This window comes from Scyliorhinus canicula, chromosome 17 (genome assembly GCF_902713615.1).
Source record: "Scyliorhinus canicula chromosome 17, sScyCan1.1, whole genome shotgun sequence".
NCBI lineage: Eukaryota > Metazoa > Chordata > Chondrichthyes > Carcharhiniformes > Scyliorhinidae > Scyliorhinus > Scyliorhinus canicula.
In genome coordinates this window covers 96456927-96517874 of record NC_052162.1, presented here as the reverse complement: position 1 = coordinate 96517874, position 60948 = coordinate 96456927, and the positions used below count along the sequence as shown (strand labels likewise).

Here is a 60948-nt window from a genome sequence, read left to right as displayed (position 1 = left end):
CTCCCCCGACTTTGCCCCTGCCTCAGCCTGCTGCTGAAACCCTCATTCATGTCTTTGTTATCTCTAGATCTGACTATTCTAATGCAGCCCTGGTTGGTAAGCTTGAGGTCATCCAAACCTCTTCCCCATGTCTTAACTGGTACCATGTTCATCCATCACCCCTTTGCCCACAGACCTACATTGGCTCCCAATCAAGCAATACTTGATTTGAAAATTCTCGTGCTTGTTTTCAAGCTCATCCATGACCTCTCCCATCCCTATCTCTAACCTCCTCCAGCGAGGCACTGTGGGACCTTTAATTACATTACCTGCAGTATATAAATATGCAGTTGTTGTAAATTGTGGCTGAGAGTCTTGTAATGTAGATTAATTTTTCATTCTTATTGTCAATCATAGGCTTCAGTAACCTTAAATCAATATGCAGCACTGTTCAATTGTAGTTTTAACTGATTTATGGACGTAATGTGTATACCTATTTGTTAATGCATGTAGCACAGTGGTTAGCACCATTGCTTCACAGCATCAGAGTCCCAGGTTCGATTCCCGGCTTGGGTCACTGTCTGTGTGGAGTCTGCACGTTCTCCCGGTGTCTGCATGGCTTTCCTCCGGGTGCTCCGGTTTCTTCCCGCAAGTTCTGAAAGACGTGCTTGTTAGGTGAATTGGACATTTTGAATTTTCCCTTAGTGTACCCGAACAGGCGCCGGAGTGTGGCAACTAGGGGATTTTCACAGTGACTTCATTGTAAGCCTACTTGTGACACTAATAAAGAGTATTATTCTGTTGATCACTCTTTTCTGTAAACCATATTTCTCAGAAACTATTGGGGACATTTCAATGAAACTTGGTAAATAGGAGGATGTGGCTCAAGGAATAACTGATTCATTTTTGAAAAAGATGCAGGTCCAGATCCTGGAATTTTTTAAGGATCCATCAACATAGGGAGATAGGGAACGTTTTTTTTGTAAAAGATTTTTTGGGTTGTTTTATTTAGAAGGTTGTTGTTTTAGTTTGATATTATCTCATCTGCTGAGATGGAATTTGTCACAATTGTCAAAATATGGGCAGTTTTCAGAGCAGGTTGGTGGAAGTGGATTGGCTTGAAGATATAAATATTTATTCTATCTATTTGTAGCTACAGAGCATCAACCAGACAGGGATAAGCATCAAGGAAGAGATGCATAATTGTTATTGCATTGAGTTAGTACAGCTTGATGGAGATATACGCTTTAATGTGTGCCCTGTTCGGTTAATTTATGATTATTTCCATTTAAAAGCCTGAACGTGTGCTAAAAATGATCATCACTCCAGGGAGTGTTTGTGTCTGAAGGAACTTTAGATGATGTCTCATTTTGTCTAAACAATGTCTAAAGTTGACAAAAAAAAGTTCAGCAGCTGTGAAATTATTACAGCTCAGCACCACTGGTTGGACAACTATTGACCCTCAGAGATATCAATGTTGTGCAGGACACCACTTGACTCAGTAAATTTTATTTGAAAAATCGCAACAAACCACACATTGACAATTTCATAACCGTTGCTGGAACAAGTCTGCAGCCTGCATGGCAAGTCCCATTCCCGTCTAACCCTTGTGCTGGGTGACCTAACAACACCTTGAAATTCTCAACCTTGTGTCCACATAGATCCCTGAAAGTTGCCACCCAGGTTGATAGGGTTGTGAAGAAGGCCTATGGTGTGTTGGCCTTTATTGGTAGAGGGATTGAGTTCCGGAGCCATGAGGTCATGTTGCAGTTGTACAAAACTCTAGTACGGCCGCATTTGGAGTATTGCGTACAGTTCTGGTCGCCTCATTATAGGAAGGACGTGGAAGCTTTGGAACGGGTGCAGAGGAGATTTACCAGGATGTTGCCTGATATGGAGGGAAAATCTTATGAGGAAAGGCTGATGGACTTGAGTTTGTTTTCGTTAGAGAGAAGAAGGTTAAGAGGTGACTTAATAGAGGCATACAAAATGATCAGAGGGTTAGATAGGGTGGACAGCGAGAGCCTTCTCCCACGGATGGAGGTGGCTAGCACGAGGGGACATAGCCTTAAATTGAGGGGTAATAGATATAGGACAGAGGTCAGAGGTGGGTTTTTTACGCAAAGAGTGGTGAGGCCGTGGAATGCCCTACCTGCAACAGTAGTGAACTCGCCAACATTGAGGGCATTTAAAAGTTTATTGGATAAGCATATGGATGATAAGGGCATAGTGTAGGTTAGATGGCCTTTAGTTTTTTTTCCATGTTGGTGCAACATCGAGGGCCGAAGGGCCTGTACTGCGCTGTATCGTTCTATGTTCTATGTTATGTTCTTGTTTTCAAATCTGTCAAAGGCCTTGTCTCTCCCTATCTCTGTAATCTCCTCTGGTCTACAAACCTCTTGAGATATTTGTGCTCCTCTAATTCTGGCCTCTTGAACATCCTTGAGTTTAATTATTCCACCACTGAGAACGCTGCTTTCAGTTGCCAATGTCCAGAGGATTGCAAAGATCCATTGAATTGTTTCCTGTTGGAGAGGAAGGTAAAGAAAGGCTAGGTTTTTTTCAGTGTTGTTAAAGTCTGTGCTTATGAGGCCAAAGTCTGTTTGGTTGCAGATTGTCTCTTTGCAACATTAATCTCTTGACTCCACAGGCAAAGCCGTACACACAGTGAAACTCAGATCACAAAACAGAATTATCGACCTTTGCATTGGAATCCTGAAGGAGCCTTGGTAGGGAAGTGATGTCTCCTTTCACTAACCCTCCAACCACTAGATGTCCACTAACTGTCTCTCACCATGTAGATCAATGACCAGAAATGCAGAGTCTTGGGAGATCAAAGTGTGAAAATGCAGTGAGAAATAAGCTGCAAAACCGTCAATGCCATAAGAAAGTCCGGGTATTCAGACACTCCATTAGAAATGGTTCCGATCAGTATCACAGCAACACCAAACTTAAAGTTTAATTTCAGATCAATTATGATCTTATTAAGAGGCAGAGCAGGTTCGATGGGCCGAATGGCCTACTCCTGCTCTCACATCATATGGTCTAAATTTATACACATCTGCTAAGTAACCATGTCTAAGTCACTTTCTCCTATATTTTTCTGTTCAGTTCTTCCAACAATATTTCTCGTCATTTAATTTTATATTCTTGTTCAGCTGGTGAGAAATAAATACTCAGCACAATATTCAAGATGAAGGGTTGGGCATTTATTGATCCATGACATGGTGTGTGAATATTACATGCCTGAGTTGTAATAATAATATTTTCTTAAAAGCAAAACCCATACTGTAGAATCTGACTGAGGACAGCATTTCCCCAATGGACTGTTTTGCTGGGGAGTTCAATTTCTCTGGAGTAAGCAATAGTGCATTCATACTTAAATATCTTCTGTACCTCCAAAAATGTAATTTTTTATAACATTAGCAGTGTGGTGCTTGTTTGTCAAGGAGAATGAACATACAAACACTTGAAGCTTTATTCAAAGGTGAATGGACACACAGCCAAGGCTGAGTTTCTATTAGTCATGCAAGATTACAGCTAGTTTAACTCTCCAGATTCCTCCCTTCCTCACTCGCAGCCTATGGTAATGATCTCTCTTCATTTAAGCTGTTCTGAAATGGAACCATTCCACTATGTCTATAATTCCACTTGATTTTTGTAGCACATCAAAATGTTACCAAATTTGGACACCATTACACATGAGAACACCTCCCACCAGGTACGTGGTACATACTCATGCGACTCGGTCAACGTTGTCTACCTCATACGCTGCAGGAAAAGATGTCCCGAAGCATGGTACCATGCAGACGCTGCGACAATTAATGAACGGACATTGCGCGACAATCGCCAGGCAGAAATGTTCTCCTCCAGTCTGGAACACAGCAGTCAAGGACATTCAGCCTCTTATCTTCGGGTAAGCATTCTCCAAGGCGGCTTTCAGGATGCGCAGCAACGCAGAATCGCTGAGCAGAAACTTATAGCCAAGTTCCGCACATCGAAGTATGGCCTCAACCAGGACCTTGGATTCATGTCGCATTACATTCACCCCCTACCATCCAACCTGGGCTTACGGAATCCTACCAACTGTCTTGGCTTGAGACAATTCACACCTCTTTAACCTGTGATTATCCCTCTCTCCAGTTGCTCCATCTGGACCTGTAAAGACTTTATTACCTGCAATGACTCACATTCAAAGTATCGTCTTGCATCATTGACTTTGTCTATATACATGTTTCTGGAACCCACTTCTTCATTCACCTGAGGAAGGAGCAGTGCTCTGAAAGCTAATGATTCGAAACAAACCTGTTGGACTTTAACCTGGTGTTGTAAGACTTCTTACTGTGCTCAACCCAAGTCCAACACCAGCATCTCCACATCGTGTATTCTTTCGGCATACGTGTTGAATCCAAGTTAGTAGTGTTAATAAATTTATAGCTTTGTTTAAGTTTAAGCTATTTTGTCATCTTTGTGAACACTGCATAAACCATCGTGAATTAAGCAACACAAAGAACATCACATTGCCATCTCTAATTGCCCTTGAGTGAGTGGCTTTCTGCACCATTTCAGAAGACAGGTTAGAGTCAACCACACTGCTCACATCACATATAGGTAAGGACGGCAGATTTCCTTCCCGAAAAGGGCATTAGTGAACCAGGTGGACTTTTGTGACAATGGTTTCTTTATATAATAATAATATATATAATATATGATTTTTAATCCCAGATTTTTATTGAATTCAAATTTCATCAACTACCATGGTGGGATTTGAACCCAGGAGCCCAGAGAATTACCCTGTGTCTTTGGATTACTTGTCAAATGACAATACTATTACGCCATCATCTGTCTTTTCCCTGCAGTTTTATTTCTTTTTCATACAACGATGACAGATGATTAAATAATTTGGAAGATAAAGGGAATGTGATTTTTTAAATTCCTTTCTCAGAGTAACCAATGCATGGGGTGCACGAGGCGAGTCGCTATTCCATCTCCTTGTTCCAAAAAAGACAATTCAATTCATGGTCCCCAGTCACGGAATTTAACAGTTCCAAATTGAGGGGAACTGGTATCGCACCTGACATTAACTTTTTATTTCATGCTCGATCTTAACCAAAGAGCTCCCCCCCCCCCCCCCCCCCCCCCCCCACCCCCCCCCCCCCCCCCCCCCCCCCCCCCCCCCCCCCCCCCCTCCCCACCCCCCCCCCACCCCCCCCACCCCCCCCCCCCCCCCACCCCCCCCCCCCCCCCCCCCACCCCCCCCCCCCCCCCCCCCCCCCCCCCCACCCCCCCCCCCCCCCCCCCCCACCCCCCCCCCCCCCCCCCCACCCCCCCCCCCACCCCCCCCCCCCCCCCCCCCCCCACCCCCCCCCCCCCCACCCCCCCCCCCCCCCACCCCCCCCCCCCCCCCCCCCCCCCCCCCCCCCCCCCCCCCCCCCCCCCCCCCCCCCCCCCCCCACACAAAAGAAAAGCTGGTCAACTGAAAATTTCAGAACTTTAAATTAATTTTTGTTTGGTAAGATTGTTAAGGAGTTTCTAAAGGTGACAGAACCAAGGCAACTGGTCAGAATGCTGATCAGCCATGGTCGAATTGAAAGGGGTAAAAGCCTTCAGGGGACGAATGGTTTATTCTAATGTTCATTTTCAACCGAACAAAATCATACCGATTCTGATCAAAGTTTGATATCAGGAACACACTGGGTGATGGGATTCCTGCCTCTTCCAAATTCCTGACACAGTCACTCCTGATCTTTTTCAATTCGGCTTCTTCATTAATTTCCCTCCGACGCGGTCTCATTGAATTGAGATCATTATCGATTTTAGACCGAACAAAGTAGAATTCCTTCCCCAGCCGTTTAATCTCTTTGGCGAGTTTTTCATCATTTTCTCTGAATCGACAGTGTGAGATGATGATGAAGAAATCATATCTTTCAAAATTCATTTCCCTCAGGTATTTATCCGCCGGGAATTTTGTTGTCCCAATTCCCGGCAGATCCCATAAACGAACATTGGGCAGGTTGGGATGTTTGTATCCGATTGGCTCCATTGTGGTTTCTGTGGATCCGGTTTCAGCCGCTTCCTCATCACCGTTCCGGAGGCCCCGCATCGCATTGATGAAGGTGGATTTCCCTGCGCCTGTTTCTCCTGTCACTGCGATGTTAACCTCTTGGTTGTCCAGACTCTTCTGTATCAGTGGCGTAACCACCCGACCCTTTTCATAATTAGATATGAGCTCTTCAGGTTTGGTGTCGGGAGTGTCGGAAGATCGAACCATCTCATTACTGCAAGAAAACATTTTGCATGATATTTTGCACCAGGATTAAAAATTGTATTTATGCAGCACATTGGACTGGATTTTATTGACAGTGGTAAATAATTCACAGTAGCCATTCATTAAACGTACACATTGAAGTTAAACTTACGCGTGTTCATTGATATTCTCTGGGCTTATCTTGCATTGGAACAGGAGGTGCTTAGAAATCCAAAGCAGCCTTAAATCCTCTATTGGGGGTCTGGCACCTGTATGACCGGTGCCACCAACTGCAGCTACATGTGGGCGGCACGGTAGCACATTGGGTAGCACTGTTGCTTCACAGCCAGGGTCCTAGGTTCAATTCCCCGCTTGGATCACTGTCTGTGTGGAGTCTGCACGTTTTCCCCGTGTCTGCGTGGGTTTCTTCCGGGCGCTCCGGTTTCCTCCCACGTCCCGAAAGACGTGCTGTTAGGTAATGTGGACATTCTGAATTCTCCCTCTGTGTACCCGAACAGGCGTCGGAATGTGGTGACTAGGGGCTTTTCACAGTAACTTCATTGCAGTGTTAATGTCAGCCTACTTGTGACAATAAAGATTATTATTATTTTCACATGGAGGCAGGAAACAGGAGCTGGTTGTTTTTTCGGAGTCAGAAACATGCCTCCAGTGGGAAAATGATTGGAGTGATGATTTTCACAGAGGGGTGAGCCCTTATAAGCATGGGCTCCCTGTTCAATCCGAGTCAGTGGTGGTGAGTCAGGTGAAATGTGCAACTGATTTAGACATCTTCACAGCAACCATCATCGAAGCTGCGAGTTGGCCTGAGGTCGAGATCTATGGCTTGTGTTAAAGCCTAGCACAGCACCAAGGGGAAGAGTGATGAGTCAGGGGAGACAGAGGCCTGGTACCCAGGGTAAGTCAGGCCCTCTGATGCCGATCTAGATCTAATGCTGGTGGTTGCAAGGGAGCGAGGAGATCACCAGCTGAAGTTACCAAGGCAGTTAGCCACAACCAATGGGCTTTTTACTGGAACAGAGAAAAACACTTATTTCTCCTCCTACAGTCCAAAGCAGTCAAACTGAAACTGAAATCTTAAAAAAACCCTCTCACCTCAGCCACAGCCCCATGTGCTACAAGTCACATGATGAGACTACACCTTTCTTAAAGGGACACTCACATGACAACATACAAACAATATGAAATAGGAGAATAAGAAGGCCATTTGTTCCCTCAAGCCTGCTCCGCCATTCGTGAGATCATGATGGATCTGTTTGTATTGAGTCCCACATTTCCACCTTCCCCTGATAACCTTGATTTCACTTGCTTAATAAGAATCCATTAACGTCCACAAATATTGAGTGATCTCATCTCCACTGCCTCCTGAGGCAGAGAGTTCCAAAGTTGCTTTCTCAAGTAAGGAGACCAAAACTGAACACAATACTCCAGGTGTGGCCTCACTAACACCTTATACAATTGCAACATAACCTCCCTAGTCTTAAACTCCATCCCTCTAGCAATGAAGGACAAAATTCCATTTGCCTTCTTAATCACCTATTGCACCTGTAAACCAACCTTCTGTGACTCATGCACTAGCACACCCAAGTCGCTCTGCACAGCGGCATGCTTTAATATTTTATCGTTTAAATAATAATCCCGTTTGCTGTTATTCCTACCAAAATGGATAACCTCACATTTGTCAACATTGTATTCCATCTGCCAGACCCTAGCCATAGACTTAACCTATCCAAATCTGTCTGCAGACTTCCAGTATCCTCTGCACTTTTCGCTTTACCACTCATCTTAGTGTCATCTGCAAACTTGGACACATTGCCCTTGGTCCCCCAACTCCAAAACATCTATGTAAATTGTGAACAATTGTGGGCCCAACACGGATCCCTGAGGGACACCACTAGCTACTGGTTGCCAACCAGAGAAACACCCATTAATCCCCACTCTTTGCTTTCTATTAATTAACCAATTCTCTATCCATGCTACTACTTTACCCTTAATGCCATGCATCTTTATCTTATGCAGCAACATTTTGTGTGGCACCTTGTCAAAGGCTTTCTGGAAATCCAGATGTACCACATCCATCGGCTCCCCGTTATCTACTTCACTGGTCATGTCCTCAAAAAATTCCACTAAATTAGTTAGGCATGACCTGCCCTTTATGAACCCATGCTGCGTCTGCCCAATGGGACAATTTCTATCCAGATGCCTCGCTATTTCTTCCTTGATGATAGATTCCAGCATCTTCCCTACTACCGAAGTTAAGCTCACTGGCCTATAATTTCCTGCTTTCTGCCTACCTCCTTTTTTAAACAGTGGCGTTACGTTTGCTAATTTCCAATCCACCGGGACCACCCCAGAGTCTAGTGAATTTTGATAAATCATCATTAGTGCATCTGCAATTTCCCTAGCCATTTCTTTTAGCACTCTGGGATGCATTCCATCAGGGCCAGGCGACGTCTACCTTTAGCCCCATTAGCTTGCCCATCACTCCCTCCTTAGTGATTACAATCCTCTCAAGGTCCTCACCTGTCATAGCCTCATTTCTATCAGTCGCTTGCATGTTATTTGTGTCTTCCACTGTGAAGACCGACCCAAAAAACCTGTTCAGTTCCACAGCCATTTCCTCATTTCCCATTATTAAAACTCCCTTCTCATCCTCTAAAGGACCAATATATACCTTAGCCATTCTTTTTTTGTTTTATATATTTGTAAAAACTTTTACTGTCTGTTTTTATATTCTGAGCAAGTTTACTCTCATACTCTATCTTACTCTTCTTTATAGCTTTTTTAGTAGCTTTCTGTTGCCCCCTAAAGATTTCCCAGTCCTCTCATCTCCCATCAATCTTTGCCACTTTCTATGCTTTTTCCTTCAATTTGATACTCTCCCTTATTTCCTTAGATATCCATGGTCGATTTTCCCTCTTTCTACCGTCCTTCCTTTTTGTTGGTATAAACCTTTGCTGAGCACTGTGAAAAATCGCTTGGAAGGTTCACCACTGTTCCTCAACTGTTCCACCATAAAGTCTTAGCTCCCAGTCTACCTTAGCTAGTTCTTCTCTCATCCCCTTGTAATCTCCTTTGTTTAAACACAAAACACTAGTATTTGATTTTACTTTCTCACCCTCCATCTGTATTTTAAATTCCACCATATTGTGACCACTCCTTCTCATCTTCACATAAGCCTCCTTCTTCCTCTTGACAAGTGATTCAACTGCTTTAGTAACCCATGGTTCAATTGAGGCTTTGGCGGGCATTAGATCAGGGTTGTCAAAGACCCGCAGGTGGGTCTCGGGCGGGTGTCGGGAGGGTCGCAGAGAGATCAGTCACGGCATTCCTGCGGTGATCCCAATCATGAGGATGCTACCACCTTTTAAATGAAAATAAATCAGGCTGTGTGCAGTCTTCTGGCCAGAACCAGCAGCAGAGAGCAGGCCACGTGCCCTGCACGTACACTTGACGTCAAGCACTCTGCGTGTAAGTGCTTTTGAAGCCAGATTTGCTTCCATTTTCCAGCTGCTGGCAAGGGGACTGTGAAGATGGACAATTTTTTTTTAAATGTAAGAGACGGCCAGAGACTCAAATAAGCATTGAGCCTACTAGACAGGATCTCACAACAGAATATGCTGGAGAGAGCTACACAGGAGAGTCCAGGGCAGGACAGAGCACTGCTAGTGTTAGCTCTGTACTCAGCCCAGGGCCTCTGGTTAACAGCCTACAAAGAAACTTAACCCAGCTACAAAGCAGTATAAAGATAATCATCCTGAGGTATGGTTTTGTCAATTGTGCCAATGGAAATAAAGGTTCAAACCCATTTGTGTTATATGCAGTGAGGTCCTTAAAATGAGAGGAGAAGATTCCGATTTTGAAAGAGACGTGGTGGGTGAAACATTCCTTTTGAGGTTAGGACCTCAGGGTCAGTTATTAACTTACAGCTGACTCCAAATTAAAAGACTACGCTGCTATACCTGACCTGCGATATCACATTAAAAACATGCCAAAAGCCCATGAGAGGATGTCAGCATTCTGGAGTAGCATCCCCCAGGAGTAGCCAGTGCTGAGTAAAACAAGCATTTTGTTCCTAATGCCCTTCATGAGTGAGTTTATATTTTCCGTTTTCATAAAAATGAAGACAGCATAAACGAATTGGCTGAAGTCTGTACCTGACATGCGCATTGCCCTCTCCTCCAGTGAACCTAATTCAAGTGAGATCGTGAGGACCAAGCTGGCTAAAGTAACCAAAGGTGGTGTGTGTCATGAAAGGCAGCCAGCGTGGTTCCCAGGAAATAAATTTGGAAAACACTGCATTAGATGATTATTATTTCAATAGGAACAATGTGCAAGGGTAGGGGGAAAAGGCAGGGGAATGGCACTAATCATGATACTCCTTTGGAGAGCCGGTACAGACACAATGAACCAAATGGCCTCCTTCTGTTCTGTAACAATTCTGTGATTCTGTCACACCTTCCAAACACATGGGGCGCGATTCTCCGCTGCCAACGACGGGTCGGAGAATAGCGGGAGGGCGTCCCCGACGTTTTTCACGCCCTCCCGCTATTCTCCCCCCCCCCCCCCCACGGACGCCCTACGACACGAATCGCTGCTCGCCGTTTTTTTACAGCGAACAGCGATTCTCCCCAGGCCGATGGGCCGAGTTCCCAGGCCTTTACGACCGTTTTTACGGCAGCAAACACACCTGCTTGCTGCCGTCGTAAAAACGGCCGCAACATGCCCGTTCTGGGCATCCAGGGCCCCGATTGGCACGGCAGTACCACGGATGCACTCTTTCTCCCTCCGCCGCCCCGCAGGATCAGTCCGTGGGGCGGCCGAGGGAGATGACGGCCCCGCGCATGCGTGGGTTGGAGCCGTCCAATCCGCGCATGCGTGGCTGACATCATTGTGCGCGTCAGCCGGCGTGACGCTTGGCACGCGGACTTAGTGACGGTCGCTAAGCCCGCGATGCCGTGCTTCACGGGGCCCCGCTGCTAGCCCCGCCCGGGGGGGGGGGCGAATCCGGTCCCGGGAGGGGGCGCGGAGGCTGCCGTGAAACACGGCCAGTTTCACGGCAGCCTTTACGACTCGCCGCATTTGCGGAGTATCGCGCCCCATGGTCTATCAGAATGATTCTCTCTCCTCGGTGACACAGAGAGTGAATATGACAACTTTAGTGGGCATGGGGGGCGAGGTGCTGGTGGGAGTTGCAGTTACTTCCCATCAGAGAAGGGAAGACAGACAGTCCTGCTACAAGAGCAGAGCCTCAGGAGTCAATGCAAAGGAGACACAACAGGAAATGTGCTCCCACAAGCTGGAAGTTCCCTGAGGTAGTATGGGGATCATGGATAATGGCTAGAGGAGACCAGCCAGCTCATATACACCACAATGGCTTGGGGCTATGAGTCCTTGAGCTTGTCTATTTAGTAAGTGGCCCATCACTGGGAGAGTCATAGGCACCACTCAGAATGCAAAGGAACTGACATCCATGAGATGCTGGGCAGCAAGGACTGGTTAATGGCACAGAGACCTTTGGATGGGTGCCAGCTATGCTCTCCTCCAGGCACTGAGAATGTCCGGTCAGGGCTGAGGATGTCACAGAGATGGGCAACAGTGTCACCCCTCAGGGCATCCTCATCCTAGGCCTCCTTGGCCCGACTGATTAAGGGGCCATCTATGCGGCAGGGGCAAAAGACAAAGACTGCCCTGCAGCCTTTGGAGATTCTCCCACAGCCATCTCCATATCAAGGGCAACAGCCACATACATGTATGTCCATTGCAAATGGAGATGAGTGGGCAGATTGCCTCCCCTTCTCCAAGGCCACAAGGACAGCACAACACAAGTGTGGCAGATTGTGGAAGCCACTGGGTCAGCGAGGTATCTTCATATTGTCTCTGTCAACTGTTTCTCTCTCTTTATATTAAGGCACACATCTGGGCCTCCTTTTATTGCAGGAGGTGGCAGGAGGTGGTGAAAGACAGAATGGGATCTTCCACAGTGTGGAAAGTCTCTGGGAACATGTGCCTCCAACATTGGCATGGTGATTAGATGTTCCTTACATGTCTTAGCACCTTGGACTCTGTCCATTCCTCAATGTAGGCCAGATCGACTCATGAGAGGCTCGGTTGAAATGTTCCAGGATCAGGATAGTTCTGACATCCATGGCATCCTCATGTAACCTTTGCAGCCCGGGTCTTGCCGGACTACTTCGTCGTGCAGCACGGGCACCACTCTATTCAACACCTCCTTCAGCCTCCACTTCCTGCTCCTCCGTGATTAATTGTCTCTTTCCAGAACTTCACTGCCCTCGAGGCTCCCAGCTCCCTGAAAGGCCATGGAATGGAGGTCACAGCAGACCACCGTAATGACTGAGAGAGAATCACAATTAACGTTCTGAGTCTATATCACCCAGGTGAACATGGTAAATGAAATAAAGGAAATCCGGAGAGAGGAACAGTACTTCTTCAAGGAGAGTGATATGGACTCGAAATGTTGAAGGTGTTTCCATAGAATCCCTACAATGCAAAAGGCGGCCATTTGGCCCACTGGGTCCACTGACCCTCTGAAAGAGCACCCTACCTAGGCTCACTCTCCTCCCCTATCTCCATAACCCCACCTAACCTGCACATCTTTGGGTCGTGGGTGGAAACCGGAGCACCCGGAGGAAACCTACACAGATACGGGGAGAACGTGCAAACGCACCCAGTCACCCAAGGCTGGAATCAAACCCAGGTCCATGGTGCTGTGATACAGCTAACCACTGTGCCACTGTATCTCTCTCCACAAGTGCTGCTAGACCTGCTGAGTTTATCCAATATTTTTCTGTTTTTATTCTAGATTTGTATCCATCTTACCTCACTGAAGTTTCTGCAGTCTGAACAATTGGCCTGATTTATATATAGTTGTACAGTTAATATTGGGCATTTCAGCTGTGCTAACCTGGGACTCACCTCATCAATGCTCATACCCAGAACATTTATTTGATCAAAGGCAAATTGGACTGAATATTCCAATCAGATTTTGGGATACCTAAGAATTGGTCCTCTCCCACCCTGGCATCCAGATGCCCCACAGCTGACCTGACCTCTTCTATAGAGGGATCTGTAATGCATAACCCCAGAGGCAACAGAAAAGCTGAACACATGTCCACCATGGGTGCTAGAGGGAGTGGGCTCCTCCAAACTGATACACCATCTGGTGCACATTCAGTGACATTTTATTACCTGACTGGACATGTGTAATCTCCCAACCATTAGCTGGTGCTCTCTGAGATTGTGTGATAAGAGAACTGAGGGCAAATATATCCTGAGCTTCCAGACGTTACCCACCTCACCTACCAGTCAAGTTACTTCTCAGACTGACTAATGCAGTCTCCCAATTGACAGTGCACGTCTGAACAGAGCTCTCTCAACTGGCATAAGCGAGACTCAGATATGATGATGGGTTTGATGAACAGGGGGTTAGGGGAAGCTCATACTGAGGGCCCTGGTTCTTGAGACTTCTCCACCTCTGCTGAAGGACTGGAGAAGAGAAGAGCTTAATGGGGTTACATGAGCTGTAGAATTGTTCAGTATACTCTCATTGCAACTGATGACATTGAGCAATGGTCATGTGTCGCAATGCCAGGTTGTGACAGGTTGTGCTGTAGCAGAGGAACTGAAGAAACACAACAATATGTGGAGTTTCTTGACCAACCTGGAGCTGGATCCTCCCATCCTGCTTCTCTGTCTCTCGCTGCTTTCCCCGTGTGACTGTCCAGCGATTCCAGAGCTTCCTCCTCAGAAAGGGGGAAGAGGACAGAGGCTTGTGGCTCCTCCCCCGACGTCACTTCTTTGTCTTTGGTTGGGTTTTCTCCTTTGAGAGGAAAAGTGGAGAGTGTGAGTGGCAGCATTTTATTTACCATCAGATAAAATACAAGACTGGTGTGGGGAATCATACTGAATCAGGCTGTGAACAGGAATAAGAAGTTAGAAAATCCCTAAACGAACTTTTCCCATCTTCACTAAGTCAGACTGTGAGGGAAGGAATGGGATGTGAAGACTCTTGTGTTTCCCCCTCAATATTTCAGAAAAGCAGCACCTAACGTGGATCACAGAGAGGGCAGGCTGAGTGGAAATGGAAAATGTGGGTTTATATTTGATTTAATTCAAATCATAGCTGAACTCCCTCAACTATCCTATCTTAGCTTCTGGCATGAGGAAACTAAAAATTCTTCTCGCATCTGAGTTCCTGACTGGAAGTTCCTGATTTGCGAACGCCCTTATTGACCACATCCACAGATACTGGGCCACCCTTCTCATGTGATGTCTTCCCTCAGACCACAAACAGGATAGTCAGCTAAAAATTCCAGCTAGGTCACATTGTTGGGGAGACGTGTAGTCACACAGACATGAGAGCAGCTCAAGGACTTCTGTGTCACTGAAATTGAGGCCATGTGATCAGCTTCACCTATCAGTTCTCCTCACCCACCAGGTCAAACCTCCCTCTCTAGCCCAGAACTCACTCCGTTCCCTAGCTTCTCTTCTTCATGTTCTCATGCCCTCTCGAGCTCAGCCACGAGAAACACCCCCTGCTAATGAAATCCTATTCCCACCAAACTGTTGACGACCCAATTTTCCATTCTGGTCCCCATGTTAGCTGACTTTATTAATGGTCCTCTCTCTTTTCCTCTCCCGTTATCCAGCTGGGTGTGGCGGATCACATGTTTTCATACTTAATCTAAATGGTAGCCGGATAATCATTTGCAATGGCTTCTCCTGGACCATTAAATCTTTCCTCGACTCGTCCCCTTTCTCAGCTAAACGCTGCTTCTCAGGGACATCGTCCAAAAGCACAGTGTTTGTTTTCACATTGACACTGTCAATATCTACCTCAACCTCACCATCACCTCTCAGATCCACCACCATTTTAAATGATCAGATTATTTATCTGACATCCAGCACTGGCTGAGCAGAAATCTCCTCCAATTAAATATTGAGAAGACTGAAGACATTGACTTCAGTTTTCTCTTCCTGAACTGGTGACTCCATCGCTCTCCCTGACAATTGTCTGAGACCAATGAAGACCCATCACAACATTTTCCCACGTTGAGCTGTCAATCACAAATCCTTGGCACCACTGAAATCTCCTATTTCCACCTCTGTAATGTTGCTCAACTTCACTTCTGCCTTAGCTCATCATCTGCTAAAGACCTTCTGCGGGATTATCCGTCGGCAGGATCCTCTGCCTCACCGGCAGCATACCCACACCTGTGTATTTCCCAACGGGGTGGGGTGGCCACAATGCAAAACCGCATTGAACGGAGAATCCCACCCCTCATTTTTGCCGTTTACACCCTGTCGACTTGTTGACTCCTGGCTTTGACTCATGCATTTTGTAAACCTAAGTCATCCAAAACTCTGCTGCCCATGGTTAGGGGCACAAAATCACACCAAACCCTGCTCCCCTATCAGCCTGAACTTGCTGACCTAACATAGCTCCTGGTCAAGCAATTGATTTTAAAATTCTCCTCCTTGGCTTCAGCCTCCCTATCCCTGTGATCTCCTCCTTCTCCACAAACCAACGAGATACATGTGCTTATTTAATTCTGCTCTCTTCAGAATTCCTGATTTTAATTGTTTCACTATTGATGGCCATACCTTCAGTTGATACGACCCCAAGCTCTGGAATTCCAAAACTGCTCCGTCTCACTGCTTCCAGTTCCTCCTTGGAGGCACTGCTTAAAACTTTAGCAGTGTCAATTTTCTTGAATAACGCTCATGTTAAAAGTCTTACAACACCAGGTTAAAAGTCCAACAGGTTTGTTTCCTCAAGTTCACCTGAGGAAGGAGCAGTGCTCCAAAAGCTAGTGTTTGAAACAAACCTGTTGGACTTTAACCTGGTGTTGTAAGACTTCTTACTGTCTTCACCCCAGTCCAACACCGGCATCTCCACATCATGGCTCATGTTAAACACCTTGGAATTTTTTATTAAAGGTGCTTTCTCAATACAAGTTATTGGACAAAGCCTTGGGACATATTATGTAAAGACTCGATAAAAATCATAATCATAACTTCTCAGACACTGAAGCAGTCCATGTTCAAATGCAGTAAGATCTGGGCAATATCCAGGCTTGGCTTGACAAGTGGCATTTGCTCCAGGCAATGACCATCTTCAACAAGACAGAATCTAACCATCTCCCTTTGACATTCAAAGGTATTACCATCACTAAATACTCCACGAACACATCCTGGGGATTATCATTGACAGAAGCTGAACTGGACAAGCTATAAAAATACTGTTACTACAGGAGCAGGTCAGAGCCTTGGAATTCTGTCAAGAATAACTCACCTCCCGGGTCTCCAAAAGCTGTCCACCATCTACAAGGCACAAGTCAGGAGTGTGATGTGATGGAATACTCTCCACTTGCCTGGATGAGTGCAGCACCAACAACACTCAAGAAGCTTGACACCATCCAGGAAAAAGAAATCACTTGGTTAGTGCCCCTTCCAATAATATTCAACCCCTCCACCATCGCCACACAATGGCAGCCGTGTATACCAACTACAAGATGCACTGCAGCAACTCATCAAGCCTCCTTCGACAGCACCTTCCAAACTTGGGGCCTCTACCATCTAGAAAGGCAAGGGCCGAAGGCACATGGAACCACCACCACCTGGAGGTTCCCCACCATCATTCACCATCCTCAATTGGAATTTTATCGCCGTTCCTTCACTGTTGCTGGCTCAAAATCCTGCAACTCCCTTCCTAACAGCACAGTGGGTGTACCTACACCACAGGGACTGCGGCGGTTCAAGAAGGCAGCTAATCACCACCTTCTCAAGGCTAACTAGTGATGAGCAATACAAATGCTGGTGGAATCATCCCCTGATGGAATAGAAAAAAATGTTGTCGTTGCAACCACAATTCTAGAGTAATTACCACAGAGAAAAGTCGGGACCTAATTTAGCTAGGGAGATTATTCTGCTGATGTTGATTGAATGTCGGGTTATGGACATTATTATCATACTGCAGCATGGTAGCACAGTGGTTAGCACAGTTGCTTCACAGCTCCAGGGTCCCAGGTTCGATTCCCGGCTTGGGTCACTGGCTTTACGGAGTCTGCACGTTCGCCCCGTGTCTGTGTGGGTTTCCTCCGGGTGCTCCAGTTTCCTCCCACAGTCCAGATATGCAGGATAGGTGGATTGGCCATGCTAAATTGCCCTTGGTGTCCAAAAAATGTTAGGTAGGGTTACAGGGATAGGGTGGAGGCATGGGCTTATGTGGGGTGCTCTTTCCGATGGCCGATGCAGACTTGATGGGCCGAATGGCCTCCTTCTGCACTGTAAATTCTACGATTCTATGACTGGTATAATGTGTTGATCTGAGCTAGATTCGCAGAATCTTCAAACAGACAACCCCAGGTTTCTGGTTCAGTCTGGAGCTGGTGATTCTGATTGGCTGCTGGATATGAGAGCTGGGAGAAGAGGCAGTTCAGTGATTGGCTGTAATCATTTTAATCTTCAGGGTCAGTGAGCAGGAGTTTGGGATGGGCTCCCTGTACTTCACACATCAGTCAGTCAGTCATTCTCCAGCAGCAATGGGCAACCTAGGCTCGTGAGCAGCCTGCTTTCATCTCAATGGGCCGCAAGATTGAAACTGGGCTTGTTCACTAACTATGACCCTAAAATTGAGTACATTTAATACACGGTGAATATTTTATGATGAGTTATACAAAATATTCAATCATTCATATGTTAATAGAACTGTCATCAACTTCAAATGTTAAAACAAGATAGATATTTACACATTAGAGGCAGAAGGAGCGCACGGCTCTCAAGGTCAATGTTGTGAGCAATCAGCGCACACTTCACTTGCCCTGGTTTTATATACGAATCACAGGATAAAAATGAAGAGGCCCTTCGGCCCATTGAGTCTGCACTGATACATGAAAAACACCTGCCCTGCCTAGCTAATCCCATTTGCCAGCACTTGACCCATAGCCTTGAATGTTATGACGTGTCAAGTGCTCTTCCAGGTACTTATTTAAAAGGATAGGAGACAATCTGCCCTGCTGCGCCTGACCTTAAACTTGTGTCCCCTCGTAACTGACCCTTCAACTTAAGGGAACATCTGCCTCCCTATCCACCCTGTCCATGCCCCTCATAATCTTGCACACCTCGAGCAGGTCACTCCCTCAGTCTTCTCTGCTCCAGCAAAAACAACCCAAGCCTGTCCACCCTCTCTTCATAACTTAACTGCTCCATCCCAGGCTATCATGACAAAGTGTCATACCAGTAAGCCAAAAAGGACACGGATGGAAACCAGCGGAATGTGGCAACCTCGTACGTGGCCAACGGTCAACAAAATGTCTTGTGGGCCGCATTCAGAGCCCACTGGCCTACAGTCTGCAAGCAGCAGACCCTGGGGGTTTCTCACCAACTCAACAAGGAAAAGAAAAATGACTATTTTTGTAATAACTTCAAACAAAACTGTCATAAACATAACTGGATTTATTTACACATACACAAGTCACAAGCAATTCCTGTAACCCCCTCCCCTTCCAGTGTCGACCCTACTGGGAGGATGGCTGGGACCTACATTTATCCTCTGGTTTGACAGCTCGTCGTCAATGAGCCCCATTCAAAGATCACTAATTGTTGTCTCATGATTATCGTGGCGGGGGTGTAGAACAATTTCAAGGATTAACATAAGGATAGAAATGACTCAGAGAAATGGACCTTTCCTTTTTTAGAGTGGACATCCTGATAGACAGCAAGGTATTTCAATGTTACCAGTCCAGGTGTTGGATTCCCAGCTCCAGTGTCCAGGGGTCGGAGGCACATCATACTCCAGAATGGAGTACGTGGATGTTAACCGCACCGACACTCCCCTCCCGAAGCTCAGCAATGACCCGGACAGAGTTTGAAATCAATTCCTCAGATCTTTTCCCGGATGAGCTCCTGCTTTCTTTCGGCGTTTTATTTTAGTTCAGGAGGCACTGCCTTGTAAGAATCCTGCAGCTCTCCATGTTGTATCGAACAAGAGATTTCAGCGGCAATCACTTCCTGGTTGGACGATTTCAGACACCCTGTGGATCCTCTTCGAGAACTGCTTCCTTTTCAGAAGGAGACTTGTTTCAAGAACTTGAAAGCGACAGGGAGAAATCGCTCCCAACGAGATTAAGTTGAGCTGTAATTTTAACCTTGTTAACTTTAATTCACGTTGGTAATGTTCTTGTTCCTTACCTGCACTGCTTCCCTGTAGTTTATCAGTGAAGTTCTCACCCTGTTATTTTCTGACTGCTCCCATTCTTTCAGGGCCTTCTTCACATTGGGAGGAAATACTGTACTTACATTGAACAGAGTTTTAAGTAGTCAGAGTTCAGATTCCCTGCTCAGATTCCGGAACGACATCCAATAGGATCGGGAGCTCGCCAGTTGCTGGGCAGAATTAGTTTTCTTTTACAATCCTGGCACTGAATTGTGACAGAAGAGATTCCTGACTGTGGCTCAATTGTTTGGAAATAATCGTGGATGACATGTGAGCCTGATTTTTTTGATGTGCACTCCGACTACTGGTTAGTTTCAAACAATTGCCATTTTTCAGTTAAGGGTTTGGATTTAAATTGCACTTTGCCACGGCATTAACCATGGTTCAGACAAGGTAGCACATTGGCCTCCTGTGGTGAACGTATTGCTACTACAATTCACCACTATTGTGTTGTATTATGTTGATGCCGTTGTGGGCCCCGTTGTGGCTCCGCCCCCTCAGGGGTGGTATATAAACCTGTAAGCCTGTAGGCGGCACTCAGTACAGAGCAGTCGCAGGCAGGCACAGATCTAGTGTATTAAAAACACTGTTCACTTCTACTAATCGTCTCGTGTGAACTGATGGTCGCATCACCTCCGAATCGTTTCGGGGGTTAGAGGGAATACTGCACTGTCAGAGGGTCAGTACTGAGGGAGGGCACTACTGTCAGAGGGTCAGTACTGAGGGACTGCTGGACTGTCAGAGGGTCATTGTGGAAAGTATCACCAATTTGCTGCTGACAAGGGGGAAGAAACCCCCAAAAGCTAAAGGGCCTCACAGAGGTCAGGAAAGAAGGAACAGGAAAGAGAAGTGCAACGTTAACAGCGGCACACGCAAAAGATGGGCCACCCGAAAAGCAGTCTTTAGAGCGACACAGCTGCTCTACAAGACCAATAGGCATCAACTGGCAAGACAAATCATGGGCGCCCCAGCCACAACCACATGTCCTCTGCCCATTGAGGAGCTCGGACGGTGTTTTCGAGACAAGCTCTCGAAGCCCAATAACAAGGCGAATGTGAGCAAGTTTGCCACATACAAAGGCAGTACCGGTAAGGGGGAGTTGATGAGACCAATTGAGGAAGAAGAGGTAACAAAAGCGATCAAGGGCGCAGACGAGAACTGCTTTGGCCTCCGCGGATGACATAGCCCTTCTGAGTGACTCTCACACAGTGATGGAAAAGAACCTGAAGCTCCTGCGGACCTTTTGCACCAATACGGGCTTAGCGATTAATAGCAATAAGTCCAAAGGCTTCCACTTCAGTTACAAGTCGAAGACCTTCATGTACAACCATCGCAAAAACTGGAAGCTCGGGAATGAGGTTATCACCTACATTCCTCCAGGTGACACAGAGAAATACCTGGGAGCCCGAATAGACCCATGGGCTGGCGTGACAGAAGAGGAGTGATCGGAAAAGCTCAAAGCTTGGACTAGTGCTTTACAGGCGGCAGCTCTCCGACCAGCACAGAAGATCGAGGTCCTGAAGACCAATGTCATCCCCAGGATGTATTTTCATTTGATCCTTTGCGAGGTATCGCAGAATACGCTCCGTAAGTTGGATCAAATCATACGAAATACCACCAAAGAACCCTTGCACCTCCCACCGCACTTGACGGACGAATCCTGTACTCGAACAACAGGAGTGGCGCACTGGGCATGCCCAAACTTGAAGTGCAAATTCCATCCCCGATTGTCCGCAAACGCGAAGCACTCGAGAGGTCCATGGACAGGATCATCAGGGCATTCTTCCAGTACCGGGACAAAAGCAATACTGACACCATCAGAGGACTCCGCATGCTCAAGGTCCTAAAGGAAGTCGACCGAACGAAGAGGACCCCGGAAATCTTGTCGCGGTGGCACTGCCCATGTTAAGAGACCAAGACCGGCCCAGGGAGAAACCGGTGAACCGGTACTATGCGTGGAGAGAGTGGGAGTTTGAAAAGTGGAAAAACTTGAGCAGCCAGGGTGCTGGCATTTCATATTGCCAAAACGATACAATATCCAGTACGTGGATTAAATCCTTCCAGCAAATGAAGTCACACCGACTTATCAATAACCTGTTGCTCTGCACCAACCTAGATCCTACATGGACTATCCTATCAAGGGGACGTCCACATTCTGTTGAAGCATGCAGAAGGTGTGAGGCACCCCAAGAGACACTTGCATATATTTCGGGTGGCTGCCCATTTGTAAAGATGGCTAGGATCAAGCGTCATAACAAGATCCTAGACCAACTACGCATGTATGTATCCAAGTACGGCTGGTCATCCTACATAGAACCAAGGCTCATGGCCAAAGATGGAACCCTCTGGAAACCTGATATTATATTCAGGAAGGACCAGAAAATAGCCGTGGTGGATGTCACAGTTCGTTACGAGGATGACAACATGTCCCTTGAGAAAGCATGGCAGGAGAAAATGCTTAAGTATAAACACCTGGGATCGGAGATTGACGGGAGACTCTCAGCCGAATCACTTTGGCTTTGTACTGGGCACAAGAGGCAAATGGCTAGACTTGAATAACACTCTGTTCACATTCCTTGGTATCGAAAGGTACAAGACTTTCGCCCAGCAGGTATCCCAACTTACAATTTCCCTGACGCTGGAGTTACTGCAAATCTTCAGTGACAGGTGAGGGATACCCCTACCATTTTCTCAGCTACTAGCTGGAGAAGACAAGCCGACCCTTGGTACCTGGGTATGGCATTCTGACCATCGAAGGCAAACGGAGGTACCAAAACGAGTGCTATGGTACAGCACGCTTCGGTCATCATCAGACCAATTACAATCAAGAACAAGCTTCCTCCGCGTTTTCCTTGCTTAGAACGTCACGCTCGGTGAAACGGAAGAGCTGGCCAAACAACAGTGTCCCCGGAACAGAAATGTGGTAATTCATAAGATCTGCTCTAAATGTGTGACACTAGTGACTCCCTACTACTGTCCTCAATTAACAACAGTGTGCCACCCTTGCTGTGGCAATGCTAGAGGTTTCAAACCCATCGACGAGTGACGTAAAGACTCGGAAAAGGCACTCGCCTGAGTGTATTCAAATAGCACATTGGCCTCCTGTAGTGAAGGTATTGCTACTACAATTCACCACTGTATTGTGTTGTATTATGTTGATGCCCTTGTGGGCCCTGTTGTGGCTCCACCCCTCGGGGGTGATATATAAACCTGCAGCCTGTAGGCGGCACTCAGTACAGACCAGTCACAGGCAGGCACAATCTAGCTTATTAAAACTACTGTTCACTTCTACTAATCGTCTCATGCGAATTGATGGTCGCATCACCTCCGAATCGTTTCGGGGTTAGGTCCCACTCCAGGACTTGAGCATAATAATCAGGGACGAGCCTTTAGTGCACTACTGTCAGAGGGTTAGTACTGAGGGAATACTGCACTGTCAGAGGGTCAGTACTGAGAGAGTGCTGCACTGTCAGTACTGAGGGAATACTGCACTGTCAGAGGGTCAGTACTGAGGGGGTGCTGCACTGTCAGAGGGTCAGTACTGAGGGAGTGCCGCAATGTCAGAGGGTCAGCACTGAGGGAATACTGCACTGTCAGAGGGTCAGTACTGAGGGAGTGCTGCAATGTCAGAGGGTCAGCACTGAGGGAATACTGCACTGTCAGAGGGTCAGTATTGAGGGAGTGCTGCATTGTCAGGAGGGTCAGAGCTGAAAGAGTACTGCACTGTCAGAGGGTCAGTACTGAATGAATGCTGCACTGTCAGAGGGTCAGTACTGAATGAGTGCTGCACTGCCAGATGGATAATCGTATTGAGTGCTGGTCTGTCAGAGCTGACCTCTATCGGTTGAGACAATAAACCCATCTGCCTGCTTGGTGTGGATGCCAAAGATCCCAGGGCACTACATTGAAGAAGTGTGAGGAGCTCACCCCAGTGCCCTGCTCAATATATATACCTCAATCAATAGTGCAAAAAAATATCTAGCCATTAATAACATATTGTATTTTTCGGGGGAGTATTTGTGAGCCAATCAGTTGGTGTGTATTCTACATTATTTTTTAAAAATCTTTATTTTCACAAGTAGGCTTACATTAATACTTCAATGAAGTTACTTTGAAAAGCACCTGGTCGACACATTCCGGCGCCTGTTCGGGTACGCAGAGGGAGAATTCAGAATGTCCACATTACCTAACAGCACGTTTTTCGGGACTTGTGGGAGGAAACCGGAGCACCCGGAGGAAACCCATGCAGATACAGGGAGAACGTGCAGACTCCCCACAGACAGTGACCCAAGCCGGGAATCGAACCTGGGACACTGGCGCTGTGAAGCAACAGTGCTAACCACTGTGCTACCGTGCCATCCCATGGTGCAGGATGATTCTCTCAGAGACAATGGAACGTCACCCTGTCACCAGACAAGGTACTTCCAAAATCTAATTGACATCTCCGGTAAAGAAAAAGGGATGTAATGGCCATGTCATCAAGAGATTTCCTGTGTAATGCCCAAACAGTTTTCGCAATTTGCTTTCCCACTTGGAATATGCAAAGAATGGGTTAAAAGCTAATTGAAAGCTTCCCCCAGGATCTCAGTCTGTCTGTGCACAGTTGAGAAGAGAACTGGGAAGCTTTCCGCCAAACTAAGGCACACTGTTATCACAAAACCAACTGTTCACCTGCTGAAGTCAACTCTACTGAAACCTTGGTACTAACTGTTTGCTGACTGAAGTCCACTCTGCTGTAATCTCAAATCGGAATGGCCACAGCACTTCCTCATCTGCTCCTCGTGAATCAATGGCTGTTTTGTATAACTTTTTTAATTTACTTACTTAGAACTCAATTCTCCCTTATAATCTGTATGAATGTGCACGCATGTATTTTACCATTTTTTGTCTTTAATAATTAATAAACACATTCTATTTTTACCATCAAGAAAGCCCAGTTAACATAGAACAGTACAGCACAGAACAGGCCCTTCAGCCCTCGATGTTGTGCCGAGCAATGATCACCCTACTCAAACCCACGTATCCACCCTATACCCGTAACCCAACAATCCCCCCATTAACCTTACACTACAGGCAATTTAGCATGGCCAATCCACCTAACCCGCACATCTTTGGACTGTGGGAGGAAACCGGAGCACCTGGAGGAAACCCACGCACACACGAGGAGGACGTGCAGACTCCACACAGACAGTGACCCAGCCGGGAATCGAACCTGGGACCCTGGAGCTGTGAAGCATTTATGCTAACCACCATGCTACCATGCTGCCCCAAAGTTAAGTTGGCTCATTTTAGAACATGACTATGGGGTATGGGAAAAGGGATCCACAAAACAGGGATCATTTTTATATCAAATCTTGTTGCTACCAACAGAGAGGGGGTAAAGACAGGGAGTCAGCTCATCCCTCCTCACGCTGTTTGTAACAATTTGGGGGTGTACCAGTTGGACGGTAACAATTTGAGGGGACTTGCCCGGATCAATAACTTTGGGGAACCTCACATTGGGGTTGGCCGTAATATCTTCGACTTCTTTCTTTCACATCTACGTAGTTAACTTCCCATAAACGTATCTATACTATCTATCACAGGGACTTCCACATTGTCTGTTCTCAGATACCACTTTTCTGGAGTGGAACGCTATTGAACACCAGATGGAAATCATCCTGGTTGGTGTGATAAGTGGCCATTTTCCAGTGAATGCTCACCAAGAACAAGAAACAGAAGCTTTAGTTGTTTAAATATCACCTCTGATTGTATGTGAAGTTTTGGAGCTAAAGCTAAAAGTCTGGTTTGTGTCAATTTTAAACGTTGTGCCTCTTTGTTCTCAATTGCTTCCTAGCAAATAACAGCTGTGGAAACTGCACCTTCACTTTCTATTAAGCAGTTTATACTTTACATTAGTTGTCTGCCATTTTGAATAAGACCCATTTATTCCAACTCTTTATTTCCAGTCTGCCAGCCAGTTTTCCAATTATCACAATACATTATTGTGTTAATTAACGGGCAGAACGGTAGCATAGTGGATAGCACAAATGCTTCACAGCTCCAGGGTCCCAGGTTGGAATCCCGGCTTGGGTCACTGTCTGTGTGGAGTCTGCACGTTCTCCCCGTGTGTGCCTGGGTTTCCTCCGGGTGCTCCGGTTTCCTCCCACAGTCCAAAGATGTGCAGGTTAGGTGAATTGGCCAGGCTAAATTGCCCTCAGTGTCCAAATTGCCCTTAGTGTTAGGTAGGGTTACTGGGTTATGGGGATGGAGTGGAGGTATGGGCTTGGGTAGGGTGCTCATTCCAAGAGCTGGTGCAGACTCAATGGGCCGAATGGCCTCCTTCTGCACTGTAAATTCTATGAAATTATCCCAATCCCATTTGCTTTAAATTTACACACTAATCTCTTATGTGGTATTTGTCGAAAGCCTTCTGAAAGGCCGAAAACCACTTCCGCAGGCCCTCCCTTGTCAACTCTACTGGTTACATCCTGAAAGAATTCCAGTAGACTTGCCAAGCATGATTTCCCCTTCATAAAGCCATGCTGCCTCTGTCCGATCCTGCTATTGCTTTCCAAGTGCTCTGCTATTAAATCTTTTATAATGGACCCCAGCATTTTCCCCACCACTGAAGACAGGCTGACTGGTCTATAATTCCCTGTTTTCTCTCCATCTCCCTTTTTAAATAGTGGGTTACATTAGAACAAAGAACAAAAGAACAAAGAAAATTAAAGCACAGGAACAGGCCCTTCGGCCCTCCCAGCCTGCGCCAATCTAGATCCTTTATCTAAACCTGTCGCCTATTTTCCAAGGATCTACTTCCCTCTGTTCCCCGCCCGTTCATATATCTGTCCAGATGCATCTTAAATTATGCTATCGTGCCCATCTCTACCACCTCCGCTGGCAAAGCGTTCCAGGCACCCACCACCCTCTGCGTAAAAAACTTTCCATGCACATCTCCCTTAAACTTTCCCCCTCTCACCTTGAAATCGTGACCCCTTGTAATTGACACCCCCACTCTGTGGTGATTGTAGATCTGAGTAGATGCAATACAACTGAGCAAGCACTAGAGGGAGCACGGGAGAGCTATAAATACACAGGGACAGGAAGTGAGGACACACCACAGAAGGGAGAACTGGCAGGACAAGCAGGCAGCACTTGAGGCAGCCGTAAGTTAAGCTCTGAAGACAGAATGAATTCACAATAAAGCATCTTCTCCAACTTTGAGACTACGAGCTTTATTAAGACACAAGGAACAAAACATCGCACCAGGAGTGGCTTCAGACGCTTACTACAAGACAACTCAGCTGCAGACACAGAAATACCAAAATGGCAAGAAAAACTCCTACTGGACATTCGACTTGGGAAGATATCGCTTATTCGAGGATGTGGCTTCCCGTTTATCGTTTTGCGCATGCGCCAGCCGTGCATGCGCAGTTTAAAAAAGTTCTTGTTGCTGATGCGCAGTCTCAAAACGTTTTGGTCGCAGATTGGTATGCACATGCGCAAGCCGCGCATGCGCAGTGTACACAAAACCGCAAAGTAAAGGAAGGCCGATTTGTGCATGTGCAATTGATTCCTACGCATGACGTCACGAGCGTCATGACGTCTGAGCATCCGGACCACGCCTACTTAAAAGGGAAATGCCCGAAAATTGAAAACAAGATACTTAAAGCTGTAAAACCAAATTTTCTTGCCTCAGAACACAGAAAAACGCCTGAAAAACCAGCAGTTGAAAATAACTCTCACAACACACTGGAAAAGGCAGTCTGCACCACCCAAAGTGAAGAGAATAAAAAGAAATCCGAAACAAAAAAAGATGATTTGTTTTTCGAACAATACTACTCAGACATGGCTGAGTTATTCGGATATGCAAAAAATGATGAAGACAACGATACCAAATCTGAAGCAAAAAAAGATGATTTGGTTTTTGAAGAATACTACTCAGACATGGCTGAATTATACGGATATGCTGATCACAGCATCAGCGACATGGTCGCAAAGCTCAACACAAATCTACTTGTGGTAGATGAATCCAACACCATGGTGCCATGGCAGATCGTCGATACATTGGATGACAGCAATACCCAAGACGAAGATGACGCTACACAGAAAGCACAAAAAGACTCCACAGAGAGAGCAATGACAGGCTCCACAGTGAGAGTGATGAAAGACTCCAAAAGGGAAGCAAGCAAACACTCCCTGGCGAACACCATGCATGAACAAGACCATGAAGGTCAACCCGCCATATCGGAGCAACCGCAAGCAGACTATGAAAGTCTACCAAGCTCAAATAATCAAGATGAAGACAATGTACATCTACCCACTTCATGCGAAAACAGTGACAAGGTGATCACACTCGACATACAGGAGGTACAGGATCACAGCGAGACTGACAGTTCTCAGCTTGTCTGTACAGAAGCACAGAGTAGGGCCACCCAAGAGTCCAGTAGAAACGCCAATAGAAATCATGCAGATTTTGACTCCAGAAGAGGAGCACCAAGAGTCCAGTGAGACCACATCAACAGAAACCATGAAGATTTTGACTCCAGAAGAGGAGCGGCAAGAGTCCAGAGGGACCACATCAACAGAAACCATAAAGATTTTGACTCCAGAAGAGGAGCGCCAAGAGTCCAGAGAGACCGCGTCAAATGAAATCATGAAGAATTTGACTCCAGAAGAGGAGCACCAAGAAAGCAAAGACGACAAATCAAATCCACCACAAATGACTGATGTCACCAGCATCAATGCAACATCAGATCATTCTCACCATTCTTGAGACGAAACGTTCAATGTAACAGATTCCACAAAGGATACTCGCACCAATAACTGTGACAATGACTCAAATTATCCACACAGGACACTCATTGAGCATAACAAGAAAAACAAAAGCCACAAGAAGCACAGCAGAAATGAGAACAACAACAGCAAGAACAAAAGCAACCTGAAGCGTGACCAGAACAACAAAAATCGCAAGAAGCACTGCAGAAACAAGAACAACAGCACCAACAAAAACTACAAGCACAATGGCAAAAACTACAGGAAGAACAACAAAACCAACAAGAAGCATAACAAAGATAGCGACAACAACAAAGACAGAAACGACAAAAACATCAACAAGAACGGCAACAAAAACAACAAAGACAGGAATGACAGAAACAACAGCAATGAAACAACGACTTGTACAAAATGGTACAACTCTGCACATGAAGGGCAATGCCACAGCACACTGCAAAACAATGACAAGACTACAAACATGCCATGGGATGACAACAAATTGCACAAACTCACATCTGCTCCAGAACAAGCAAGCACACCAGCTTTCAAGGCAGATGACATACTAAATCGATACCACAAGCACAGAAAAAAGTCCACGTCAGTCAACATCAGTGGTTCGACCATGCAAACACCATGGGATGACGTATTGGTTACTTAAAATAACAAGAACACCGACAACGTTCACAATGGAGTTGCAATATCAATATCACCACGTCAACAACAACAAAAGAAAAAACTCAGTGAACAAATTCATGAAGTTTGGACTCATAAATGTTTTTATTAAGATTGGACTCCTAAATATAAATTGGCTTTGTAAAATATGCAATAGCACCATCTCTTGTATAGATACACATACCGTAAGTAATCTAACTGTTTTGTACAATTTTCTTTAACGATGTACAGAAAATATTTAAAGAAAAAAGGGGGATGTGGTGATTGTAGATCTGAATAGATGCAATACAACTGAGCAAGCACTAGAGGGAGCACGGGAGAGCTATAAATACACAGGGACAGGAAGTGGGGACACACTTCACAGAAGGGAGAACTGGGAGCAGGACAAGCAGGCAGCACTTGAGGTAACCATAAGTTAAGCTCTGAAGACAGAACAAATTCACAATAAAGCATCTTCTCCAACTTTGAGACTACAAGCTTTATTAAGACACAAGGAACAACACACACTCTTGGAAAATGCTTGCTGCTATCCACCCTGTCCATACCTCTCAGAATTTTGTAGACCTCAATCAGGTCCCCCCTCAACCTCTGTCTTTCCAACGAAAACAATCCTAATCTACTCAACCTTTCTTCATAGCTAGCACCCTCCATATCAGGCAACATCCTGGAGAACCTCCTCTGCACCCTCTCTAAAGCATCCACATCCTTCTGGTAATGTGGCGACCAGAACTGCATGCAGTATTCCAAATGTGCCTAACCAAAGTCCTATACAACTGTAACATGACCTGCCGACTCTTGTACTCAATACCTTCCAATCTACCCTCCAATCTACAGGAATGGGTTCAGAGTTTATAGTATCTTGGAAGATGACCACCAATACAACCGTTATTTATCGAGCCACTTCCTTGAGTACTCTGAGATGTAAATTATCAGACCCTGGGGATTTATCGTCCTTCAATCCCATTTATTTCTCCAACACCATTTCCTCCCTCTCACTAAACGTTGTATTCCACAACATTTCTGGTACATTATTTGTGACCTTCTTTGTGAAGACAGAACCAAGGTATGTATTTAGTTTGTCAGCCATTTCTTTATTCCCCATTCTAAATGACCTTGTTTCTTATTGTAAAGGACCTACATTTGTCTTCACCAATCTTTTTCTCTTCATATGCCTATGTGCTTTTACAGACAGTTTTTATGTCCCCTGCAAGGTCACTCATACTATATTTTCCCCTTCTCAATCAATCCCTTTGTCCTCCTTTGCTAAATTGTAAACTGCTCTTAATCCTCAGGTCTGCTGTTTTATCTCGCCACTGGGCTGGTTTAGCACCAGGCTAAATCGCTGGTTTTGAAAGCAGACCAAGGCAGGCCAGCAGCACGGTTCAATTCCCGTACCAGCCTCCCCGAACAGGCGCCGGAATGTGGCGACTAGGGGCTTTTCACAGTAACTTAATTTGAAGCCTACTTGTGACAATAAGCGATTTTCATTTCATTTCAAGTGTATGTGTCTTCCTTGGATCTATTACTATGTTTAATTTCCCTTGTAAGACATGGTTTGGCCACCTTTCCTGTTTTCTTTTTGTGGCAGACAGGAATGACCCATTGTTGCAGTCCACTCATGGCCTCTGAATGTTTGCCATTCCGACATCCCTATAACGTTCCCCAATCCATCACGGCCGACTCATGCCTCATACTATTCTCCATTGCAAACTGGGCTCAATGCTGGACCACATTAATTTGAATTTATATTGATTGTATGAAGGGCTTAAGTGTATTGTAACCAAAATTGTTGATGATGCAAATATAGGTAGAAAAGCCAGCTGTAAGAAGGACACAAATAGAATACAAAATGATTTAGATAGATTAAGTGAGTGGGAAAAACATTCGCCGATGGTGGATAATCTGGGAAAATGTGGAATTGTGAATTTTGGTGATTGGGAAAAATAGAGACTGCAGAATTCTATGGTACAGAGGGATCTGGAAATCCTCAAACATTAATCACCAAATATTAACACATAGATACAACATAAATTGTAAAATTTTGGGTTTATTGCAAGGGAGTATTAAAGTATGGAATCTGTCAACAATGGTACAGGGCACTGGTGAGTCAACACCTGGAGTATTGCATATAGTTTTGGTCTTGTCATTTAAAGAGGGATATACTTGCATTAGAGACAGCTCAGAAGTACCTGAGACAAAAGGCATAGCATGTGAGAAAAGGTTGAGCAGATTGGGCCTCTACTTATTGGAGTTTTGAAGAATGAGACATGATCTTATTGAAATATATAGCATTATGAAGAAGTTTGGCAGGATAGATTCTGAAAGGATGTTTCCAACCATGGGTAATCGTGAACGAGGGGGAACACAGTTTTAAAATAATGTCTGTCCTATCTAACACCTGTACATCCCTGAACTATATTAATGAACCTATTTGGTACTTTGCTTAATTGCTTATGTTGAATTCCATTGATGACTTGGACATGGTGGATTTGTACAGGCGATCCCTGTAGCACCAACATTAACCAAGACAGTATTAGCATTCAACAGTTAACGTGCCAAGTTAGGAGAATTTATACTCCACCCTCATGTGTCCCATTCTATGGTCTGCATTGTGGCCGACATAACCATGAATTGCAAATCACTCAGCAACCTCGTTCTTCCTATCAGGTTGACAAAGAGCCAGCTCATGTCAGTTGATTTTGATTGATGCAGCAGCTAAATATTTAAGTAGGATGGGGGCAGGGGAACACTTTTGTGGCAGTACATTTGAAAATGAAATGAAAATCGCTTATTGTCACGAGTAGGCTTCAATGAAGTTACTGTGAAAAGCCCCTAGTCGCCACATTCCGGCGCCTGTCCGGGGAGGCTGGTACGGGAATCGAACCGTGCTGCTGGCCTGCTTGGTCTGCTTTATAAGCCAGCGATTTAGCCTTGTGAGCTAAACCAGCCCCTTGTGAGCTAAACCAGCCCCTTAAACAGCTACGTGAAATGAAAAATGAAATAAAATGAAAATCGCTTATTGTCACGAGTAGGCTTCAAATGAAATTACTGTGAAAAGCCCCTAGTCGCCACATTCCAGCACCTGTTTGGGAAGGCTGTTACGGGAAGTGGTATGACCATAAGAACATAAGACATAAGAGCAGAATTAGGCCACTCGGCCCATCGAATCTGCTCTGCCATTCAATCGGCTTATATTTTTCTCATCCCCATTCTCCTGCCTTTTCCCCATAACTCCCGATCCACTTATTAATCAAGAACCTATCTATCTCTGTGTTAAACACACTCAGTGATTTGACCTCCACAGCCTTCTGCGGCAAAGAGTTCCACAGATTCACCACCCTCTGGCTAAAGAAATTCCTTCTCATCTCTGTTTTAAAGGATCGTCCCTTTAGTCTGAGATTGTGCCCTCTGGCTCTAGTTTTTCCTACAAGTGGAAACATCCTCTCCACGTCGGTTCTAATCAGGCCTCGCAGTATCCTGTAAGTTTCAATAGATCCCTCCTGTAATTGTAGCGTGTGAAACTGTAACGTGCTTGTAAAAGCAAATGAATGCAGTTGCTGGAATCTGAATCAAAACCAGAAAATGTGAGAATCTCAGCAGGACAGAGAGGATCTGTGGACAGAGAAGGGAGTTAACGTTTCAAGTCTGGATGAGTCTTTGTCAAAACTAGAGAGAACGGTAGCACAGTGGTTAGCAATGTTGCTTCACATCGCTAGGGTCCCACTTTGATTCCTGCTTGGGTCACTGTCTGTGCAGAGTCTGTCCCGTGTCTGCATGGGTTTCCTCCGGGTGCTCTGGTTTCCCCCCACAAGTCCCGAAAGATGTGCTGTTAGGTGATTTGGACATTCTGAAATCTCCCTCCGTGTATCCGAACAGGCGCCAGAGTATGGTAACTAGGAGAATTTCATAGTAACTTCATTGCAGTATTAATGTAAGTCAACTTGTGACATAATAATTATTGTTAAACTGTGGGGGAGTACATGGCGTGGAGAACTGGGGCTGGATCGAGGGCAAGTGGTAGGAAGGGATTGACAAAGCTGCCATGGACAGAAAGATAAAGGGAATGTAAATAAGAACATAAGAACTAGGAGCAGGAGTAGGCCATCTGGCCCCTCGAGCCTGCTCAGCCATTCAATGAGATCATGGCTGATCATTTGTGGACTCAGCTCCACTTTCCGGCCCGAACACCATAACCCTTAATCCCTTTATTCTTCAAAAAACTATCTATCTTTACCTTAAAAACATTGATTGAAGGAGCCTCAACTGCTTCACTGGGCAAGGAATTCCATAGATTCACAATAGTGATGAGATCATCAGCACTTACAGTCCCATTTGTGTTTTTGGCTATTTAATGTGCTGGGTCGTATTTTGGGGAGAAGGTTAGCTGGAAACTGATTAGATATTATTGGTCTGATGCTGTTCAGCGATTGGAATTCAGCAAAGTGAAGCTGGAGGACATGAAGGAAATGAATGAAGAGTAATTTTTAATCCGAACAAAATCCTTTGTATCATAGTATCATAGAATTTACAGTGCAGAAGAAGGCCATTCGGCCCATCGAGTCTGCACCGGCTCTTGGAAAGAGCACCCTACCCAAGTTTAACACCTCCACCCTATCCCCATAACCCAGTACCCCCACCCAACACTAAGGGGAACTTATCATGGCCAATCCACGTAACCTGCACATCTTTGGACTGTGGGAGGAAACCGGAGCACCCGGAGGAAACCCACGCACACACGGGGAGGATGTGCAGACTCCGCACAGACAGTGACCCAAGCCGGAATCGAACCTGGGACCCTGGAGCTGTGAAGCAATTGCGCTATCCACAATGGTACCGTGCTGCCCTTTGGGGGGATAGGAATTGTTTGAACCCATATATATGTTTCGCCATAGCTAGAAATTCAGACTCTGCAACCACAATTTCCGAACCACTGTGAGAAACATCTTTTGTGATTCTGACAGCCTCGGAAATAGAAAAGCAAAATCTCCCCAGTAACAAGTGACCACACAGGGTTTTGATTGTCATTGGACAGAATGCAGGAATCTACCGTGATTTATTCAAAAGTTGTTAAGCTGTTCATTGTGACGGTGCTCCCTGTGCGAACTCGACACTGAAACACTCACTCTGGATAGAGAAGTTAGCAGTGTGAGAACTTCACTTGAGTAACACACTTCTCATGCCAGGGAGCTGTACAGGTAAGAATGGAGAATGGAAACAAAGCGCAGTTGTCACAATTCAGGGTGAATTTTATTCAACAGGTTTAACGAGAGTTATAGCACAACTTTAAAGATTGCACTCGCGGGTTTCAATCTGCCTGTCTCCCTTCGCGTTCAAGCTCTGGCTGTGTCCAAACCCCAAAAGTTATCGAAAGCAAGTTTTATATTCGCGATTCAGTCGGGCGAGGGAAAGCGAAACTTACAAAAGAAACGACATGGCAGGAAATGACGAGTCATGGTGTTTGTCAGATTGGGAAATGATACAATAACAGGAAATAGCGATAGTGCTGAAGTGAGCAGAGCAGTTTGACAGTATGATTTTTTTTTTGTCAGGACAAAGAAATCAGCTCATGCGTATTGTTATTCCACTGCAGAGCTAATGAAAAGTTTGGAATAAGTACTGTTCGATATTATTGCATGGATGTCGAACACTTTGTTAGCTTTTTAAAAAACATGTTTATTTTCAAAGGGTTTAAAATGGCCACTTGCATGAGTGAATAGAATCACTGTATAACAAACCCTCGGCTGGCTGTGGGTAGAGTTGTCTGCCAAAGGGGCCACAGGAAATCCCATCAACCCAGGTCTCTCACGACGGGGCAACACGGTAGCATGGTGGTTAGCATAAATGCTTCACAGCTCCAGGGTCCCAGGTTCGATTCCCGGCTGGGTCACTGTCTGTGCGGAATCTGCACGTCCTCCCCGTGTGTGCGTGGGTTTCTTCCGGGTGCTCCGGTTTCCTCCCACAGTCCAAAGATGTGCGGGTTAGGTGGATTGGCCAGGCTAAATTGCCCTTGGTGTCCTAAAAAAAAAATAAGGTTAATGGGGGTTGTTGGATTACTGGTATAGGGTGGATACGTGAGCTTGAGTAGGGTGATCAGTGCTCAGCACAACATCGAGGGCCGAAGGGCCTGTTCTGTGCTGTACTGTTCTAATTCTAATATAATAAACTGTCTTTTTTTCAAAAAATATACTTCATTCATAAAATATCTGAAAGTGAGGTTGCAAAACATTTCAAATCGTCAAGACAGGAAAGTGAAATGATGTTCAGATTTTCTCCAGAGGTCAAGATGTTCTCTGAGGTGCTTCAATTCAGACAAACATTTCAATATGTTCATTACAGAGAGTGTAATTCTGTTCAAACTATGCACATCAGTCACTTTGCACTCAATGAGGTGCTTCAATACAGTTACATACAGTTAGCGTTAAGTGCACAGTCCGAGGGGTATTACATAAGTGTTTTTCAAAAGCTTTTGCTCGGGACCCATTTTTACCAACCGGTCATCCTTAGCAACCCACGCCGGCCGACCTTCGCAATCAAAACCGGGCGATCTTCGCGACCCACAATTTAATGTGACAGGAGAGCCTGCTCGGCCCTCACAATCTCATTTGCTTTGTCATTCAATGTTACATTTCTGCAAAGGACTTCAGCTAATGGTTTAAGTTCTCACTGCACCCTTTGAAAAAAAATCAAGACATTTGTCCTCGAACTCGCCACGAATGCCTTTGAAGTTTTGAGGATTTTAGTCTTGGATTTGCCAGTATTTTCTTACGTATGACACACACAAACTTTGCATCCTGATTTGCAGTGGAACTTATATCTCAAGAAATCATCTTTATGTTGCGTTGTTCCTGTTTTCAACTTCTTCATGGGTTGTTCACACTGGCACCACTGGCAGCTGCACAATTGAGGAGTCCGTCTCATGCCCAGAGCATGTGATGTCAGCTCCCTGTGGCCGCAAATGGTGAGAAGACTCCATTGATTTTTCAAAAAGAATGAGCTCCTGGATCAGCATGCTGATGTCAGGAGGGTATCGACTGCCTCGCTGGGCTCTGGGCCTGTGCACTGCTGAGGGGGAATGCATGCGCGGCATGGCTGGAATTCTGAGAGCCGGTGGCCCCCGTGTACCTCCCGGCCCACCCGTAGGCCATGACCCTGACGTTGAAAATGACTGTTTTACGGGGTTATCGGCCCTTCAGTGTAAATTGGCTCGAAGGACGTACACAATGGCCTTTTCCCATTGCATCTTGGCGAGGCAGCCCAAAGCTTGAGTGCATCCCTGAGCACTGTGCCAGTCTGCAACAGGTTTCGGACAAGCCAAAGAGCATCTTCACCAAGTTTCTTTTTCTTTTTTTTTTAATTTAGCGTACCCAATTAATTTTCTCCAATTAAGGGGCAATTTACCATGGCCAATCCAACCTAACCTGCACATCTTTTGGGTTGTGGGGGTGAAACCCCGGCAAAAACAGGGAGAATGTGCAAACTCCACACGGACAGTGACCCAGAGCCGGGATCGAACCTGGGACCTTGGCGCCGTGAGGCTTCAGGTCTAACCCACTGCGCCACCGTGCTGCCCTACGTCTTCATCAAGTTAATGATCCTCCAGCATCAGTTGATGTTTGTCTTGGTGTGTGCCGGCAACAGTCCGTTGAACAAAAAGTGTCCTGTGTCCCTGATCTGTATCTGCCTTTCACTTTCTTTTTGTTCTGCTAGGGCTATTCTTTCTTTTCTCTTTTCTTCTCTCTCCTTTTCTATTTCCTCTCTCTCTCTTTCTTTTTCTCTCTATCTCTTTCTTTTTCTACTTTCTCTCTGTATTTTTCCTCTCATATTCAAGCTGCTTTAATTCCTTCTTATGTTCCATTTGTTTAATTTGTAACTGAATTTTTGCCATTTTCAATGAGGCAAATTGTATCTCAGGCAACTTTAAATGCTCAGCCACCGCCATAATTACATCATCTTTTTGCATTTTGTCAGGTAATGTTAACAGCAATATTTTTGCCAAATCTAACAGTCTCCTTTTAGCCTCTGTTGGTAAGGTACTGCGTGTGACCGTCTCCCCCCCAAAAAAACTTCAGAGCCTCTGAAAGACCCATTGTCCACAACAGACTCCCCACTTAAACTAGAATACCACACCTGAAAAGCAAACACAATATGCTCAATAAGCCAATCCAATAGATAGACTTTTATCCCCCTCGAGCCCCCAATTTGCTATGGGCCAGGGTTTAGAGAAACCCAAAGTGTATCATGGAGTTCACATGATCCACAGCTTTTAATAGATTGTGGTATGGGGAGCACACGGCCCACTCTACAGGTGTGGTACAGCAGAAATGGAAAAGTTTTTTTCAAGCAAAAAACTATTCTATGAACTCAAGTTAACCTTTTTAAAACATACAGTGAACATCTTAGCAACCATCAATTCAAATATAACCCCCAAAGAATACAACACTAAATAGTCCTTAAGCTTTCCTTTTAACATCTATAAGACGTTAAAAAAACCCGCAGCACCTCATCAAGGTCCACCTGGTACCGGGTCACATGAGGTTAAAGTCACTACTGAGAGCATTTATTAGTTTTAAATCACCAAGGGATCGATTTACAGTCTTTAGATTACAGAGAGAGAGAGACTCATACACCTTATGGCTGTGGCTGCAGCTATCCAGCTCTGAAAACAAAACTAAAACACACCCTGCAGCAAACAGCCTAAAACGGAAGTAAAAAGCTGACAGGCAGCCCAGCTCCACCCACTCTCTGACATCACTGCAGTAATAAGCACCCATTTCTTAAAGGTACTCTCACTGCAGATATTTATATACAGACCCATTTATAAACACCCATTTCTTAAAGGTACTCTCACATAACAACTCCCCCTGCCCTCCTTACTCCCTAACCCTACCCCTCCTTATTGAAACTGCTAACAGTTTAGTTTTCCCCAAAGAATTTGTTAAACGGCTGCCACTTCTGAACTAACCCTAGCACTGGTCCTCATTGGCGAACTTAATTTTCTCAAGCCTGAGAAACCCAGCCATGCCGTGAGCCCATACCCCCAATTTCAGAGGCTCCGAGTCCCTCCACGCTAATAAGATCCATCTCCGGGCTACCAAGAAGGCAAAGGCCAAAACGTCAGCCTCTCTCGCTGCCTGGACTCTGGGGTCCTCCGTCACTCAAAAAATCGCCACCTCTGGACTCTGTGCCACCCTTGTTTTTAACACCTTGGATGTGACATCGATAAATCCCTGCCAAAACCCCCTAAGCCTTGGACATGCCAAAAACATAATTTGTATAGTGCCCTGGGGTTCACCTCGACCAGAGGGGCAGCTGGTTCGATGCCCGGCTGCCACTGCGACATCTGACTCCAAAGGTCCTGGCGGCTCCCCAATGTCTGCACTTCCGTATCAACGCCCTCGGCAATGCTCCTCAGTTACAGGGAAATGCTCCGCAGTGCCTAGGCAATGCCCATCTGAGACTGGGCAATGACCTGCAGCACCTCAAGGTCCACCTGGTACCGGGTCACATCCCCCCAGCGAGTCGGACATTCTGCCGAGACCCTCAGCCATGGCCGTTACTGACTGAGCCATACCTTGGACACCTTCACTAATGCTGCTGATGGCGTGCACCAGGCTCTCCACCCTGGCAGTGTTGGCCTTGGTGCTGCACATTGCTGGCGACATCTCCTACACAAGTAGTCTCTGGGACTCCTCCAGCTGACAATGGACCTGCTGGGGCATCGCTGACATCTCTGTCTGAATGTCATGGCCGCTCTCGAATGTCTCCATCAGCTGCGGTATCCAGTGGCTTAACATCAGGCTGGGACCCAGCTGGCTCTGGGATCCAGCAAACCTCCGACTGCTGTCTCGGCTGGGGGTTCCTGCCTCCACCTGATGTACATCAGCAACTGTGTGGTGCTCACCAGATTGTGCCCCAGAAGCTTGACCACTAATGAGATGTCTGTCTCTGTGCTGGTAGAAGGTGGGGAGGACAGCTGTGACTCATCAATTGTGGCATCCTTGGAGCTTTCCTCTGAGCTGGTCTCATGGGAGGCAGGGGATGGGGCTATCCCGGAAGGGCTGGTGCTGTCAGCTGGAGGACGTAGGACAATGGACGTGGTCAGTGGGAGGGATGGGTCAGCCTGTATGTCATTAATAACTCACAGGTGGGACCCAGTGGGTCCTCAGCTCTGTGGAATACACCAACCTCCACATTGGTGACCGCTCATGTCTTCAGCCATTCCCGTCAACTTCAGGGTCCGTTCATTGAAGAACGTGGGGATTCTTATGTCCTGCAACCCTCCGCCAGTCTGGGCCCTCTCCTGGCGATTGTGGAGACCTCCTGCAGCGATACATAGCAGGCGTCGTTGACAGCACACGTGATTTACAGTGGTGCGGTGGGGGAGGGGGTTGTGAAGGAGGGGTTGGGGGGTTGAAGCGAAAGGGTGGTGAAGGGAAGAGGGGTTGGGGGTCACATGGAGGTAGGAGGATGCTTGCATGGGTGCAGAAAGGTCAGTAGGGGTGGGGGTGGGGGTGCTGTCAACACACCCGTGCTGCCCGATGTAGGTCATTGACCTTCTTGTAGCACTGGAGGCCAATCCTCCTGGTCACACTGCCTGAGTTGACCGTCACTTCCACTTCGTCCCAGGTGGCACTGGCTGCCATGAGGCTCACCCTTTGAGACGCTTAGGTGAACAAGATGTTGCTCCTCGACCACATCTAGGAGCCTTCCGGGCGGCATGGTGGCACAGTGGTTCGTACTGCTGCCTCACGGCCCTGAGGAACCAGGTTCGATCCCGGGTTACTGATCGCGTGGAGTTTGCACATTCTCCCCACGTCTGCATGGGCCTTACCACCACAAATCCAAAGAAATGCAGGGTAGGTAGGTTGGCCACGCTAAATTGCATTGGAATTGGGGGAAAAAATTAATTGGATACTCTGAATTTATTAAAAATATATAAATAAAAATCTAGGAGCCACCCCAGGCCTGCGTCTCCAAACCTTTGAGCCGGGCCACTCGCCGCCATGGCTGCGAGCTGAGTGGAGTAGGCCGTATACGTACTGTTTGAGTGCTGTGCAACCTTGTTAGTACGGGGCTGGCGAGCACAGTCCTAGCGAATCAGCTGACGAGCCTTGATTTGCTGCATAAAGCCTTTGGGCCCTTGTTAAGTGGACCAATTAACATTGTATTGCTTTTGCCAGACTCGCCAGGTCGAGCGCCGGGAAGCTCGCGGCACTTCCTGCTCGCTACCGCACTTCAAAATCTTTCGGGGAGATCACGCCCACAGAATCAAAGGTCCAATAATTTTACTGTCAGGCAGTGGGGACGTGATTTATATCCCCATCAGGATCATTCCATCAAAATTCCTAACATACTTTAGTTAGTTGTGTGAGTTGTTTTACGCACACAGGCTCACACTTCAGAGATAACTGAGTATTTAGCAAATCAGTCACTTCCTCATTTCAATTATAATTTGATTAATGGGCATTTAATGTAGTAACTCCATGAAGATCATGGGGAGGTGAAAAACAAGATGCCATTTTCACAGAACTGGTAGTGCATACCAGGAGCAACTTGTGACGATTTGCTATAAAGTAGCTACCTCGCCACAGGATACTGGCCAATTTCCATAATTAATAATGGTGACTGTTATTCAGACATGGGGAGAATGTGCAAACTCCATACGATCAGTAACCCGGGATCGAACTTGGTTCCTCAGGGCCGTGAGGCAGCAGTACGAACCACTGTGCCACCATGCCGCCCGGAAGGCTCCTAGATGTGGTCGAGGAGCAACATCTTGTTCACCCAAGAGTCTCAAAGGGTGAGTCTCATGGTAGCCAGTGCCACGTGGGACGAAGTGGAAGTGATGGTCAACTCAGGCAATGTGACCTGGAGGATTGGCCTCCAGTGCTACAAGAAGGTCAATCACCTACATTGGGCAGCACGGGTGTATTATTTTTACTGCAAAATCTATCCCCACATTTTCCATTTCCACTCAGCCTGCCCTCTCTGTGATCCATGTCAGGTGCTACATACCTGAAATATTGAGGGGGAAACACAAGAATCTTCACATCCCATTCCTTCCCTCACAGTCTGACTTGGTGAAGATGGAAAAAGTTCCGTTAGGGATTTTCTAGCTTCTTATTCCTGTTCACAGCCTGATTAAAGATGGTTCCTCACACCAGTCTTGTATTTTATCTGATGGTAAATAAAATGCTGCCATTCACACTCTCTACTTTCCTTTCAAGGGAGAAAACCCAACACAACCAAAGACAGAGAAGTGACATCGGGGAGGAGCCACAAGCCTGTGTCCTCTCCCCCTTTCTGAGGAGGAAGCTCTGGAATCGCTGGACACTCACACGGGGAAAGCAGCGACAGACAGAAAAGCAGGATGGGAGGATCCAGCTCCAGGTTGGTCAAGAAACTCCTCATTGTGTGTCTCTTCAGTTCCTTCTGTTTCAGCACAAAATGTAATTGCAACACATGACCATTGCTCAATGTCATCACATGTAATGAGAGTGTGGTGAACCATTCTACAGTTCATACACCTCCATTAATGTCTCCTCTTCTTCAGCTCTTCAGCAGAGGAGGAGAAGCCTCAGGAACCAGGGTCCTCAGTTTGGGCTTCACCCACCCCTCACTTCACCAAACCTATCACTGCATCTGAGCCTTGCAAACAGTAATAGAACATAGAACACTACAGCGCAGTACGGGCCCTTCGGCCCTCGATGTTGCGCCGACCTGTGAAACCATCTGAAGCCTATCTGACCTACACTATTCCATTTTCATCCATATGTCTATCCAGTGACCACTTAAATACCCTTAAAGTTGGCGAGTCTACTACTGTTGCAGGCAGGGCGTTCCGCACCCATACTACTCTCTGAGTAAAGAAACTGCCTCTGACATCTGTCCTATATCTATCACCCCTCAATTTAAAGCTATGTCCCCTCGTGTTGGTCATCACCATCCGAGGAAAAAGACTCTCACTGTCCACCCTATCGAACCCTCTGACTATCTTATATGTCTCTATTAAGACACCTCTCAGCCTTCTCCTCTCTAACGAAAACAACCTCAATTCCCTGAGCCTTTCCTCGTAAGACCTTCCCTCCATACCAGGCAACATCCTAGTAAATCTCCTCTGAATCCTTTCCAAAGCTTCCACATCCTTCCTATAATGTGGTGACCAGAACTGCACGCAGTACTCCAGGTGCGGCCGCACCAGCTACAGCTACCAGCACCAGAGTACAGCTGCAGCATGACCTTGTGGTTCCGAAACTCAATCCCCCTGCCTATAAAGGCTAGCACACCATATGCCTTCTTAACAGCCCTATTAACCTGGGTGGCAACTTTCAGGGATTTATGTACCTGGATGCCGAGATCTCTCTGTTCATCTACACTACCAAGAATCTTGCCATTAGCCCAGTACTCTGCATTCCTGTTACTCCTTCCAAAGTGAACCACCTCACACTTTTCCGCATTAAACTCCATCTGCCACCTCTCAGCCCAGCTCTGCAGCTTATCTATGTCCCTCTGTATCCTATAACATCCTTCAGCACTATCCACAACTCCACCGACCTTCGTGTCATCTGCAAATTTACTAACCCATCCTTCTACACCCTCTTCCAGGTCATTTATAAAAATGACAAACAGCAGTGGCCCCAAAACAGATCCTTGCGGTACACCACTAGTAACTGAACTCCAGGATGAACATTTGCCATCAACCACCACCCTCTGTCTTCTTTCAGCTAGCCAATTACCGATCCAAACCGCTAAATCACCTTCAATTCCATACTTCCTTATTTTCTGCAATAGCCTACCGTGGGGAACCTTATCAAACGCCTTACTGAAATCCATATACACCACATCAACAGCTTTACCCTGATCCACCTGTTTGGTCACCTTCTCAAAAAACTCAATAAGGTTTGTGAGGCATGACCTACCCTTCACAAAACCGTGTTGACTATTGCTAATCAACTTGTTCTTTTCAAGATGATTATAAACCCTATCTCTTATAACCTTTTCCAACATTTTACCCACAACCGAAGTAAGGCTCACAGGTCTATAATTACCAGGGTTGTCTCTACTCCCCTTCTTGAACAAGGGGACAACATTTGCAATCCTCCAGTCGACAAAGACGACATAAAGATCAAGGACAAAGGCTCTGCAATCTCCTCCCTGGCTTCCCAGAGAATCCTAGGATAAATCCCATCTGGCCCAGGGGACTTATCTATTTTGACATTTTCCAAAATTGCTAACACCTCCTCCTTTTGAACCTCAATTCCATCTAGCCTGGTCGACTGAACCTGAGTGTTCTCCTCGACAACATTGTCTTTCTCCAGTGTAAACACTGACGAAAAATATCCATTCAATGCTTCCCCTATCTCCTCTGATTCCACACACAACTTTCCACTACTATCCTTGATTGGCCCTAATCTTACTCTAGTCATTCTTTTGTTCCTTATATACCGATAGAAAGCCTTAGGGTTTTCCTTGATCCTATCCGCCAACGACTTTTCGTGTCCTCTCCTCGCTCTTCTTAACTCTCCCTTTAGGTCCTTCCTGGCTAACTTGTAACTCTCAAGTGCCCTAACTGAGCCTTCATGTCTCATCCTAACATAAGCCTTCTTCTTCCTCTTGACAAGTGCTTCAACTTCCTTAGTAAAGCACGGTTCCCTTGCTCGACAACTTCCTCCCTGCCTGACAGGTACATACTTATCAAGGACACGCAGTAGCTGTTCCTTGAAAAAGCTCCACATTTCGATTGTACCCATCCCCTGCAGTTTCCTTCCCCATCCTATACATCCTAAATCTTGCCGAATAGCATCATAATTGCCTTTCCCCCAGCTATAATTCTTGCCTTGCGGTATATACCTATCCCTGCCCATTGCTAAAGTAAACATAACCGAGTTGTGATCACTATCAGCAAAGTGCTCACCTACATCTAAATCTAGCACCTGGCCGGGTTCATTACCCAGTACCAAATCCAATGTGGCCTCGCCCCTTGTTGGCCTGTCTACATACTGTGTTAGAAAACCCTCCTGCACACACTGCACAAAAACTGACCCATCTATAGTACTCAAACTATAGTATTTCCAGTCAATATTTGGAAAGTTAAAGTCCCCCATAACAACTACCCTGTTACTCTCGCTCCTGTTGAGAATCATCTTTGCAATCCTTTCCTCTACATCTCTGGAACTATTCGGAGGTCTATAGACAACTCCCAACAGGGTGACCTCTCCTCTACTGTTCCTAACCTCGGCCCATACTACCTCAGTAGACAAGTCCTCAAGCGTCCTTTCTACCGCCGTAATACTTTCCTTGATTAACAATGCCACACCCCCCCCTCTTTTACCACCTTCTCTGTTCTTACAGAAACATCTAAACCCTGGAACCTGCAACAACCATTCCTGTCCCTGCTCTACCCATGTCTCCGAAATCGCCACAACATCGAGATCCCAGGTACCAACCCATGCTGCAAGCTCACCCATCTTATTCCGGATGCTCCTGGCGTTGCAGTAGACACACTTCAAACCAGCGTCTTGCTTGCCGGTGCCCTCTTTCGAACTTTTAACCCTATCCCTGACCTCACTACTCTCAACATCCTGTACACTGGGACTACAATTTAGGTTCCCATCCCCCTGCTGAATTAGTTTAAACCCCCCCCCGAAGAGCACTAGCAAATCTCCCCCCCCAGGATATCGGTACCCCTCTGGTTCAGGTGAAGACCATTCTGTTTGTAGAGGTCCCACCTACCCCAGAATGAGCCCCAATTATCCAGGAAACCAAAACCCTCCCTCCTGCACCATCCCTGTAGCCACGTGTTCAACTCCTCTCCTTATTTCTCACTTCGCTAGCACGTGGCACGGGTAACAACCCAGAGATAACAACTCTGTTTGTTCTAGCTCTCAGCTTCCACCCTAGCTCCCTGAATTTCTGTCTCAAATCCCCATCTCTCTTCCTACCTATGTCATTGGTACCTATGTGGACCACGACTTGGGGCTGCTCCCCCTCCCCCTTAAGGATCCCAAAAACACGATCAGAGACATCACGAACCCTGGCACCTGGGAGGCAACACACCAACCGTGAGTCTCTTTCGTTCCCACAGAACCTCCTGTCTGTTCCTCTAACTATGGAGTCCCCAATGACAAATGCTCTGTTCCTCTTCTCCCTTCCCTTCTAGGAATGGCTCAATCAGATTGACGGCAGACCACATGGTGATTCACCGAGTGGTGAATAGAAATAAGTTGTGATCAATGAGGCTGCAGTATTGCTGTCTGGAGAGACAGGAGATGAAATGAAAATGAAAAATGAAATGAAATGAAAATCGCTTATTGTCACAAGTAGGCATCAAATGAAGTTACTGGGAAAAGCCCCTAGTTGCTACATTCCGGTGCCTGTTCGGGGAGGCTGGTACGGGAATTGAGCCCGTGATCCTGGCTTTAAAAGCCAGCTATTTAGTCCTGTGCTAAACCAGCCCCTAATAATAATAATCGCTTATTGTCACAAGTGGGCTTCAATGAAGTTACTGTGAAAAGCCCCTAGTCGCCACATTCCGGAGCCTGTTCGGGGAGGCCGTTACAGGAATAGAACCCATGCTGCTGCCTTGTTCTGCATTACAAGCCAGCTATTTAGCCCAGTGTGCTAAACCAGCAGAAGATGATTGACCTTATCTGTACCACCTCACGATCAAAATTTAAGGGGTCCACAACTAAAGGGGGCATGGTTACTTTCAAGCAAATTCAGTGCTCCTTCATCCAAAAGCTCACTGTGGGATCTTTCTGTGCTTAATTTAGCTGTCATATTCAGCTGCATGGCAACAGTGATTGCTTTTCAAAGGAATTAATGAGATGTGTAAGGAGGTTTTGAGGATGTGACAATGTGCGGTATGAATAGGAACTATTTTCCACTGGTCTAAAACATGTAAAATGTTTCCTTTCAGAGATCAAACTGCTGAAACTTCAAACTCTTCATTCTTCACTGAGGATGAATTGAAGACTCTGAAATCTGAATATGAAACGGGTGGGGTGGCAAAGGTAACACCACTAATTCAGAGAAAAATAAATGATTTTGACAAAACAGAGCTTAACATCGCAGTGACAGGAGAAACAGGTGCAGGGAAATCCACCTTCATCAATGCCCTAAGAGGACTTAACGAAGATGATGAGGGAGCCGCTAAAACTGGAACCACAGAAACCACAATGGAACCAACCGGATACAAACATCCCACCCTGCCCAATGTTTGGTTCTGGGACCTGCCAGGAATGGGAACAAAGAAATTTCCAGCGAATAAATACCTGAAGGTAATGGAATTTAAAAAATATGATTTCTTCATCATTATCTCCGCCTGTCGATTCACAGAAAATGATGTAAAACTCGCCAAGGAGATGAAGCGGTTGGAGAAAAATTTCTACTTCATTCGATCTAAAATTGACAGTGATCTCCATTCACTGAGAAAGGGAGGGAGGAAAGTTAATGAAGAAGAAGAACTGGAAAAGATCAGGAATTATTGTGTCAGGAACATGCAAGAGGCAGGGATCCCAACTCCCTGTGTTTTCCTGATATCAAACTTTAATCTGAATCAGTATGATTTTAATCTGTTAACTAATGCTCTTGAAGATGATCTTCCCAGTATAAAGAGAAGTATTTACATCCTGTCCCTTCCAAACCTCAATGTGGAAATTGTAGAGAGGAAAAAGAAAGAGCTAAAGAAACGAGTCTGGATGTTGGCGTCACTTTCCGGAGTTCTGGGAGCTGTGCCAGTCCCTGGAGTTTCCCTTGGTTGTGACATTGCGATACTGATTGGAGGAATAATAGATTTCCGTAAATGTCTGGGTCTGGATGATGCATCTCTTCAAAGACTGGCCAATCGGGCAGAAAAACCTGTGGGAGATCTGAAAGCCGTGGTGAAAACTCCCCTGGTGGGTGAAATAACTCCCGATATAATAAACAGATTAGCCTGGGGTACCGCTGCTATTGTCATTTCTGGCCTTGAGATCGCACTGGACATCATTCCAGTTGTTGGTTCCATCTTTGGAGCAGGATCATCATTTCTTATGACCTACAAACTGCTGACTGGTGTACTGGATGATCTAACAGTGAATGCAAAGAGAGTGGTGACGGCTGCATTTGGGACTGACTAAAATGATTCAGAGCAAACACCAACCCAGTGAACCAATGGAGCAGCTGATATATTAAAGGTGTCTAACACTGGACATTACAGATTCTTCTACCATATTCCCTTTTTACTGACTTAATTCCTGGAATTATTCCTGACCCATCTTGTGGAACGATTTTCATGCTATGGTGTTTTGTGAAAGATTTTATCTCGGTGTACTCTGAATTTTAAAAGAGCCCACCTAATATCACACACACACACGAGGCCCATGCGATTCTCTTCATTAAACACAATTACAAGGAAATTTGTCCTGTTCCTAGAATCAGAGGCCGGGATTCTCCCTTGCAAGTGCGACCCGCTACAGTTGCGAGTGATGACGTAAAACCTGGCGCTCTCCCAAATCGCCCATTCCCTGCAGTGGGACCGGATAATCCCGCTGCCGTGAACAAGCGGAGAAAACTGCCCCTGGAATCATATGACACAGCCTGTGGCCATTCAGCCCATCGTGCCTGTGTCAGAAATCTCTGTGTTCTCAATGACAGTAACGAATTCAGTCCCCAGTCCTCCTTCTCTGTGAACTTTCCATTTGATTCATGGTTTTACAATGGAGTCAAAACCACTGGGCATATATATTTTGTTCACTTTTTGACAGTAATGTTTTTAATTGATTGCTACTGTCACTCTCATATGTGTGATTTACATACAATGTTAGATCCAATCGGTGACGAGGTTAACAGTGCAGTTTTTCTTCCAGCACACACTGAACACAATTCAGAGACTTATTAAGAGGAAGCCCATTTTCCAATGCTATTAAACCGTTCAGCACTTTCACTGTACATTCTCCTGTCCTGTTTTTAGAACCACTGCTGCAGCAAACAGTGTCTGTCCGAAATGGCATCAATTCTCTGCAGTTCCAATAAATCATGTTTTGCCCCAGAAGCAGCAGAATCTGAGATAGGGACAATAAAGATGGTAAAGACAGATCATCTGCCAAACAGACCGTACCTGATACAGACCATCCCTCACACAGACCATCCCTCACACAGACCATCCTTCATACACACCAACCCTCACACACCATCCCTCACACACACCATCCCTCACACACACCATCCTTCATACACACAAACCCTCACACACACCCCTCACACAGACCATCCCTCACACAGTCCAACCCTCACACACACCATCCTTCATACACACCAACCCTCACACACACAATCCCTCACACACACCATCCCTCACACACACCATCCCTCACACACACCATCCCTCACACACACCATCCCTCACACACACCATCCCTCACACAGGCCATCCTTCATACACACCAACCCTCACACAGGCCATCCGTCATACACACCGCCCCTCACACACACCATCCCTCACACACACCATCCCTCACAAACAGCATCCCTCACACAGACCATCCCTCACACAGACCATCCCTCACACAGACCATCCTTCATACACACGAACCCTCACACACACCATCCCTCACACAGACCATCCCTCACACAGATCATCCCTCACACACATCATCCCTCACACACATCATCCCTCACACACACCAACCCACAGACAGACCATCCCTCATACAGACCATCTCTCATGCAGACCATCCCTCAGACAGACCATCCTTCACATACACCATCCCTCACACAGACCGTAGAATCAGAGAATTATCTCTCACACAGACCATCCCTCACACAGACAATTCCTCACAAAGATTATTCCTCACACGGACCATTGTGGTGAATGTAACTCTGTAATTCACACTATTGTATATACATGAGACCATGCATTTGTAAACGCACTTGTGTTGCCCGACCACTAGGGGGAGTAGCGCTGGGAATGCTTAGGAGTTTGTACAGGGCTCCACCCTTGGCTCCACCCACGACTCTCCCCCTGGACTGCTGTATAAATACCAATGCTCGGAGCCAGTCGTTCAGTTCATCGAGAGTTCAACGCGGAACAGGCTGGCTCTGTTGTAAGTAGATTAAAACCACTGTTCATATCTTAAAGCACGTGTCTAGTGAATTGATGGGTCCAACAATTTTATCTACTTAAGAAACAGTCAGGATCAATCATGGAATCAGCCCTCACGCCTGAGCGACTGGAACTCGACCCACAGGATGCAGAGGCAAAAGAAATTTTTTCTCATTCGCTGCGGTGTTTTAAAGCCTACCTGGCGGAAGCAAGCACAGCCGAAACAACAGAGGAGCAGAAACTGAGCCCACTGCACGTGAGGGTGAGCCACAGAATCTCTACTCAACTAAACTGCGCCAGTTCGTATACTGAAGCCCTAGCGCTACTCGACAAAATGTATGTAAGGCCTGTAAATGAGGTCTACGCACGACACGTGTTTACTACTCGCCGCCAGCGGCCTACGGAATCACTCGCAGAATTCTGGAGAGAGCTTAAAACTTTATCTAGTGACTGTAATTACCAGGCGGTTACCGCAGCAGAACATAGATAACTTGCTGTACGCAATGCCTTTATTGCGAGCCTTAGGTCAAATTACGTGCGCCAGCGACTGCTGGAAAAGGGGGCCCTAAATTTTGAAGCGACTGTTGAACTTGCTACCACTATGGAGGCCTCCTTCTGCAGCCTCACCTCGTTCCCCGCGACCCCGTCATGTGCCCCCGACCAGCGACTCCCCCAGGCCTGCGCCGTGCGGTTGCCCAGCCACAATGCTGCTCTAGCCTGCCACTTTTGCGGCCAGAATCAGCACTCGTGGCAGCACTGCCCAGCCCGCAACCCGACCTGTAGCAGCTGCGGGCAAAAAGGACACATTATGCCAGAGTGTGTCTGGCGAAGAAAGCCCCAGCCTCTAACCCTCCCATGGCTCAAAGCACTCGTTCCCTGAATTCACAGGCCCGCAGTCCCCGAAATGCTGCAGCCTGTATGTCGACTCCGCCCCCATCCGACATGGGCGACTCATGGGGGCGGCAATCTTGGCAATCCTCCTCCATGCGACCGGTCATGTGCGACTCATGGGGGCCGCCATCTTGGCAATCCTCCTCCATGCGACCGGTCATGTGCGACTCATGGGGGCCGCCATCTTGGGATCCATCCCCTTCAAACTCTGAAACTCACCTCGACGACTACGAACTCAGAGGGCAGTCATCACGGGGCCACTCCAGCACAGCTGATCGAGCCGCCGACTACCCGCAACTCAGCGCAGTCACTCTGGACCAATTGCGCCTGAAGCATCTGCGAAACTCGATGACAGAGGTCCAAATCAACGGGTACAGCACGCCATGCCTTTTCGACTCTGGGAGTACTGAGAGCTTCATACACCCAGATCTGGTAATACGCTGTTCGCTCCCCGTTTTCTCCATGCGGCAAACTATCTCTCTCGCTTCAGGCTCCCACTCTGTCCACCGCTGTGACACTCACAATCCGAGGCGCTAGCTATGCAAAATTTCAACTCTACGTCTTGCCCGAACTCTGCACGCCACTCTTATTAGGCCTAGATTTTCAATGTAACCTTAAGAGCCTCACCCTCAGCTTCGGCGGGCCCCTGCCCCCACTCACTATCTGCAGCCTCGCCACGCTGCGAATCTCCCCCCTCCCCTCTTTGCCAATCTCACACAGGACTGTAGACCAGTAGCCACTCGCAGCAGGCGGTATAGCCTGCAGGATAGGGTGTTCATCAGATCGGAGGTCCAAAGGCTCCTCAGTGAGGGGATCATAGAGGCCAGCAACAGTCCCTGGAGAGCTCAGGTGGTGGTCATGAAGACCGGGGAAAAATTCCGTATGGTTGTCAACTATAGTCAGACCATAAATAGATTTACGCTCCTTGACGCGTATCCCCTCCCCAGGATTGCAGACATGGTAAACCAGATCGCCCAGTATTGGCTCTTTTCCACTGTGGATCTGAAGTCTGCATACAACCAGCTCCCAATCCGCCCGGAGGACCGCCACTACACGGCATTCGAGGCCGATGGCCGCCTCTTCCATTTCCTCCGGGTCCCCTTGAGCGTCACTAACGGGGTTTCGGTGTTCCAAGGAGCAATGGACCGAATGGTGGGCTAGTACAGGCTGCGGGCCATGTTTCCGTACTTGGACAATGTCACCATCTGCGGCTATGACCAGCAGGACCACGACGCCGACCTCTACCGTTTTCTCCAGACAGCTCAGAAATTAAACCTCACCTATAACAAGGAGAAATGCGTTTTCTGCACAACCAGACTAGCCATCCTCGGCTATTTCATGGAAAACGGAGTCCTGGGCCCAGACCCGGACCGTATGCACCCCCCTCCCCCTCCATCATTGCCCCAAGGCCCTCAAACGGTGCTTGGGGTTCTTCTCATACTACGCCCAGTGGATCCCTCAATATGCGGACAAAGCCCGCCCACTCTTTAAGGCCACACTATTTCCCCTGTCAGCTGAGGTTCGCCAGACCTTCAACTGCATCAAGGAGGACATCGCCAAGGCGGCCATGCGGGCGGTGGATGAATCCACTCCATTTCAGGTTGAGAGCGATGCCTCCAAGGTAGTTCTAGCAGCCACCTTAAATCAGGCAGGAAGGCCAGTTGCATTTTTCTCCCGTACTCTGTCCGCTTCGGAACTCCGACACTCGGCAGTCGAGAAAGAAGCACAAGCCATTGTTGAGGCTATTCGTCACTGGAGGCACTACCTCGCAGGTAGGAGGTTCACCCTCATCACCGACCAACGATCGGTTGCCTTTTTGTTTGACAACTCGCAAAGGGGCAAAATTAAAAACGATAAAATCCTGCGGTGGAGGATCAAACTCCACCTATGGCTACGATATTAAGTATCGACCGGGGAAGCTCAACGAGCCCCCAGATGCCCTATCCTGCGGGACATGCACCAGCGCGCAGATCGACCGCCTGAAAGTCATCCACAACGACGTCTGCCACCTGGGGGTCACCCGGCTCGCCCACTACATCAAAGCCCAAAATCTGCCTTTCTCCACTGAGGAGGTAAAAGCCGTCACCAGAGACTGCTCGATCTGTGCGGAGTGCAAACCGCACTTCTATAGACCAGACAGGGCCCACCTGGTCAAGGCTTCTAGGCCCTTTGAATGCCTCGCGATCAATTTCAAAGGGCCACTCCCCTCAACTAACAGGAATGTTTACTTCTTAAACATCATAGATGAGTTCTCCCGCTTCCCATTTGCTATCCCGTGCCCCGATATGACCTCCCACACTGTCATTACGGCCATGCAGAGTATCTTCACCCTGTTTGGTTTCCCCAGCTACGTGCACAGCGACCGGGGTTCGTCCTTAATGAGCGACGTGCTGCGTCAGTACCTGCTCGACAAGGGCATCGCCTCGAGCAGGACTACCAGCTACAACCCCAGGGGGAACGGGCAGGTGGAGAGGGAGAATGCGACGGTCTGGAAGACCATCCTACTGACCCTCCGGTCCAGGAATCTCCAAGTCTCCCATTGGCAGGAAGTCCTCCCAGACGTGCTCCACGCTATTAGGTCCCTCTTATACACAGCGACCAATCAGACCCCTCACGGGAGTCTCTTCAGTTTTTCCAGGGGCACTACCACGGGGATCTCACTTCCAGCATGGCTGAAGACATCGGGCCCCGTACTTCTGAGGAAACACGTCAGGGCGCACAAAACCGACCCCCTTGTTGAGAAGTTGCGCCTGCTTCACTCCAACCCCCAGTACGCCTTCGTCGAGTTCCCAGACGGCCGTCAGGACACCGTATCCCTCCGGGACCTTGCACCCGCCGGATCCAGCATCCTCTCTATCTCTACAGATGCACCCCTCACCCTACACCCCATCCTGCCGCCCCCTCGGGCTCCCGAGCCCACTAGCTCGCTGCATTGGTTCCGGGCAACCCAGCCACCCCCTCGTGCTCCCGAGCCCACTAGCTCGCTCCACCTGTTCCGCGCGCCCGCACCGGCTAACCCCCAGCCCCCAGTCGAACCAGATGGGTATGGAGCTCGGTCGAGACCTTCCCTGGAGTCCGCCAACGCGGAACAGGCAGGCTCTGTTGTAAGTAGATTAAAACCACTGTTCATATCTTAAAGCACCTGTCTAGTGAATTGATGGTTCTATCATCCATAGATTGAGAGAAGAATACGGGGGGCGGGGGGGGTTGTATCTTAGTGACAATCAATAACCCCCAGCCAATGCTGAACAACATCATTTGGACTCCATTGATCTTATGAGGCTCTTATTAGTTTTAGACTCTGTGACTGGGTTTTGTGCCTCTCTGTATCCTCCAGAACAGCCAGTACCTTCCATTACCCAATTACCCGTCATTGTGTTGACCACACATTGATCAGGAGAGTGAGTGAAACACTGTCAGAATGATGACCACAATGTCAGTTCCAGCTGACTGGGAAGAGGGAGAGGAAAATGATCTGAAATAGCAGCAGAGGAACAGTTCCTGCAGGAGGAACGGTGTGGGAGTGCGTTCCACCAACTCACTGCAATCTCACTAGGTATGGACAATGTATTGAGGTGACATATTGCATTTTCAATCGACACTGATTCTCTTGGATTGACTGAATTTAAATAATATTTATCCATATGTATTATTTCTTGTCCATTGATAATAATGGGCATAATTCTTCGCCTCACGATGCCACAAACGTGAACAACGATCGGGCGGTGAATCCGGCGTCCGGCCAAAATCGGGGTCCTTGCCCGCCACCGATTCGGGCACCATGCCTTGGTCCCTCGCTGGTGGCGATAATGAGGTTTGCGCCCTCCGCCAGTGGTGGCATGCAAAAATGCATTTAAATGTGATTAGCAAGTTGAATACGTTATGCTCTGCCTTTCTGCGAAGCTTCAATCCTCTCAGGCGGCAGTCTCGCATGTGAGTATCACTACAAGTATTTACAAACCTGGACAGGACGCCAAGGTTGTGGAGGGGGAGCGGGAGACTAAAAACACTGAAAAAAACTGTGGAAACTGTCGGGCTTGCTGGGGGATGGCTGCCTGGGCCAGGGGCAGTAGTGGGTAGTGATGTGGTGTCGAGTCCATGGATTGGAGTGCCCCCCTCGGTATCGGGATAACCTGGCTCAGACCACCACTGCTGCAGTTTGTCTCTTAAATCTGACTCTTTGGTGCAACTACAGACTCCTGATTGCTCATACTGCTGAGTGCTGCCTGTGTCCTTTAAATGCTCAGAATGCCTCTCATTATCTGGGAGCCCACCCTAGCCGCTCTGGACACCCTCATACCCCAGCTGTGTTAGCAAGGGCCAACCTTAATCTGGAGCCTGCCAGGTGTTGGCACTCCTTAGAAGCGCTGCATCATTGCAGAGGATGAGCAGAGCTCACCCCAACCAGAGGACACCTACACTGCAGCCTTTGAAACCTTCCCTGGTTCTCGGCCTCTCTCAGGGAGGAGGACTCACCAGTGACCCCCACCCCTCCGGACCACCAGTTGTCTTCGAGAGACTGGCACGCTAGACTGCCTCTGCCTCTGCCACCACACCCAGGCAGTGTTCAGGAGGGCAGGCTTGAATCTGGGGAAGAGGTTGTCCCTCCGCTCCTCACTGGCATGGAACTGTGGATCCACCTTGGACCCCGGCCTCAGGGGGCAGGTCTTCTCTAAGTCACCTGGTGGCTGCAGTGAGTGTGGTAAGTGGAGCGTTTAAAACAGCTCCAACGACCAGGATCTTTGGTGCTAACTCAGGCCCTGGTGGTTTGAACACCTGAGGGAAGGGCTTCTGTGGGGAGCCGAGAAGTGAGGAGCCATCTTTGTTCACAAGCAAAGAGCCCAGGGGTGCTGGGCTTGCCAGACCAGTGTCGGGGTGGGGGACCCTCGGCTCTGCGGGAGGAACCCTCGGTTGGGGTGGGGCACCATGGGAGGGTGGGGGGAGACACTGGGGGGAAACCACTTGTGGGACCACCATGCCAACCCCTGGATCGTGTGTACCCTTTCCGGGGGCAACTCTACCGACTGCCGAGGCCTCTGGCTGTGCGGCTGAAGGCTATCGCTAATAGGGAATTGCCAATCGTGGTGAAGTGAGCACTTCACCCAAGTGTATTCCCATGGGTGGACGGGCCATGTAGCAGTCACACCTTGATGCATGGACACTGTGCTTGAATACTGCGGGAGGCAACACCACACACACAGCACCCAACATCTGAACACCCAGCTCCGGGGATATGTCCACGGCCAGAGGGTGGGTGGGTGCGTGCCACGGGGAGATGTGGGAGATGCCCGGGCGATGGGCCAAGCATTCGGAAGTCAGCCCACATTGCGGAAGGAAGGTTATAGAGGCATCATACTGGTTGTGCACAAAGGTGTGCATTGTGTTTTACAATTCCCCACCTTCACGATAGTGCTGCCCCCACCTCCAGCCCCCTCACCCCTATCAACACCCCTTCTTCCGGTGCACTCAGTGATCCTCGATGTGCTTGGCCCTCCTAGCCCTACATCTCGGTGTATCCCCAGGATGCATATCATTTTAAAAATAAATTTAGAGTGCCCAATTCATTTATTTCCAATTCATTTTTTTCCAATTAAGGGGCAATTTAGTTTGGCCAATCCACCTTCCTGCACATTTTGGGTTGTGGGGATAAAACCCACGCAAACACAGGGAGAATGTGCAAACTCCACATGGACAGTGACCCAGGGCTGGGGTCGAACCTGGGACCTTGATGCCATGAGGCAGCTGGGATTGAACCTGGGACCACTGCACCACTGTGCTGCCCCCAGGATGCATATCTGACCTGGAGACAGCCAACTGTTTACTACGACCCCTGGCCTTCGATGCCTCTGCGGGCACTGAAGCCAGAGGGCCACAGCTCACTGTTCGGCAGCACATACACAGCATGCCACCCTGCCCCATGTGCTGGCTGTGAAATGCTGCCTCATCAGAGGGTCGGGGTAGACAGCCAGCGCCCCCTCCTCCTGATCGGTGCCCATTGGGCCTGGGGTTAACCTCAGGACAGAGGGGAAGCTGATTTGTGCACCAGCTGCCCCTACGTCATCTGGCTCTGCCAGCACTGACGGTTCCCCAGGGTCTGCACCATCCGGCCGGCGCCCAGAGTGACTGGGACATGCTCTCCAGTGCCTTGGCCATCCCATCCGAGAGTGGGATGTCCAACAGAACGTCATTAAGGTCAGCCCAGTACGGAATGATATCCCCCAACGAGGTGGACATTCTACTGAGACCCTCAGCCATGGCCGTCACCAACTGCGCGATGCCTTGGACATCTTCACTAATGGTGCAGAAGTTGTGCGCCAGTCTCTCCACTGAGGTCGCCACCGTAGCCTCTGGGACTCCTCCAAGTGACAATGGATCTGCTGAAGTGACACTGACATCTTCTGAATGTCCTGGCTGCTCTCTAACATCTCCAATCAGCTCCGGGTAATCCTGTTCTGCAGGCTCAGCATCAGACTGGGCCCATCTGGGTCCTGGGATTCAGCAGACTTTCGACTGCTGTGTTGCCTGGGAGTTCCTGCCTCCACATGATGTAGATCATCAGCAGTGTGGTGCTCACCAGGTTGTGTCCCAGGAGCCTGTCCACTAACATTTAGGTGGATGGCCATGATAAATTGCCCTCAGTGACCAAAAAGGTTAGGAGTTATTGGGTTACGGAGATTGGGTGGAAATGAGGGCTTAAGTGGGTCAATGCAGATTCGATGGGCTGAATGGCCTCCTTCTGCACTGTATGTCCTATACTCTATTTCCCACCGAGGTGTGTGATCTGCGCTGGTGCAGGATAGGGATGACAGCTGTGCCGCGACTGTAACGGCTGCATCTTTGGCGCTCCCCTCTAAGGTGGTCTCCTGGGAGGCAGGAGAGGGTGCCGCCCGAGATGCGCAATGCCGTCAGCAGTAGGACTTGTGGGAGAATGGACAAGTGGTCAGTGGGAGGGATGGGTCAGTTAGTAGGGCAATAACAGCTCACATTTGACAGGTCCTCCGGATGGATCTCCATGGTTCCTCATCTCTGCGGCGTCCGCCAGCCTCCGCGTTGTTGACTTGTCTGACCTCAACCACCCTAGTCACCTCCAGGGCATACTCCTCAAAGGAAGTGAGGATTCTAATGACCGGCATGCCTCCCCAGTCTGGACCCTCTCCCGTGGGAGAGATTTTCCTGAGGATAGACAGAGGGGGTATTTTTAGCCACACGCGTGGTCCACATGTGGGACGTGGGCTGTGAAGGAAGGGTTGTGGGGTTGAAGGGGGAGGGAGTGGACGAAGGGTTGAAGGGGAAGGGGGTACACACGGAGTGTACTCCCTCATTCTGCCCGGTCTAATAATAATAATCTTTATTGTTGCAAGCTGGACCAAACGCGAGGAAGCTCGCGGCAAATCCCACTCACTACAACACTTAATAATCTCTCCGGAGTGTCACAGGCTGTGATTTAACCAAAAGGTTTCTTAGTGTGCTGGCGAGTGGGAAATGCCGCGAGCTCCCTGACGCTCGGCCCAGTAAGACACTCACCATTATGAAATGTTAATTGGCCTACTTAACGAGGCACCACAGAATTCACGCTGCAAGCGTCGGCTGATTCGCCCGGTACCGCGCTTACCAGGCCCCTGCTTACAATTGATAGCAGCACAGCTCCTGCACAGCCAACCCTATACCACTCACAGCCATGCCTCACGGAGACCAGTCCAAAGCGTTGGTGATGCTGAACTGGTACGACGGCTGGATGTGGTGGAGGCCATGCTGCACAGTCTTCCCGACTGGGATTGGGCAGTTACTTGTATACTCTTTCTTTTGGAAATCAACCATTAATTTTAACTTGAATGTCTGAACACCTCTGTGACTACTAAAGACACAAAGCCCTGTGGGGTGAGGGGACGACCCAGAGGAGAGGGTGTAACAGCAGTGGACAACCTTACCCAGTGTTACAGCGTCAGTTTCTGTCTGTTCTGAGAGACTGATAGCTCCGTGCTACATAATGGCGATAGAGGTGAACTCCCATTGGATTGTTGGACGTCCAATACCAATAGCTCTCTATGTCATACTTGCCCTGGATTATTACATCTCCGGCTCCTTGCAGGGTGTCACTGGAGCTACGATCAGCATCTCCCAATCAGCTGCACATCACTCCTCTTCAGGATGGGAGATCAAGTTTGTAACCAATTCAGAGAGGCTGGAAGAGCCGGAGGCTTTGGGATCATGACAGAATTCCCCTGTATTAACAGAATCATTACCTACATGTATGTTGTCACCAAGACTTCTGCATACCAATCAGGGGCCTCCATTATCTGGAAGGGATTTCGCTCCCTCAATGTCTAACTGGTTAGTGATCATATGGGTGAGTTTTTTTATATACTTGTTCATGGGATGTGGGCGTCACTGGCTGGGCTGGCATTGGCTGCCCTTCCCCAAATGCCCTTCAGAAGATGGCGCTGAGCTGCCTCCTTGAACCATGCAGTCCATGTGCTGCAGGAAGACCCATGTGTGATCACTAGCCTGGGAAGCAGTCACCATGCCAACATCCTCCAGCACTACCAGGTGCCTTTGCTTTTTAGTCACAGCTATAAAGATTGCTGACGCGATATCCATAGAAAGGATGTCTGTTCACTGTAGTAGCTGGCTCCTTGAAGGGGCGAGCTTCCGAAGGGTCATGTGACTCACTCGTCCAATCCATACTGCGTGGTGTTATGACACCCTGGGCAAGTGCGTGGTCAAACTTCACTCCCAGCTTCACTCGTCCCAGAGACACAATGTAAGTGAATTAACTGGCTGCACGGTAGCACAGTGTTTAGAACTGCTGCCTCACGGCACCGAGGATCCAGGTTCAATTCGGTCCCGGGTCACTGTCCCAGTTTGCGTATTCTCCTTTTGTCAGATGAGTTTCACCCCCACAACCCAAAGATGTGCGGGATAAGTGGATTGGCCACATTAAATTGTCCTTAATTGGAAAAATGAAAAAAATATGTTAGTAAATTAACCAATAATTCTTATAAAAGTACCCCAAATCTTTGGCCCTTGGCTCTCCAATAATTACAGTCACCAGGTGTGTAAGCTTAAACACAATTACTGTTTATTTATAACAAGAACAAATATGAAATCTGCAGTAAATCCAGCTGCTTAATTGCAAACTAATACCTGACTCCCCCTTTAACTGCCCTACCCTCTATCCACAGGCACAAAACAGCAAACAGAGGGGTGCAAAGGGGTAAAAAATAATAAAGATTAAGGTCAAAATATAAGAGCGTTTGCTTCAGATGATGAGTTCTTAAGTGCACTTTCTTCACAGTATAAGTGTGGATTAAAGTCTCTGGTTCTCGGCTGTAATGAACTTCCTTGTAGTTAGCAATACCTTACTCCCAGCTTTTCCACGCATGAACAAATTCAAAAACAGCTTCCTCCCTGCTGTTACCAGACTCCTAAACAACCCTCTTATGGACTGACCTGATTAATACTACACTCCTGTATGCTTCACCTGATGCCGGCGTCTACGCATTTACTTTGTGCACCTTGTATTGCTCAATTATGTATTTTCTATTCTTTTCATGTAATAAATGATCTGTCTGAGCAGCTCGCAGAAAAATACTTTTCACTGTACCTCGGTACACATGACAATGAACAAATCGAAATCCAAGAGAAGCCAAGATTCTTTGGGAGGCAAGGGATGAGATTGCAGAGCCTTTGGCTTCGATCTTTGGGTCCTCACTGTCCACAGGGATAGTGCCAGAGGACTGGAGAGTGGTGAATGTTGTTCCTCTGTTCAAGAAAGGGTATAGGAATGACCTTGGTAATTATAGGCCGGTTAGTCTTACTTCGGTGGTCGGTAAGTTAATGGAAAAGGTCCTGAAGGATAGGACCATTTGGAAAGATGCAGCTTAATCCGGGATAGTCAACACGGATTCATGAAGGATTGTGTCTTGCCTCACAAATTTGATTGAATTCTTTGAGGAGGTAACTAAGTGTATAGATGAAGGTAGAGCAGTTGATGTCGTATACATGGATTTCAGTAAGGCGTTTGATAAGGTTCCCCATGGTCGGCTCATGAAGAAAGTAAGGAGGTGTGGGACAGAGGGAAATTTGGCCAATTGGATAAGTAACTGGCTATCACATAGAAGACAGAGAGTTATGGTGGATGGAAAAGTTTCAGACTGGAGACCAGTTACCAGCGGTGTACCACAAGTATCAGTGCTGGGTCCTCTGCTATTTGTGATTTTTATCAATGACTTGGAGGAGGAGACTGAAGGGTGAGTCAGTAAATTTGCTGATGACGCCAAGATTGGTGGAGTAGTGGATGAGGTGGAGGGCTGTTGTAGGCTGCAAAGAGACACTGATAGGATGCAGAGCTGGGCCAAAAAATGGCAGATGAAGTTTAACCCTGATAAATACGAGGTGATTCATTTTGGTAGGACAAATGTGAATGCGGATTACAGGGTCAACGGCAGGGTTATGAGGAATGTGGAGGAACAGAGAGATCTTGGGGTTCATGTCATCAGATCTCTGAAGGTTGCCACCCAAGTGGATAGAGCTGTGAAGAAGGCCTATAGTGTGTTTACACAGAGAGTGGTTAGGATGTGGAATGGACTGCCTGCTGTGATAGTGGATTCGGACACTTTGGGAACTTTCAAGTGGTTATTGGCTAGGCATTGGAGCACACCAGAATGACAGGGAGTGGGATAGTTTGATCTTGGTTTCGGACAATGCTCGGCACAACATCGAGGGCCGAAGGGCCTGTTCTGTGCTGGACTGTTCTATGATCTATAAGCCCTGTCTTCATATCAGCCTGTTCTGCGGAGACAATTATCAGATTCTGGATTCTGCTTGCATCAGCCTTTTAAGCAGAGTGAGTCGACTCCCAGAGTGACCTTTTGGCGAGAATTGGTTGGTTATTTCTGGAGAAAACAGAATCAGAAAAAGAGAGGTTTTCTCCCTTAGTTGCCAAAGAGAAACTGAAAGCTCCTTTGGTCTCTGAACCATTTCAGTGCGAACAGATCAAATCACCACCTGTTATCGGGCAGTGTACAGCCCTTTGGGCCAAATCAATCAAACCGAGACTCACCA

The 60948-nt window shown here is 47.3% G+C and overlaps 2 protein-coding genes across 6 annotated transcripts; one reads left to right on the top strand and one right to left on the bottom strand.

The window, feature by feature from the left end:
* Window positions 1-2309: 2309 nt before the first annotated feature.
* On the bottom strand, window positions 2310-19854 carry LOC119951971 (T-cell-specific guanine nucleotide triphosphate-binding protein 2-like). Of its 4 annotated transcripts, XM_038775404.1 has the most exons (4): window positions 19004-19138; window positions 16560-16672; window positions 13926-14084; window positions 5439-6257 (listed from the first exon to the last, which is right to left on the bottom strand). In XM_038775404.1, the coding sequence occupies exons 3-4, from the start codon at window positions 13943-13945 to the stop codon at window positions 5552-5554; spliced, it is 726 nt and encodes a 241-aa protein (XP_038631332.1). In that variant the 5' UTR covers window positions 13946-14084; window positions 16560-16672; window positions 19004-19138; the 3' UTR covers window positions 5439-5551. The 4 variants fall into 4 exon arrangements, 3 of the variants coding, with proteins under 3 accessions (XP_038631332.1, XP_038631334.1, XP_038631333.1); XR_005457728.1 differs by lacking the exons at window positions 5439-6257; window positions 16560-16672; window positions 19004-19138 and adding exons at window positions 2310-2504; window positions 19457-19854; XM_038775406.1 differs by lacking the exons at window positions 16560-16672; window positions 19004-19138 and adding an exon at window positions 19457-19854.
* On the top strand, window positions 19273-47840 carry LOC119951970 (interferon-inducible GTPase 5-like). 2 transcript variants are annotated; one of them, XM_038775402.1, is made up of 3 exons: window positions 19273-19402; window positions 41138-41300; window positions 45829-47840. In XM_038775402.1, exons 2-3 carry the CDS (start codon window positions 41281-41283, stop codon window positions 47027-47029), a joined length of 1221 nt encoding a protein of 406 aa, XP_038631330.1. In that variant the 5' UTR covers window positions 19273-19402; window positions 41138-41280; the 3' UTR covers window positions 47030-47840. The 2 variants fall into 2 exon arrangements, with proteins under 2 accessions (XP_038631330.1, XP_038631329.1); XM_038775401.1 differs by lacking the exon at window positions 19273-19402 and adding an exon at window positions 33969-34105.
* Window positions 47841-60948: the final 13108 nt, after the last annotated feature.

What these genes read in the sequence shown, in the direction of transcription:
- LOC119951971 (XM_038775406.1), bottom strand. Translation starts at nt 13,945, where the DNA reads ATGGGAGGATCCAGCTCCAG. An exon ending in ATGGGAGGATCCAGCTCCAG is followed by an intron (nt 6,258 to 13,925) that starts GTTGGTCAAGAA and finishes GTTTTCTTGCAG; the next exon opens with TAATGAGATGGTTCGATCTT.
- LOC119951970 (XM_038775402.1), top strand. Translation starts at nt 41,281, where the DNA reads ATGGGAGGATCCAGCTCCAG. An exon ending in ATGGGAGGATCCAGCTCCAG is followed by an intron (nt 41,301 to 45,828) that starts GTTGGTCAAGAA and finishes GTTTCCTTTCAG; the next exon opens with AGATCAAACTGCTGAAACTT.